General features: G+C 46.2%; 3 protein-coding genes and 1 long non-coding RNA gene across 4 annotated transcripts; 1 reads left to right on the top strand and 3 right to left on the bottom strand.

The window, feature by feature from the left end:
- Window positions 1–21,953: 21,953 nt before the first annotated feature.
- Window positions 21,954–23,377, bottom strand: LOC101828219 (major allergen I polypeptide chain 1-like). Its single transcript, XM_005081857.4, has 3 exons — window positions 23,266–23,377; window positions 22,950–23,137; window positions 21,954–22,109 (listed from the first exon to the last, which is right to left on the bottom strand). The coding sequence occupies exons 1-3, from the start codon at window positions 23,324–23,326 to the stop codon at window positions 22,077–22,079; spliced, it is 282 nt and encodes a 93-aa protein (XP_005081914.1). The 5' UTR covers window positions 23,327–23,377; the 3' UTR covers window positions 21,954–22,076.
- A 13,827-nt stretch (window positions 23,378–37,204) lies between these two features.
- Window positions 37,205–38,441, bottom strand: LOC110343022. Its single transcript, XR_002385202.2, has 3 exons — window positions 38,313–38,441; window positions 38,047–38,168; window positions 37,205–37,415 (listed from the first exon to the last, which is right to left on the bottom strand). It is a non-coding gene; the product is annotated as an uncharacterized LOC110343022 (long non-coding RNA).
- Window positions 38,442–49,227: 10,786 nt separating this feature from the next.
- On the bottom strand, window positions 49,228–51,208 carry LOC121135991 (androgen-binding protein homolog). Its single transcript, XM_040735484.1, has 3 exons — window positions 51,052–51,208; window positions 50,403–50,584; window positions 49,228–49,449 (listed from the first exon to the last, which is right to left on the bottom strand). The coding sequence occupies exons 1-3, from the start codon at window positions 51,110–51,112 to the stop codon at window positions 49,354–49,356; spliced, it is 339 nt and encodes a 112-aa protein (XP_040591418.1). The 5' UTR covers window positions 51,113–51,208; the 3' UTR covers window positions 49,228–49,353.
- A 6,151-nt stretch (window positions 51,209–57,359) lies between these two features.
- Window positions 57,360–58,834, top strand: LOC121135992 (major allergen I polypeptide chain 1-like). Its single transcript, XM_040735485.1, has 3 exons — window positions 57,360–57,522; window positions 57,651–57,838; window positions 58,677–58,834. Exons 1-3 carry the CDS (start codon window positions 57,462–57,464, stop codon window positions 58,707–58,709), a joined length of 282 nt encoding a protein of 93 aa, XP_040591419.1. The 5' UTR covers window positions 57,360–57,461; the 3' UTR covers window positions 58,710–58,834.
- The last annotated feature ends 11,892 nt before the right edge of the window (window positions 58,835–70,726 follow it).

Here is a 70,726-nt window from a genome sequence, read left to right on the forward strand (position 1 = left end):
ATATTAAACAAAAATCTTTAATGGGGAAAACAATAAGAGTAGGTGTTCAACTAAAGAAAAGAGAGACAGTGTGGCAAGATATATCAAGGGATAGAGAAGCTGGGCGTTGGTGGTGCAAGCCTTTAATCCCAGCACTCAAGAGGCAGAGGCAGGAGGATCTCTGTGAGTTCAAGAACAGCCTGGTCTACAAGAGCTAGTTCCAGGACAGCCTCCAAATCCACAGAGAAACCTTGTCTGGAATAACAAAACAAAACAAAAAAATGGGATATAGTACTTCCATGCATTACAGGGGACCTGAGATTAAATCCCAGTACCCATGCAAAGCCAATTTTGACAGAATCCCAGTGCTCCTAACCAGAGATGAGAGGAACTAGTGAATAACCAGAAGTCTGTCTGGAGTCCAGTGTCAGACGACCAGAGAGACCTGTCTAGACGCGGTAGGTGAGGAGTGACACCTGAGATTGTCTTTGACATCCGTGTGCACACTGTGGCTTCTGCATGTACACTCTCTCACACACTCACACACAAAACAATCAGACCACTAAAAAGGAGAGGAACCTCAATCGGTGCACACAGAAATATTTAACAATGTAAGTTCACAGGGAGACATCGATGACAGCATAGCTAAGGAGAGTGTCAAAGACTGAGACAACAGAGTGAGCTGGGCGAGTGTTGGATCTGACCCAGGGAGGCAGCGAGGACAAACGTTTCCAGCATCACAGCACATAGGGGTCTGTTCTCATCCAGAGCTTCCATTCCTCCAGGAAGAGGCCGTGCCACACCTTCAATGGTCACACTGCTCTATCTTGATGAGAGAAACTGTGTCCCTTAAGAGACTCTAGGTTACTCTATCCAAACCCACAAAGCAGGTCCCCACTCCCACTAAGTCCCTGATTGTCTCACAGGAGAGTATGAGGCTGGGGCCACAGCTGCCCTGCTCTTGCTTCTCCTATGGGTCACCCTGTCACCCACATCTAGTGAGCCACCTGAGCAGGTAAAGGCCATCTATGTGGGGGCCTGACTTCAAGTCCTCAACCCATGTTTGCCGCCTGTACTGCACCATGTGCTTCCTCTGTACATGCACAAATCCAGGCTTGTTGTTTCTCTTGGTCTTGGGAATATCAGTTGACTCCCCATTCAAGAACATCACTCTGGAGATCAAGTCTTTCCATTGTTTCACACCATGCCACAGACACCCCGTGGCTCTCCCCAAAGTCTTCCTGCACACTGTGGCTGTATACGCATACGTGCCATCCTGGATCAGACGTTTTCCAATGCACAGTACTTTGGGGTCTTTGCCTTGCTCTTCACATCAACCTCAGCCTCCTGTATCTACTTGTAGGCAGTAGACACCAAGTCTTTCTCAACTCTACTGCACAGGCTGTCCGCCATTATCTCAGCCCAAACCCAGCTTCACCATCCTTGCGGCCGTCACTCACCCTCTCATTGTCCCCTGTGAGGATCTCTCCCCAGTGAATGGTCACAGGGATGGCCCCGCCCTACTGTCTTCTAACTTTACTGTTCTGCTTTCATACCCATCCCACGGCCCATATCTCCTGGTCCCCTGCCAACCACAAGTTCTAATCTATGCACGTGACTTAGCATTATCTGTCTTTGTCCTGACCATCTCAGTCTGAGAGATGAGTCCAGGTCCTCAGCTGATGGGGGAGAGACAGTGGAGAGTCCTTGTTGTCAGCAACAGTGCCACCATCTGCTCAATTCCTTTCCTAAATGTAAGTAATTTCTACTTCTGTCTCCACTGAGGTCTCAAAATGATGGGTTTCTATGGGATCCTGTGTCCTGAACTCCAACCACACAGTCAACACCTTTACACAGGGTTCTCCAGAACAGCTCAGATACAAGAAGGCCCCAAACCTACTTCTTTTTCTGTTTTTTTGTTTGCATGCTTGCTTTTTTATTTTCAGACAGGTTTGTCTGTGTAGTCTTGGCAGGTTCTGGAACTCACTCTGTAGAACAGGCTGGCCTCAAACTACAATATCGTCTTGTCTCTACCTCCAAAATGCTAGGACAAAAAGGTGTGCACCAAGCCTGCCCACCTGAAACCTACACTAGGGATGTGGAGACTGGAATATAAGGATGGAGGAGACAGGATTTCTGCCTCTTCAACTGGAGGGTTCGGCTACTTAAGTTGGAGGAGTCATACAGCCAGGTCACCCAGCCCCACCCACTTCTGTCTGACCATTCGGTAGAAGTAAGAAGTCTCGTCATTGCCTGCGTTTATCAGCTCTAAGGCATCATGGTGGATCAGGTGGAATTGTTTTGGGAATCCACCTTGATTCTGGAGACTTCTGAGAATGCAGTCAGGTAAATGAATTGTTCACTGTGGAAAACTTAAACATCATTAATAACAAAATGAAGAGTTTCAATATGTATAGACATACATCCAAAGAAAGGTACTGATAAAGATGAAAATAAGAATGGGGAGAAGTGGAATTTTGGTGAGAAACACAGTTGTGGCAAGCAGAGCCCCTAGATTTTAAGTTTTCTTCTGTCTCACACCAAGTGGGTCTCCTGATAGGAGGCAGGAACTCTGAAGCTCTGTCTTAACAACAGGATTGCTCTTAGGGAAGGAGAGAGCCACGTCCAACTCCAAAGCTAGTTGTGATTCAAGTGAGTTGGGGCTACAGCTCTGCTGAGAAGTAAGGAGATACAGATGTTGAGGCAGTGGATAGCCTCTGGATAGCAAAATATGTGCTTACTGCCCCCTGCTGGGGACATGGGCCAGTTGTGTGTAGAACTAGTGTCACAGTACTCTCTGGACATCTGTGTCTTGGCTAAAGAAGAGTGTGCACAGCACCCTCAGGTTTCTGGAGACATGACTTCCTTTGTTATTACATTCGTTTGGAGTGTGGGTGTGTGTTTCTCTCTCTCTACTCTGTGTGTGTGTGTGTGTGTGTGTGTGTGTGTGTGTGTGTGTATGTAGGTCAAAGGTGCTTCACCGCATGTATTCTAATTGGTGTTAATAGGAATAACCCAGAGTTTCATAATGGGGTAAATGGTGAAAGATAAGAGAGGTAAAGGAGTCAGCTACTAGAGATTCTTACCTACATCAAATCTTAAGACACAACCAGGGTTCCGCTCTCTTCAAATTCTTCCACTTAACAGGCTGGGATCCTTTCTTCTCCAGCCTTATGCTCCTCTCTCTACCTCCCTAGTGCGGGGACTCCTATCTCCATCCAGTTAGTGCTGGAATTAAAGGAGTGTGACTCACAGTCCTGGGTTCAAAGTCATGAGAGCCAGGTGCTGGGATCAGAGGTGGGAGGCACCCCCCAGAGTTTCTTTTTACACTGGTTCAATTTTGTGTAGTGCAGATTGGACTTGACCTACTAAACTTCCTCATTCCTGCTCCCAAGTGGTGCGTTAAAGGTGTGTATCACCAAGGCTTGGCCTCTATGGATAACTGGTGTCTAGCCCAACCTCCTCCATCTTCAGGCAAGATTTATTTGTCGAGCAGAAACAAAATTTCATACTTCCTCCTTTTGGGTTAAATTATTAAAAGATTACTACTAATACAAGAAAACTATATAGAACAATACAATATATGTATATAGTATCCAGGCAATAAATATATCCACAATGTCTAGTCCATATATATTTCACAAATTCAGAGAGAATATTCCATTATCAATACTATATTGGTGATTCCAAAATGTTTTACCTAATTCACTTTCTATTCCACCTTGGATTACAAGAGTGTCTTTTTATGTCTCTCAACCTTATACACTTAACCCTTTGTTAGTGAATGTCTTTACTGAATCTGCTTCAAGGAAAACTGTAAGTATAAAGTCTTCAACACCGTCAGAGCCCCGAGAAGGAAATATTGTTACCTGAGTAAGCAGGATGCGCAGGCAAGGGACTTCCAAAAATGTGACAAATGACAGGCACACACGGCCGCATGGACAGTCATTTACGGCTCCTCTGCAATGTTGGGGCATCCATCTTCTGTCTACGTGGCCTAGACTTTTCTATAAATCAGGATATTCTCATGGGCTGTCCTTACTTTTCTTTGTTACGGAGAAAGAGTCTGCCACAAAAAAAAAACAAAAAAAAAACCTAATAATAAACAAGAAACCTTAGTGGTGAGAAGACAGGAGTAGATGCTCCTGTCTAATAAATAAAACGGAGTGTCTGGGAAGAAGGGTAAAGGGATAGAGTGCTTCTGTGCATTTCAGGGGACCTGAGTTCGAATCACAGAGCCCATGCAAAGCCAGTCTTGGCAGATCCATAATTCTAGTGTTCCTCTGCAGAGATGAGAGGAGATAGGTGAATATACAGAAGTCTATCTGGAGTCCAGTATCAGATGACCAGAGAGACCTGTGTTAGACAAGGTAGGTGAGGAGTGACACCTGAGCGTGCATTTGAGCTCCATGTGCACACTGTGGCTTGTGCATGTACGCTCTCTCATGGACTCACACACAAAAAAAACCAGACTACTATAAAGAAGAGGAATGGCAATCGGTGCAAACAAATCATCAACAACATTGGTTCACAGGGACACACAAATTATAGCACACTAAGGAGAGTGACAAAGACTGAGAAGAAGACTGAGCTGGGCGAATGTCGGTGAGCATGCTGAGGAACTGAAGGTCTAGCTGCAGGAAACAACGTCATACTGGTGAGACACATGTGTCAGATAAACCTGCTGGTAAACTATGACCAACAACTGCCATGCTCATCTATTTCCTGATGTGACAGGTTTTTTTAAAAGACTTTATTTCTTTATTATGAATAAAACATCCTGGCTCTATGTATGTCTGCAAGCCAGAAGAGGGCAAGATCACATTAGGGATGGTTGTGAGCCACCAAGTGGTTGCTGGGAATTGACCTCAGGACCTCGGAAAGAGCAATCAGTGCTATTAACCTCTGAGCCATCTCTCCAGCCCCTGTGACAGTTTGTAATGCTTCCTAAAAAACGCTGGCCAGCCCATAGAAAGACGGAAGGGTCTCTCCAGGACCACAGCTCTCATGTCCAAACCAGAGACTCCTGAGTGTACAGACTGGCTTCAACTATGAGCACCAAAGGCAGTGTTTTACCAAACCAATACCTCAGGATCAGGCATGACTAAATTCTGAAACTTGTTGGGATTATACAATCCAGGAACCCCTGGAAGTGTTTCCTCTGCCTGTGGAATCCCCAATCAAAGAGTGAGGCCTCCTGCTCAATACCGGTCTCTCATGAGGCTGTGATATATTGTGTGTGCTTCTTGTATTGGAATATCTGAGTACTGTTGCAGTGTCAATCTATCTGGGCCTTCAGTTACTTTTAGAATGGAAAATCTCATGGGTGGAAAAGAGGCATCCAGGCCTTTGATGTCTGGACAGTACCACACAGGAGAGTCTAACAGGTGATTGTTCATAGCACCTTTACTTGGATTGGCCCCAAATGGGGGAGACAAATGTCTTTTAACCCATGAACAAACTAGGGAGTAAAGATGCAGGAGAAAAATTGCCCCATAACACAGCAGTCAGGCACTCATGTGCTACAGGAGAAAATTTATGTTTGTAAGGAAGCAAAGACACTTATTTTCTTTCCATGAACTTCTGAAGGAGGAAAAGGAATCTACAGTAAGCATAAATCAGTGAACACTGGGATGGGAAGTTAAAACAGCAGTGACTATTAAGGGGGAGGAGGGATTATTACAAGTGACAGAGATGTTCATTATCATGACTACCATGAAGAGTTCCTGGGTTTGTACATTATATAACAGCTATCACAGTTTCCACTCTAATTACGCACAGCATAGTGCACATCAATTCTACTTCTATACAACTTTAATAAGTGTAGTGGATTCGTATAAATGGAATGGTGATTTCCTGTCTACTGAAAATACCAGGAAAATTGGCCAATGCACACTGGTCTTACCACCTGTGAGAGAGAGGTCTGCTTCATAGGACACAGCGCATCATGAACAATAAAGACTGTCTTTGCATCCCAAGTCGCTATATGGATGAGCATCTATTTCCAATCTCTACTTTCTGGTCCTTGCAGGCCTGGTAATCCAGCAAGATTTCCATATCCGCCATTACCGTGTATCTCCAGAGAAACAACCAGGGAAGGCCTGAGACTATCTGTATACCCTCACCTGTCATTGCTATAGTGATCAGAGCATTCCAGAAGAATACTTAGATGCCTACATTCTGGATTTGCTGCTCTCCACTTTTATTAAAAAAGCCCAGGTTTGGATGTAGATGTGGCAAACTGTAATGTGTTTATCCATGCCTGCTGTCCTCCACGGATAGCACATGAGGCTGTACACAGCAGGGTTTTCTCTGCACTGAACTGTTGGGAGTGCCTTAGGTTCCTTGATCTTTTCGAGCCAAAACTGTACTTACTAAGGTCTAAAGATTTATGTACTTGGCCTATAGCCCTAGCGAAGGAGCCTTCTGGGGGTACTCAGAAGAGAAACCACAAAGTTAGAACACAGGAACACCATGACCCAAAAAGTTTGTCCAAACTCAACCAACCCTAACTATCACTTAGGCATTGGTTGTTAACCCACCCAATCCCCTCCCTCTTGAACACTTTTTTTCCCATATACTTTTTATTTAACTTTTTACGCATGTCACTTTCAGTTCCCTCTCCCTCCCCTTCTCCCCTATTCCCAATTCTCTCAACCCATCACCCCCACTTCACCGCCCTCTGCTCCCCAGGGAGGGCAAGGGCCTCCATGAAGGATTTCAGGGCCTATCACATCATCCCGGGAAGCGCCCAGGTTCTTCTTCATGTGTCCAGGCTGAGAGAGCATTCCTCCACAATGTTTGGGTTCCCAGAGTTCTTCTGTATGCCAGGAATAAATACTGCTCCACTCTCCCAGGTCCCACAGTTTGCCAAGGCCTCCTCTCTGCCACCCAGGTTCGGTGGGAGGATGTCTAGATCAGTCCCATGCTGGTTCCTCAGTCATCAGTCTGGGGTTCATGTGTTCCCCATTGTTTATGTCAGCTGCCTCTGTGGGTTTGCCAATCCAATCTTGATTCCTTTGGTCATCACTCTTCTTTGCAACTGGATTCTAGGAGTACAATTCGGTTCACACCTGTGGGTGTCCACCTCTACCTCCATCAGCCATTGGATGAGAGTTCTAGGATGGCATATAAGGCAGCTATCATTCTCACTATCATGGGAGGGCATTTAAGGTAGCCTTAATGACAGTTGGTGTCATTCTTGTAGCTCTTGAAGGTCTCACTAGTGCCAGATCTCTCCTCCAACTTATACTGGCTCCCTTTTCTGTTATATCCCATCCTTCTATCCTCTATTCATAACCTGGATCAACCTTCCTGCTCTCCCATGTCCTCCTCACCCCTCTTCTTTCGCCCATCTGCTTCTACTCTCCCCCTCTCCCCCAGTCCAATCTCATCTCCTACCACTTCTCAGGATTATTATGCATATTTGTCTTAGGGTCCTCCCTGCACCCCAGACTCTCTGGCAGTAGGGTTGTGGGCTGGCAATGCCCTCCTCCATGTCTAAAATCCAATTATGAGTGAGCACATAGCATGCTTACCTTTTTCTGACTGGGTTACCTCACTCAGGATGCTGTCTTCTAGTGCCATCCATTTGCCTGCAAATTTCAACATTCCTTATTTTTTCTGCTGAGTAGTACTCCATTGTGTAAATGTACCACATTTTCTCTATCCACTCTTCAGTTGAGGGTCATCTGGGTTGCTTCCAGATTCTGCAAATTACAAATAATGCTGCTATGAATGTAGTTGAGCAGATGTCCATATTGTATGAGGGTACATTTTTTGGGTATATGACTAAGAGTGGAATTGCTGGATCTTGTGGTAGACTGATTTCCATTTTTCTGAGGAATCTCCATACTGACCTCCAAAGCGGCTGCACTAGTTGGCATTCCCACCAGCAGTGGAGGAGTGTTCCCTTTCTCACATCCTCTCCAGCATAATCTGTCATTAGTGTTTTTGATTTTAGCCATTCTGATCAGAGTGAGATAGTATCTCAGAGTTGGTTTGATTTGCATTTCCCTAATGGCTAATGAAGTTGAATACTTTCTCAAGTGTCTCTTGGCCATTTTGGACTCCTCTATTGAGAATTCTCTATGTAGTTCTGTACCCCATTTTTCAATTGGATCCTTTGGTGTTCTGGAGTCTTGCTTCTTGAGATCTTTGCAAGTTTTGGAGATCAGCCCTCTGTCAGATGTGGGGTTTGTGAATATCTTTTCCCATTCTGTGGCGTGTCATTTTGTCTTGTTGACTGTGTCCTTTGCCCTGCAGAAGCTCTTCAGTTTCAGGGGGTCCCATTTATTAATTGTTGTGCTCAGTGTCTGTGCTACTGGTATTATATTCACGATGTGGTCTCCTGTACCAATTCATTCAAGTGTACTTCACACTTTCTCCTCTAAGAGATTCAGTGTGGCTGCATTTATGTTGAAGTCTTTGATCCATTTAGACTTATGTTTTATACATGGTGATAGATATGGATCTATCTGTTGTCTTTTACACGCCAGCATCCAGTTACTCCAGCACTATTTGTTGAAGATGCCTTATTTTCTCCATTGTATAGTTTTAGCTTCTTTGTCAAAGATCAGGTATTCAAAGGCGTGTAGGTTGATATCAGGGTCTTCGATTCGATACTATTGGTCTACATGTCTGCTTTTGTGCTAATACGAATCTGTTTTCAGGACTATAGCTCTATAACAGAGATTAGAGTCAGGGATGGTGATGCCTCGGGGGGTACCTGTATTGTACAGGGTTGCCTTGGTTATCCAGGGTCTCCTGCTTTTCCATATAAAGTTAAGGATTGTCCTTTTGAGGTCGGTGAAAAATTGTGCTGGTATTTTGATAGGGATTGCATAGAATCTGTAGATTCCTTTTGGTAAGATTGCCTTTTTTAAGACGTTGATCCTACCAATCAAAGAGCATGGGGGATCTTTCCATTTTTGGTATCTTCTTTCATTTCTTTTTTTAAGGACTCAAAGTTCTTGTTATACAGGTCTTTCATTCATTTGCTTAGATTTACCCCACATATTTCATGGTGTCTGTGGCTATTGGAAAGGGTGATGTTTCTCTGATTTCTTTTTCATCCCCTTTATTGTATATATACAACAGGGCTACTGATTTTTTTAATTAATTTTTGTATCCTACCACTTTGCTGAAGGTGTTTATAAGCAGTAGGAGTTTCCTGGTAGAGTTCTTTGGGTTGCTTACATAGACTATCATATCATCTGCAAATAATGAAAGTTTCACTTCTTCCTTTCCAATTCGTATACACTTGATCTCCTTTTGTTGTCTTATTGCTCTAGCTAGAACTTCAAGTACAATATTGAAGAGATAGGGAGAGAGTGGACATCCTTGCTTGTTCCTGATTTTAGAGGAATGCCCTTTAGTTTCTCTCCATTTAGTTTGATGTTAGCTGTTGGTTTGCTGTATATACATTTTATTATGTTTAGGTATGTTCCTTTTATCCCTGATCTCTCCAAGACTTTTATCATGAAGGGGTGTTAGATGTTGTCAAGACTTTTTCAGCATCTAGTGAGATAATCATGTGGTTTTTCTTTTTCAGATTGTTTATATGTTGGAATACATTAGTGTGTTTTCGTATATTGAACCATCCCTGCATCCCTGGGATGAAGCCTACTTGATCATGGTGTATGATTTTTCTGATGTGTTCTTGGATCAGATTTGCCAGTATTTTATTGAGTATTTTACATCAATGTTCATGAGGGACATTGGTCTGTAATTCCCTATCTTGGTTGTGTCTATGTGTGTTTTGGCGACTATTGTAATTGTACCCTTGTAAAAAGAATTTGGCAGTGATCCTTCTGCTTCTATTGTGTGGATCAATTTGAAGAGTATTGGTATTAGCTCTTCCTTCAATTTTTGGTAGAATTCCGCACTGAAACCATCTGGCCCTGGACTTTTCTTGACTGCAAGACTTTTAAGGCTGCTTCTATTTCTTTAGGGGATATAGATCTACTTAAATAGTTTGTCTCTTCTTGATTTAATTTGGGTAAGTGATATCTATCCAGAAAAATCATCCATTTCCTTTAGATTTTCCAATTTAGTGAATTACAGATTTTCAAAGTATGACCTGATGATTCTTTGGATTTCCCCACTGTCTGTTGGTATGTCCCCTTTTTCATTTCTGATTTTGTTAATTTGCATGTTCTCTCTCTGTCTTTTAGTCAGGTTTGATAAAGGTTTGTCTATCTTGTTGATTTTCTCAAAGAACCAACTTTGTATTGTTTTCTTTGTTTCTACTTTATTGATTTCAGCCCTCAATTTGATTATTTCCCGGCTTGTACTCCTCCTTGGTGAGTTTGCTTCTTTTTGTTCTAGAGCTTTCAGGTGTTCTGTTAATTCTCTAGTGTGGCAATTCTCCAATTTCTTCGTGTCGGCACTTAGTACTATGAATTTTCCTCTTAGAACTGCTCAAAGTATCCCAAATGTTTGGGTATGTTGTGCCTTCGTTTTCATTGAATCCTAGGAAGTTTTTTATTTCTTCCTTTACCCAGGGGTGATGCAAATGAGCATTGTTGAATTTCCATAAGTTTGTGAGGTTTCTGCAATTTGTGTTGACGTTGAATTCTAATTTTAAGCTGTGGTGGTCTGACAGGATACAGGGGTTATTCCAATTATTTTGTATCTGTTGAGGTTTGCTTTACTGCCAAGTACATGGTTGATTTTAGAGGAGGTTCCTTGTGGTGCTGAAAAGAAGGCATATTCTTTTTTGTTTGGGTGGAATGTTCTATAAATGTCTGGTAAAACGAATTGGGTGATAAATTCCATTAGTTCCATTGTTTCTTTGTTAAGTTTCTGTCTGGTGGACCTGTCCAATGGTGAGAGCGGGGTGTTGAAGTCTCCCACTATAAGTGTGTGGGGTTTAATGTGTGATTTGAGTAATAGTTATGTTTCTTTTCGGAACGTGGGTGCCTTTATATTTGGGGCATATATATTCAGAATTAAGGCTTCTTCCTGAAGTATATTTCCTATGATAAATATGAAATGACCTTCTTCATCACTTTTGATTAATTTTATTTTGAAGTCTGTTTTGTTAGATATTATGATAGCTACACCTGCTTGCTTCTTAAGTCCATTTGACTGGAAAGTCTTTTCCCAACCCTTAACCTTGAAGTAGCATCTGTCTTTGAAATTGACATGTGTTTCTTGTATGCAGCAAAAGGATGAATTCTGTCTTCATATCCATTCGGTTAGCCTGTGGCTTTTCATAGGTGAGTTAAGACCATTGATATTCAGGGATATTCATGACCATTGATTGTTGATTCTTGTTTGCTTTGGGTCCGTTTCTGGTGGTGGTTTTATGTCTGAGTCTTTCTCCTATTTCTGATATCTGGTAAAGTCAGATTATCTATTGCCCTTGTTATTTTGAGTGTAGTTAATTTCCTTGGGTACAAGTTTTACTTCTAGAACTTTCTGTAGGGTTGGATTTGTGGGTACGTATTGCATAAATCTGGTTTTGTCATGGAATATCTTCTTTCTCCATCTATAGTGATTGAGAGTTTTGCTGGGAATTGTAGTCTGGGCTTGAATGGAATCTGTGGTCTCTTAGTGTTTGAAGAACATCTATCCAGGACCTTCTGGCTTTCATAGTTTCCACGGAGAAGTCAGGTGTTATTCTGATATGTTTGCCTTTATATGTTACTTGGCCTTTTTCCTTTTCTGCTTTTAGTATTCTTTCTTTATTCTAAATGTTTGGTGTTTTTGATTATTATGTGGCAAGGGGACTTTTTTTGGTACAGTCTAATTGGTGTTTGGTAAGATTCATATAGTTTCATACACATCTCTTTCTTCATGTTGGGAAAGTTTTCCTCTATGATTTTGTTGAATATGCTTTCTGTAGCATTGATCTGGGCTTCTTCCCCTTCTTCTATACCTATTGTTCATAGATTTGGTCTTTTAAAGGTGTCCCATATTTCCTGGATATTTTGTGCTAAGGATTTGTTAGATTTAAGACATACTTTTGGGTGGTACAACATATGAAAATCTATCAAGTTAACCCACCATATAAACAAACTGAAAAGGAAAAACCACATGATCATCTCACTAGATGATGAAAAAACTTTTGACAACATCCAACACCCCTTAATGATAAAGATCCTGGAAAGATTAGGAATAACAGGAACATAGCTGAAAATAATATAAGCAATTTACAGTAAATGAACAGCTAACATCAACCTAAATGGAGAGAATCTCAATGTTATTCCTATAAAAAAAAGAAAAAAGGCTGTCCACTCTCTCCATATCTCTTCAATATTGTACTTGAAGTTCTAGCTAGAACAATAGGACAACAAAAGGAGATAAAGGGGATAAAAATTGGAAAAGAAGAAGTCAAACTGTAACTATTTACACATGGTATAATAGTTAACATAAGGGACACGAAAAATTCTACATGGGAAGTCCTACAGCTGAAAAACACCTACAGCAAAGTGGCTGGATACAAGGTTAACTCAAAAAAAAAATCAGTAGCCCTATTATATACACACGATAAATGGGCAGAGATAGAAATCACGGAAACATCACCCTTCACAATAGCCAGAAACAGGGCGATCCCAGCTAGCTAGGTGAGCTTGGATCTCCGGGAGGACTCTCCCCATCCTCCATCCGACCCCCATCCCCTCGATCTTTCGGGCCGCTCCTGGCACCCAGAAGACCCGCCCACACAGGAAAGACATCAGCCCTTCCAGGCCCCAAACTCCGGCGATCCCAGTCAGCTTTAGGAAGGAAGGAGACCAGTGGAGACAGAAAGATCCCACCAGCACCCACTGGAAGAAGAAATGGAAGAAGACAGAATAAGAGCTCATTCAGCAGTCAAAAGACCAACATGACTCCACCAGAATCTTGGGAACCAATGCCAGCAAAACCTGAAAAGCACTACATAGATGAAGCAGAGGAGACAGACCTTAACAGTCATTTTATGAAGATGATGGAGACCCTCAAAGAAGAAACGAGGAAATCCCTTAAAGAAATAGAGGAAAAAACAAGCAAAAATCCATGAAATGGGGGAAAAATAAAAGAAATAAACAAATCTCTCAAAGAATCTAAAGAGTATCAAGAAAAAACAACCACACAAATGAAGGAAAACTACTCAAACAGTTGAAGGATTGAAAGCTGAAATAGAAACAATAAAGAAAACACAGAACGAGGGGATGCTGGAAATGGAAAAGCTGGGTAAACGATCAGGAACTACAGATGCAAGTATCACCAATAGAATACAAGAGATAGATGAGAGAATCTCAGGAGTTGAAGACTCATTAGAGGATATACAGTCGTCAACCAAAGAAAATCTCAACACCAATAAATCCCTAACACAAAATATCCAGGAAATATGGGACACCGTGAAGAAGCCAAATCTGAGAATAATAGGTATAGAAGAAGGCGAAGAAATACACCTCAAAGGTACAGAAAACATATTCAACAAAATCATAGAAGAAAACTTCCCTAACTTAAAAAAGATATGCCTATGAAAATACAAGAATCTTACAGAACACCAAATAGGCTGGACCAGAAAAAGAAGTCACCTCGCTATATAATAATCAAAACATCAAACTTACAGAGTAAAGAGAAAATATTTCTCTAAAATTGACCACATAATAGGAAATATAGCAAATCTCCACTGATACAAAAACAATTGGAATAACCCCCTGTATCCTCTCAGACCACCATGCATCAAAATTAGAATTCAACAATAACACAATTCGCAGAAACCCTACAAACTCATGGAAATTGGACAATGCTCAATTGCACCACCCCTGGGTAAAGGAAGAAATAAAAAGAAATTAAAGACTTCCTGGAATTCAATGAGATGAAGACACAACATACCCAAACATATGGGACACTGTGAAAGCAGGGCTAAGAGGAAAGTTCATAGCATTAAGTGCCCACATGAAGAAACTGGAGAACAGTACACTAGAGAATTAATAGCACAGCTGAACGTTCTAGAACGAAAAGAAGCAAACTCACCCTGGAGGAGCAGATGCCAGGAAATAATCAAATTGAGGGCTGAAATCAATCAAGGAGAAACCAGGAGAACATTGAGAAGAATCAATGAAACAAAGAGTTGGTTCGTTGAGAAAATCAACAAAATAGACAAACCTCTGTCCAAACTAACCAAAAGACAGAGAGAGAGTATGCTAATTAACAAAATCAGAAATGAAAAAGGGGACATAACAACGGTCTCTGAGGAAATCCAGAGAATCATCAGGGCATACTTTGAAAATCTGTACTCCACAAAATTTGAAAATTTAAGGGAAATGGACAATTTCCTGGATAGATATCACCTGCCAAAACTGAATCAAGAGCACATAAACAATCTAAACAGACCTATAACCCTTAATGAAATAGAAGCAGTCATCAAAAGTCTCCCAAACAAAAAAAGCCCAGGCCCAGATAGCTTCAGTGCAGAATTCTACCAGAAATTCGAAGAAGAGTTAACTCCAATACTCTTCAAAGTATTCCACACAATAGAAGCAGGAGGCTCACTGCCAAACTCTTTTTACGAGGCTACAATTACCTTGATACCCAAGCCAGAAAAAGGCACAACAAAGAAAGATTACACCAATTTCCCTCATGAACATCGGTGCAAAAACACTCAATAAAATACTAACAAATCGGATTCAAGAACACATCAGAAAAATCATCCACCATGATCAAGTAGGCTTCCTCCCAGGAATGCAGGGATGGTTCAACATTAGAAAATCTATCAATGTAATCCACCATATAAACTAACTGTGAAAGAAAGACCACATGATCATCTCACTACATGCTAAAAAATCCTTTGACAAAATCCAGCACCCCTTCATGATAAAGGTCCTAGAGAGATCAGGGATAACAGGAACATACCTGAATATAATAAAAGCAATATACAGTAAACCAACAGCTAACATCAAACTAAATGGAGAGAAACTCAAAGCAATTCCTCTAAAATCAGGAACAAGACAAGGCTGTCCACTCCCTCCATATCTCTTCAATATTGTACTAGAAGTCCTAGCTAGAGCAATAAGACAACAAAAGCAGATAAAGGGGATACAAATAGGAAAAGAAGTCAAGCTTTCACTATTTGCAGATGATATGATAGTTTACATAAGAGACCTGAAAAACTCTGCAAGGGAACTCCTAGAGCTGATAAACACCTTCAGCAAAGTGGCAGGATACAAGGTGAACTCAAAAAAATCAGTGGCCCTATTATATACAGATGATGAAATGACTGAGAAAGAAATCAGAGAAACCTCACCCTTTACAATACCCATAAACAGCATCAAATATCTGGGGATAATGTTAACCAAGGAAGTGAAAGACCTGTATATCAAGAACGTTGAATCTTTAAAGAAAGAAATCAAAGAGGATACCAGAAAATGGAAAGATCACCCATGCTTTGGATTGGTAGGATCAACATAATAAAAATGACAATCTTGGCAAAAGCAGTCCACAGATTCAATGTACTCCCTATCAAAATTCCGGCACAATTCTTCACAGACATGGAAAGAACATTAATCAACTTTATATGGAAAAACAAAAGGCCCAGGATAGCCAAAACAACCCTATACAATAAAGGAACTTCAGGAGGCATCACCATACCTAATTTCAAGCTCTATTATGGAGCTATAGTCCTGAAAAGAGCCTGGTATTGGCACAAAAATAGGCAGGTAGACCAATGGAACCAAATTGAAAACCCTGATTTTAACCAACACACCTATGAACACTTGATTGTTGACAAAGAAACTAAAACTATACAATGGAAAAAGAAAGCATCTTCAAAAATGGTGCTGCCATAACTGGGTACTGGTATGCAGAAGACTGAAGATAGATCCATGTTTATTGCCTTGTACAAGATTTAGATCCAAATGGATCAAAGATTCCAACATAAATCCAGCCACACTGAAACTTTTAGACGAGAAAGTGGGAGATACTCTTCGACGAGTTGGTACAGGAGACCACTTCCTGAACATAACACCAGTGGCACAGACAATGAGGTTGACAAATGGGACCTCATGAAATGAAAAAGCTTCTGTAAGGCAAAGGACACACACAGTCAACAAGACAGAAAGGCAGTCCACAGAATGGGAAAAGATATTCACTGATCCCACATCTGACAGAGGGCTAATCTCCAAAATTTACAAAGAACTCAAGAAGCAAATCTCCAAAACACCAAAGGATCTGATCAAAAGGTGGGGTACAGAACTAACAGAATTCTCAATAGAGGAGGCTAAAATGGCCAAGAGACACTTAAGAAAGGGCTCAACATCCTTAGCCATCAGGGAAGTGCAAATCAAAACAACTCTGAGATACAATCTCACTCCTGTCAGAATGGCTAAAATCAAAAACACCAAAGACAATTTATGCTGGAGAGGATGTGGAGAGAGAGGAACACTCCTCCAATGCTGGTGGGAGTGTCAACTCGTAAAGCCACATGGAAAGCAGTATGGAGATTCCTCAGGAAAATGGGAATCAATCTACCACAAGACCCAGCAATTCCACTCTTAGGCATATATCCAAAGGAGGCAAATTCATACAACAAGGGCATCTGCTCCACTATGTTCATAGCAGCATTATTTGTAATAGCCAGAACCTGGAAACAACCTAGATGCCCCTCAACTGAAGAGTGGATAGAGAAAATGTGGTACGTGTACATAATGGAGTATTACTCAGCAGAAAAAACAATGGAATCTTGAAATTCGCAGGTAAATGGATAGCACTGGAAGAAACCATCCTGAGTGAGGTAACCCAGTCACAAAAAGACAAACATGGTATGTATACACTCATATATGGATTTTAGACATGGATCAGCAGAGTGCCAGTCTGCACTTCCACTGACAGAGAGTCTGGGAAACAGGAAAGAACCTAAAAGATGTACATCGTACCCAAGAGATGAGAAATGAGGCAAGATCCTCTGAACAGATGATGAACATGGCGAGGGGTGGGGGAGAGGAGAACCTGGGAAATAGAGAAGGGGAGAAGTGGAAGAGAGAGTAGGACGTGGAGAAACAGGAAGGTCGACTGGGGGGTACGATGGGGGAAGAGGGAATCATAGGTTAGAAGACAGATCAGGCACCATTGTGACATCTAGTGATCTAAACGGATGACACCAATTGGCAAGCTAAGCAATAGTGTAGAGACCACCTCGAACGCCTATTCCTGATAGTGAACTTGATGTCTATAACCACCCTGGAGCCTTCATCCAGTGACTGATGGAAGCAGAGGCAAACACCCAAGATTAAATACTGAACAGAACCCAAGGAACCCAGCGACAGAGAGAGAGGAGTGAAGAGCAAATTGGTAAAGAGTCGACTTGCAAAACCAGCCGAGACAGCTGATCCAAACAGGGGAGAGCTCTTGGAGCCCAGACAGACAGCTGGGAGGCCAGCATGGGACTGATCCAGACACTCTGAATGTGAGAATCAATGAGGAGGCCTGGGCTACCTATGGGGTCCTGAGCAGTGGATCAGTGGTTATCCCTCGAATGCTAACAGGCATCGTGTGTCCATAACACAAAGAGGGTTGTTCTCTCTTCCTGGACTCTTAAGGAAGTGCCTGGACCCTACCCTGAATGAAATGATAGACTCTAGATATCCCCTATGCTGAAGGAATTGGCAATAGGGTGGGAGGATGGGGGGATCTGGGGTGGGTGAGGAGGGGAGGGAGAGGGAACTGGGATTGACATGTAAAACAAGCTATTTAAAATTTTTTAAAAATGAAAAAAAGAAAAAAAACAGTAGCCAGAATCAACAAAAAATATCTTGGGGTAATGGTAACCAAACAAGTAAAAGACCTGTATGGCAAGAACTTAGAGTCTCTAAAGAACGAAGTTAAAGAAGATACCAGAAAATGGAAATATCTCCCATGACCTTTGATAGGAGGGATCAACATAGTAAAGATGGCAATCTTTCCAAAAGCAATCTACAGACACAATGCAATCTCTCCCAAATTACCAGCACAATTTTTCACAGACCACAAAAGGACACTACTCAACTCTATATGGAAAAAGAAAAGACCTAGAATAGCCAAAAACAACCATGTTCAACAAGGCAACCTACCGAGGCATAACCATCGCTGACTTCAAGCTCTATTACAGAGCTATTTTCCTGAAAACAGCTTGGTACTGGTACAAATGTAGACAGGTAGACCAATGGAATCTAATTGAAAACCCGATATTAACCCATACACATATGAACACCCGATCATTTACAAGGACGCTAAAATTATACAATGGAAAAAAGAAAGCATCTTAATAAATGATGCTGGCATAACTGGATATTGGCATGAAGAAGACTGGAGATAGATCCATGTCTATGGCCATGCACAAGACTTAAGTCCAAATGTATCAAAGACTTCGACATAAATCAAGCCACACTGGATCTCTTAGAAGAGAAATTGGGAGGTACCCTTGAACAAATTGGTATGGGCGACTGCTTCCTGAACATAACACCAGTAGCACAGACAATGAGATTGTCAATGAATGGGACCAGCTGAAACAGAGAAGGTTCTGCAAGGCAATACACAATCAGCAAGACAAAAAGGCAACCCACAGATAGGGAAAAGACATTCACTAACCCCAAGCTGACAGAGGGCTGATCTCCAAAATTTTCAAACAACTGAAGAAGCAAGTCTCCAGAATACCAAAGGATCTAATTAAAAAGTGGACTACAGAACTAAATAGAGAATTCTCAATAGAGGAGTCTAGAATGGATGGGAGACAGTTAAGAAAGTGCTGAACATCCCTAGCCATCTGGGAAATGCAAATCAAAACAACTCTGAGATACCATCTCACTCATATCAAAATGGCTATAATCAAAAACACCAATGAGAGTTTATGCTGGAGAAGATGTGGAGAAAGCAGAACACTCCTCCACTGCTGGTGGGAGTGCAACTAGTACAGCCACTTTCTTAATCAGTATAGAGATTCCTCAGAAAATCCACAAGACCCAGGAATCCCACTTTTAGGCATATATCCAAAAGATGCACATTCATTCAACAAGGACATCTGTTCTACTATATTCACAGCAGCACTTTTTGTAATATCCAGTACCTGGAAGCAACCTAGAACCCTCAACTGAAGAGCAGATAGAGTAAATGTGGTACATTTACACAATAGAGCTCTACTCAGCGGGGAAAAAATGGAATCTTGATATTTGCAGGCAAATGGACGGTACTAGAAGAAACTATTCTGAGTGAGGTAACCCAGTCAGAAAAAGAACAACATGGTATGTACTCACTCATACATGGATTTGAGACACGGATCAGGGGAGTGCCAGCCTACAATCCCACTGCCAGAGAGTCTGGGAAACATCACCTTCATATAATGACCGATGAAAGCAGAGCAGACACCCACTGCTAAACACTGAACTGAACTCCTGAAATCCATGGACAGGGAGGTAGGACTGATGAGCAAAGGGGTCAAGACTGAGCTGCTTTAACCAACAGAAACAGGTGTCCTGAACAAGGGGGAGCTCTGGGACCCCAGACTGATGGCTGGGTGGCCAGCATGGGATTGATCCCGCCCCATTAAATATGGGTGTCAGGAGGCCTAGGTAATCTGTGAGGCATACAAATGGACTTTGGGTGCCCATCCCAAAATGAGGGAGGCTGTCTCAGCCTGGACACTTGGGAGAGGGCCTAGGCCCTGCCCTGAATGAAATGATAGACTCTAGAGATCCTCCATGGAGGGCCTCACCGTCCCTGGGAATCGGAGTGGGGATTGGGTGGGGGGCTGACTGGCCTGGTGTGAGGTTGGGGGAGGAGGGGAGGGACAGGAAGCTGGGATTGACATGTGAAGCAAGCTTGTTTCTAATTTAAATAAAAAAGAAAGAAGTCTGCCAAAATATACGTTTTTTTCTCTACTCCTGAAATTTTTGATCCATCCCTCCAAAACCATTCTAGCATCCAGAGCGCTATGATTGTTTACAATGGCACGGGATTTCTAATTGTTCTGGGAAGGTATGATTCAAGTCACACAAATAGGTTTGAGGTAGACAGTTGGTCTTAAACACTTCAGAGATCTGCAGATGATGGCATTTAAAATGTTTTAATGGCAGGGTTTTGTCAGGACAGTGAGACATGTCAGCACCTGGCAGCACCAATCTTCTTCAGAGAAGATGATGGTCATTGAAGAAACTCCACACTGAGTTTACATTCTTTGTGGCAAATGTTAGCCACTGGGCAAGAAAGTGCTCTTGTCATGACTGCTGACAGTATGCAGCTAAATTGGACAAGCAGCACACAATAGAGGGTGACTTACAAACTTTGCCAAGAAAAGGGAGGAAAGCCCGTGAGAATATCCTGCTTTACAGAAAAGTCTGTAGAATAAGCTAGGTCTGTAGACAGAAGATCAATGCCCCAACGCTGCAGAGGAACCTTGCATGACTGTCCAGGGAGCCAGGTGTCTGTCGTTTGTCATATTTTTGGACGTCCCTTGCTTACACACCCTGCTTACTCAGATAATATTATTTCTTTCTTGGAACTCTAATGGAATTGAAGACTTTATTCTTATAGTTTTCCTAGAAGTAGATTCAGTAAAGACATTCACTAAGTTAATGGTGTAGGGGAGAGCTCAGGTACCCAAGATACAGGCCGTGCTCCAAAGGGGTGTGGCCTGTATCTAAATGGGCTTAGCCTGTATCTTGGGTAGGCAAGCTCTCCCCTACAATATGTAAAGTGTATAAGGTTGAGAGACATACAAAGATACTTTTGGTAATGGAAGATGCAACAGAAGGTGTATTATGTACAACATTTTGGAACCACCAAGATGGGATAGATAACAGTATATTCTCTCTGAATTTGTCAAGTATTTATAGACTAAATATTGTTGATGAATTTATTTCCTGAATACATTGTACATAGTTATTGCACTTGTTCTATATAGTTTTTCTTATATTAGATATAAGCTTTTCTATTTTAGAACAAAAAGAGGGAAATGCAAAATTTTCTTTGTGCTCTAAGAAATCAAGCTTGCCTCAAGATCAAGGGATGGAGCTAGAGACTTGTTAAGCATAGAGACCAGACCTGGGTGACACACACCTTAACCCCAGCGCTTGGGAGGAGGAAGCAGGAAGATCAGGAGTTCAAGGCCACTCTGGGCTACATGAAATTGAACCACTGTGAAAGAGAATCATAACTGAGTGGTGGTGGCTCAATCTCCTGAACCCAGCATGGGATCTCATGCCTTTGAAGCCAGGCATTGTGAGTCACAGACCTTTAATCCCATCACTAGGGAAGTAGACTAAGGAGTATATGGTTGGAGGCGACAGGATCTTGATGTCTTCATTTGGAGGACTTCTAGACAGGACTTCCCACTCCTATCAGTCTGAAGGTTTCTAGAATAAGAATCTGTCTAGTGACTGGCTCCTATAAAGCTCTTATCTTTCACCATTGACCCCATTACCTGATTCTGAGATTTTACTATTAAAACCAATTAGGAAACATGGTAAGGAGTAACTTTGAGCTCTACACAGAGAGAGAGAGAGAGAGAGAGAGACAGGAGAGAGAGAGAGAGAGAGAGAGAGAGAGAGAGAGAGAGAGACATACAAATGTAGTACCAAAGGAAGACTTCTCTCCAGAATCCTGAGACTACTATCTAGACCCATCTATGACAAGGACACATAGGCCCAGAAGAGCCCTGTGACATAAGTACTCCACACAACTGGCCCATGTCCGCAGCAGGGGGCAGAAAGGACAGATTTTGCTGTGCACAGGATGTGACATACTCAGCACACACAGCCTCTCTGTCCCGTCACTGCTCCGTTTTCCTGGGGAGTTCAATCGGGAAGATCATGATGTGCCCTATGGATTCTGGCCCACAGACACTCTGGCTGTGGTGACTGTGGTCTCTTGGCATTTCCTAATACATGCTGCTGGGACACTTTGGCAGAGCTGCAATTGAGCAGTGATAGTTCAATATCCATGGTTGTCCCCCACATTCTCTTTCCAAACATTGCCCCATCTCAAATAAACACAGTCCAGGCTCCCCTGTAGATTGCAAGGCTTTTATTGTTGGAATCCTGGTCTTAGACACCTGGAGGGTAGGGGTAGGGCTTCCTGCATCTATGCAGGTGAGCAGTTAAGTGGTTTCCTTGAGTCTTCTTGCAAAGATGGATTCATCCACAGTATTTGTTAGCATCTATTTTCGCCTGGAAAGAGAAAGTCAGTGAGGCATGAGAGGGGAAGGGGACATCATTGATCATACATGGGACACCAGTTGGGAGGGAGCTGTACCCAACTGCCATAGATCCTGGTTCTGACCAGGTCCAGGGAGCAAACCTTCCATCCTGTTTCCCTCAACCCACATCAGGGCAAGCTTTGTAAACACCTCCAATCCAGGCTGATGGAAAGAACCACTTGCCTTCAGGACACAATGGGTACATGAGGGACAGAATGTAGAAGCAGCTGGGCAGGACCTGGAGTGGCTCCAGGTGAGCCTCCTGCAGCTATGGCCCCACAAGTGAATTGATTCCTGTCACATGAAGACCTTCAGATATATGATGCTAACCTGGAGACTGATCCTACTACTTCTAGTGAAAACAGGGGACTCAATTACATGCTCCACCCTGGATTCTACATAGTGGCCTTGGAGATCCAGAGGACAAGAAAAAAAGGCCTGTTTTGGGGGTGCAGTGGCAGACTTGACCAGTTAGGATGAAAGACCCAGGCTTGAGAAGTGGTGCCAGGCCCTGTGTTCCTGTGGCTGGACTCTGAAGACTGGGCCAGAAAGGCTGATGGAGGCCAAGTGGTATTGTGGGGGCAGGGATCCTGCAGGGTCCAGTCTGGCTGGGCTGAGCTGAACAGCCAGGCCTAGCTCAGGCCTCCTGAGTGTCCCTTCCTGCCCCATCCTCCTGATACCCTAACCATGGAGAGGCCTCTTTCTGGATGCACAGAGGAGTTGCAGTGATGGGGAGGAACACAGGCTCCATCGCCAACCTGGGGTGAGCAGGGCAGCAGACAGACTCCTGGGCAGACACAAGAGAACTCACCAGCAAACTGCGTACACTCTCCTTGTCTTCCTCTGTCAACTTGGTATCAGCACAGTTCTTCAGATTTTCAGCATTTTCCAGTGTGTCATTGTCATCCATGTATTTCTTCACAAAGTCAACATAGGCTTCCACAGATGGGCCAAGAAAAAGGTCAAACTCCTCTTTTACAGCCGGGCAAATGCCACAGTCTGGAACACAAAGAGTAGCTGATCCTCCCTTGAAACTTAGCATCAGAGCACATGAGTCCTTCCTGGGAAGTGAAGCTGTGAGAGCCCTGGAGACCCCGAATCCCCAACACCCACAGCCTAATACCCACCTCCTCCTGAGGTCAGGAGCAGGGCAGCCGGAAGCAACACAAGAGCACCAGCGAGCTTCATGGTAATGGTGGCAGGTGCTCCTCCCCAGCTCTGGCCCCTTCTATAACTGCCCTGGGCTGCTCAGTGGGCAGGGAGGGGCTGTGTCTGAGCTCTTCCAGGCTCCTCCCAGAATACTGTGTGATACTCCCTGGGGCTGTGTCAGGGTAGATGTGTATTTTGGCAAGAGGAGAAGATCCAGATCAGTAAACTCCCTGGCTCAGCATGGTCCCCTTCTTAGTGCTCTGCTTAAGGTCACATGTCATATGAAGACCCAAGGAGATGATGACTTGCCAGCCAGGCAAAAGTTCCCTCAACCAGACCTCCAGAGTGAGGCCATGGTCACCCTGATTGGCAGGGAACTCAATGTTTACTGAAAAGTCTCCCTCATAGTCAATGTCTAGGATAGACCAGATCATATTCACTGGGGTCCCCTGCTCTGTCTGTTTCCATCCCTGCCCCCATCTCTCACTTGCTTCATGGCTTCCCTGAACCCCTTTGTACCCTGAAGTGTTCCTGATGTTGTAGTCACGCTTCAACTTGTCCTTTTCCTTGTTGCTGTTGTTTTCTTTTGAGATATCCCATCCAGACATTGCCCTGCCTCTACTGCTCCATCTCTGTGTAGACCAGGCTGACCTTCAACTACAGAGGTCCATGTGACTCTGCCTCCTGAGTGCTGGGATTAAATATGTGCTCTGTCCAGCTTAACTTGACCTCCTTTCGATATTTCTGAGTTTTTATAAGACAGGATCTTGCCCAGGTTAGTTCATAAACATCCAAATAGGGAGTGGTGTGTGTGTGTGTGTGTTTGTAGTATGTGTGGGCTTGTTCTGTATGTTTGGTATGTGTTTGTAGTATGTTAATGTATGTATGGTGTGTTTGTTTCTGTGGTATGTACGTGTGGTCTGTATGTGGGGTACTTGTGTGGTTTTTTTTGGTGGTGGTGTGTGTGTAGTTTGTTATGGTGTAGGTTTTTGTAGTGCATGTGTGTGCTCTGTGTGATATATGTATGTCTGTGTGTGAGGCATGTTTGGTGTGTCTGTATAGCATATGTATGTGCTTGTGGTGCATATGCACTGTGTGTGGAGTATGTGTGTGGCATGTGGTGGTATGTGTATACATGTGAGTAGTGTGTGTAATATGTATTTGTTTGTATTGAGTGTACATGTTTCGTGCATGCTTAGTATGTGGATGTGTGATACAGATGTGTGTATGGTGTGTGTGTTTCTACAGTATTATTGTACTGTGTGTATGTGTGTAGTACTTGTGTTGTTTGTGTGGTGTGTTAGTGGTTCCTATGCATTCTATGTTTGGTATGTGAATGTATGTGCACGTTTTTGTTATTGGTGAGTGATATGTTTGTGTATGTAGTATATGTATGTGCCTGTGTCATATGTGAGTTGTGGTGTGTGTGTGTCATGTGGTTTATATGTGTGTGGTGTGTGTGTAACATGTGTTTGTGTGGTATGTTTATGAGTGGTATGTGTGTAGCATATAGTATGTGACATGTACATTTTTGTGGCCGTGTTGTTTGTGTGTCTGCATGTGTATGGTGTGAGCATTGTTAAAATCCATTAACAGTTGCCAGATGTGGTGCCAAACACTTTCAATCTGAATACTCAGAAGACAGACGCAGGAGGATCACTATGAGCTTGAGGTCATCCTGGTCCACACATGGACTTGCAGGTCAGTTAGAATCACACAGTGAGAGCCTGATGATATCACAGAGTGTGTTCTTTAAGGTCATACTGCAAGTGCCTCAGACTCATTTCCTCTTAACTAAGCAAACGTATGTCAGTGTGGACCATCAGACAACTAATTGGCCACTGTCCGACTCTACCTTGCTGCTCCAGTTGCCTTGTCCCTCAGAAAGCCAGCATGACTGGCTTGGGGACACCACTGGCCATTATGACGACTTCACAGGTACCTCACCAAAACTACAGGACAATGTGAGCTGGCTTCAGAAGGCACAGCCTCATTAAGGCTGTTTCAGAGTGGCTAGCAGAGTTTTGCTATCACACAAATCTACTTGACCCTTCAACCATTTCTACCCTGGCGAAAGGGGAAGCAGTCCCACCCTTCTCCCTGTGGCCTAGCAGAGGGGGTGCTGGGAGGCAGCTGTGAGGCTGCAGTTCCCCTGCTATGGAGGAGGGCTGTCAGGTCATTCACTGGTCTGGAAGACACTCCCACTCTCTCCCCTGGGACTGACAGTTTAGGCCTCATGCAAGGTTCTGTTGAGCCATCTTTTTCTTACCTTACTTTCAGGACGGTGATGGAGACGCAGGCAGCAGACAGTACAGCAAACACTGAGGCAGGGGAGTGACAGCTGAGTGGTCAACAGGCAAGCGACTGGATGTGTGGTAGCTGAAGCATCTGACAGGGGACGGGGCAGGAAAAGGAAGGGTCACAGCAGGAGAGGGCAGAGCAGTGTCTCAGGAAGGACAGGAGGGTTCACTCCAGAGGATGGAAACATCAGGCCCTGGTTCCCAGAATATGTCTGGGGAGCTGTGGTGTCTTTAGACACAAGAGCCTCACCAGGGCCAAGAGCCGCAGCACTGGTGAGTGCCAAGGAGGTCCTCCTCCCTAACCACGGGGTCCTGGGTCTATGCTAGTGTGAGGCCTGCTCACCTAGGGTACCACCTGCTGCTGCTCCCACCAGCTGTGCTTCTGTCCACTGCCGTGACACATGGAGGGCAAGGGAGCAGCCCAAGCCAGCAGCTGGAGACTTCCCCTCCCCTATCTTCTTGCGGCGCCCACACCAAAATAAACTCCAAGGTATCAGGGAAAGAAAGACCAGACGTCCAATTGTTTGTACTAAGAGAATGCATGTGCTGTCTTTATTGCCAGGAGAATGTGTGTGTGTGTGTGTGTGTGTGTGTGTGTGTGTCTGTGTGTCTGTCTGTGTGTGTGTGTGTGTGTGTGTGTGTGTGTGTGTGTCTTCATTGTAATTGCTAAGAGGTCTCTCTCCTGTAGGAGGGAGGAGCTTTATATACAGGTTTACAGCACAGTGGGAAAATCCCCAGGTAGAAGAGAGCGTGTTTTCCTCTTGCTGAATGTTGATGTCAGAGGGTCAAGGCCGAGGCAGTAAACCAGGACTAGAAAACAGGAAGCACTTGGACTGGAAAACAGGTTGTATGTAGGCTGACCAGCAACTCACAGAAACCCCGTGGGGCTGGAGCCCAACATCTCCTCCCTTGTTTATATATAAATTAGAACTTGTCTCAGGTGACAAGGAAGTTAGCGCCAATCTTAGTATCAATAACCAACCTTGTATAAATGAAAACAAATATTTATAAAAAATATTTGAGAATGTGGGCGTCATTCTTTGCAAACTACTTCCTGCTGTTAAGGGGCACTGAAATACGATGGGGATGCAGACAAAAAAAACAGAAACCTGTTGAAATTCTTGTTTTTGTGGTCTTTAAGGCTGCATCATCTCAGCTGTTTTAGGTGTTGGATCACCTGGGCCACTGCTTCAGGTGGTCTTGCTTCATCAAACCATACCAGTCTAGAAGGAACCCACAGCTTTTTATGTTCTGTGGAAACAAAAGCAGAAATTCTTTTCCCACGTAACCTGCCCTCATATTTAAATTTAGAAGTCGAAGCATTTTCAAAATATATAAGTTGGATTAATTTAGCAATATTAATGATCAAATGTCTTTTAGCAGTTTTTGTTCCTTTCTTATCAATTAAACAATTTAAAGACAACACAACTATACACAGTATCCAGACTCTCTGTGTATTTTCCGTTCCATATACTTTCATCTTTTCTTTTTCTGTTACTTAATACCAGTACCTCATTTGTTAACTGTTACCAATTTTTAATTTACCCACTTTTAATCTGTCCTCCAACTGAGCGATTTCTCAGGTTCCCCTTTCTTTCCTGACCTTGATGTCAGGCGAAGGCCTGGAAATTTAATCCAATCCACCCTGCATCTGAGGATGATCTCTCAGGTTTCCCTTTCTTTCCCAACCTTGGTATAGGCGAAGGCCTGGAGACTTAAACCAATATAGCTTCTCCTTAGAAGGTGATCTCTCAAGCAAAGCCTGGAGATTTGACCATTCAATTTTACTTTTAGAAGTTAAGGTACCTGTTTTTAATTCTTTTCTTTCTCTAGTCTCTCCTCTCCTGAGTCTTCTTTCTGGCCAATCTTTCCCAGTCTTTCCAAGTCTCTCTAGATCTCGGTGGGACCTCCAATTGCAGCATCCGAGGCACAAGCAACTCCAAGGTACCAGGGAAAGAAAGACCAGACATACAAACTGTTTGTACTAAGAGGATGCATGTGCTGACTTTATTGCCAGGAGTGTGTGTGTGTGTGTGTGTCTGTGTCTGTGTGTGTCTGTGTCTGTGTGTGTGTGTCTGTCTGTCTGTCTATCTGTATTGCAAGTGCTAAGAGGGGTCCCTGTCCTGTAGGAGGGAGGAGCTTTATATACAGGTTACAGCACAGTGGAAAAACCCCAGGTAAAAGAGAGTATGTTTTCTTCCTGCTGAATGTTGAGGTCAGAGGGTCTAGGCCTGGGCAGTAAGCCAGGATTATAAAACAAGAAGCATTTGGACTGGAAAACAAGTTGCACTTGTACGCTGACCAGCAACTCACATAGTCCCTGTGGGGCTGAGCCCACCATCTTCTGAGAAAGGGACCCAAGACTGTTATCTGTGGAACACCTGCCTCAGCCTCCCACGGTGGACTCTGCACCTCACCTGACCATTCTGTGTCCCCTGAAACTGACACTTGTCATCTACCTGGTCTGTCTGTCACTGGAACATCTCTGTATGAGGTAGGACACCATTTCCCATAAGCATGACCACAGTGAGAACCAGGGTCTCCCAATGCTCGGCTCTGACTGGCTGGTGTGCTCCCTGTCAACCGGCTGTGAGATCTGATGCTCAGATTTCATCAAACACTGTATCAGAGGGACAGACAGCTATGGCTTCAACTCGGGTAGGCCATGCTCAGCAACTGCCAACTTGAGATTGGTCCCCAGGGCAGCCATGCTGACAGGCAGTTATGGCGATGGATGTAAACCAGGTGGAGCCCCTGCTCTAGGACTGACTTCCACCAGCTCCCCTCACCTCCCCACCCCCACCATGAGTTCACACATTGCAAGCAGTGCCTAGATGTGGCTGCTCTATCTGGGACTGTCAAGACTCCTGCCATGAACCAAGTTAACTTCTCTTCCACATACAGCACCGAGTCTAGGGAGTTGGTCACAGCAATGAAACACAGATTACAACACCACAGTGCACATGGACCCTGTACATGAGAACAGGCCTGGCCTCCACCACAACATGGGCCTCTGAACCCTGTCCCTGCTTCCCTAGCGTTTCTTGCATTGGCTTATTTTCAATTACTTAGAAGTCAGGAGAGCAAGGCATGTGACACTCCATCCCAGAGACACCACAGGGGAGGTCTTCACAATGGATGTTAGATGGACTGAAGGGTAGCTGGCATGTCTCAAGTCTCTAAACAAGATGTTTCTGAAGCATGAAACAACAGTATCTTCCCACATGACCCAGGCTGGCCTCAAACTCTCAACACCACTGCCCCCAACTCCCTATTCACCTTATATAAGTGCTTACGTACTTAAGTACTTAAGTGTTTGCTAAGTCAGAATTAAGGAGTTTGTTTTTAAAGGCATTGACTGTCACATTGTTTCCATCAGTGATGACAGTTGAAGTTTGTCAAAGGCTTAGAGAGACCTTAGTCTTTTGGCTTACTGCATGCTGGAGCCAAACAGGATCTGCATCCGGTAACAATTTTGGCAAAGAGCTGCCAAGCACTAATATCCACCCATGAGCTGTCCCCTATATCCTCCAGTCCTTGTTTTGATGACCTTGCAGGACCACAGGGCTACTTGAGCCCAGTTAGGCCTTTCTAGTCCTAGGATGTGTTAGGAATGGAGACAAGGGCATAATTTTGCTAACAAGTGTCTACTGGTGGGTGACACCTGCAACACTCTCCTAGTTTGTCAGATCTAGCATTAGTCCTTTTGTAGATCTCACAGAGGTTTAGTGCCTAATCCTGTATGTCAGAGGACACATGACATCCACACCTTTCCCCACTGATTGGACATTCTCCCTTGAACCATTAACATTCTGTGACCAGATATTTCTACAGTTTTCCCATCGATTCACATTGTTCTATATATGTGTGTGTGTGTGTGTGTGTGTGTGTTCACTTATACATGTGTTCATTTTTGTGTGTAGTTACATAGTTGGTTGCTAGTTTTATGTCACCTTACACAAGCTAAAATCATCAGAAAGAGGAAAACTCAACGAAGAAAAACATGCCTTCGATGGGCAATGGTGGCCCACTCCTTTAATCCCAGCACTCTGGAGTCAGAGGCAGGTGGATTTCTGATGTTGGGACCAGCCGGTTCTACAAGGAGTTCCAAAAGATCCAGGGCTATACAGAGGAACTCTGTGTGGAAAAACCAAAAGAAACACGTTTAAGAAAGAGAAAAGAAAATGTCTCCATAAGTTGGGACTAAAGGCAAGCCTATAAGGCAGTTTCTATCTCTGTCTCTGCCTCCCTGAAGACAGAGTTTCCTGTAGCGCCCCGACCTTCTTGGAACTCACTGTGTAGACCCAGCCAGCCTCAAACTCAGAGATACACCTGTCCGTGCCTCTCAAGTGCAGGGATTAAAGGTGTCAAGCTCCAATCCTTGCCCAGGCATTTTATTAATTAATACTTAATATGGGATGGCTAATTATTAATTAGTGCTTTATATGGGATGGCTAAGCCCATTGCAGTTGGTGCCATCTCCTGGCTGGTGGTCCTGGGTTCTATAAGGTAGCAGGTTAAGCAAGCCCTGGGAGAGAAACCAGTAGCAGCATCCTCCATGGCCTCTGCATCTGCTCCTGCCTCCAGGCTCCTGCCCTGCTTGAGTTCCTGTCCTGACTTTGATGATAAATGGTGACATGGAAATATAAGCCAAATACATTCTTCCCTCTTTAATTTGCTTTGGTCATGGTATTTTTCACAGCAATAGTAATGTTTTTATTTATGTATTTTTTCCAGACAGTATTTCTTTGTATCACAAATATGCTTGAACTCTCTTTAGAGACCAGGCTGGTTAGGAACTCACAGAGATCGACCTGCCTCTGCATCCTGAGTACTGGGATTACAGGTGTGCGCCACCTTGCCTGGCTGAACAATAGAAATCTTAACTGAGACACATGGCATACATGTGTGCATACACATGGCAGCCAGAGATAAACAGTCAAATGATTCAGATGCTCTCACCATATAAAAGTATATGTGGGTGTGTGTTTATGTGTGCGCTTGTACATGTACACATACATATATATTGTATATGTAGATTTCTGCTTTGTGAAAAGATTTTATTTGTTTTGTTTTCTATGCATGCAGATTTTGCCTGCATGGAAGTCTTACACACTGTGTGTGCAGTGCCTGTGGTCCCCAGAGGAGGGTGTTGGATCCTCGGAAACTGGAGTTACAGGGGGCTGTTAGCTGCCCCATGGGTGGTCAGTCCTCTTAACAGCTGATCTCCTTATATTTTAGAGACAGGGTCTCTTCCTGATCCTGGAATTGCTGACATGGTTAGACTGATTGGCCAGTGAGCCCCAGGAGCAGACTCCCTAGTACTGGAATTACAAGGAGCACCACTGTGCCTGGCTTTCCTCATGGGCCTGGGGACTGAAACTCAGATTTCAAGCTTATACAGCAAGATTTTAGCTAACTGGGGCAGTCCCAGGCCACCTTGATTTTTCCTTTGCATGCATGAAGCTCAAACTGAAGGACCAAAGGAAGTAAACTCCCCTCCCGAGAGCAGAGAAGCATATGTAAGTACTCATGGCTTCCTCTGTAAGAACACTGTTTTCATTCTATTTATGTATCTGCTCATTCATTCATTCATGCCAACATTGATTCATATAATATACAATTATGTAATAATTCAATATGATGATATATAGTTTGTTATTGAAATTCTTTGATATTTGACCATTAAGAGCTTGCTTAGGTATTCTTGTTTCCGTTTCCAAAGAACTTATTCGTGTGTGTGTGTGTGTGTGTGTGTGTGTGTGTGTGTGTGTGTGTGTGTATGTGTGTGCATCAGAGGAAAATGAGGAGGAACCAGTTCTCTTTTCTACCATTTGAGTTCTGGGATTTGAACTCAGGTCCTCAGGCTGAGCGGCAAGTACCTTCAATCACTGAGCTGTCTCCAAAGCTATTTTTTGAGTCGAGTATTCTTACTGAACCTGGAACACACGTGGGATTTTGGTGGATGCCACCGCACTCACATCCTTACAGGGGTCCTGGGGATCTGAACTCAGGGCTTCGGACTGCATAATGAGCACTATACCCACTGCGCCATCTCCTTAGCCACCCCCATCTTGTGTCTGGTGCTGTGGGTTAACATCGCGGCTTTGCACTTGCTAAGAAGTACTCTTCTAAGACATTAGCAGACCAGTGCAAATACCAGAGAAGGAGTGACTGCTGACACTTTGAACTGGGGCTGTGGTTGTCATGGGGTGGATCACATGGCAATCAGGAAGTACAGAGACATGAATGGCCCGCCATCTTTCTCCTTTCCACTCCGTCTAAGACCCTAGTCCACACTACCAACATAAAGCCAGACTGCCCACGTCAACCCTAGTCTAAAAACTCCACGCTCACTGAGTTTTCTTTCCATGGTGACACAGACAACTATCTGTGGGAAGTAGGCTGATTAGACCTTGAGACCCTCCTCGCACATATCACTGCCTGTGGACAAAGGAGACTTCATGCTACACGGATGGATCCCTCCCCATGGCCATTGCTCTATCAACGCTTAGAGACCTGCTTCCTGGTAGGGGTGAGAGAGACGAGAGCAGGACAACAGGAATGAGTACTGAGGCAGGGAGGGGGACACTGCAGCATGATGCAGTTGGTGGGACAAAAACATCCCCAGCCCTGAGGAGACCCACGTGACCTAACACACTGGGACTACCCTGGCTGGCAGTCACTAAAAGCCCCAGATGGTGCCCCCTGTCCTGAGAGGTCGACTCCACAGGTGACAGCAGCTAAGATGCTATAATGTCCGTGGAACACAGTATGGTCCCAGATGTGCACACATCTGCTCACGTGTTGATCTCAGTGAAAAGCAGTGTTGTGGGCTGTTGGCTCCCTACAGTGACAGAAATCCTCCTTGACCCCGATGGTTTCCACCTCCAAGCTATAGAAGACATGCTTGCAGCCAAGAGAGAAAGTAGTGGTGACAGTTTTTTTTAGGACAACAGGGCATTTGGCTCAGTATGTGGCTGCTTAGTTAGAAAGGTCAGTCCAGAGGTCTTCTGGCAAAGATACAACCTCTTCTGTCCAGAAGCTGATGACATTAGGATGTCTCCTGCTATTTGTTCTTCAGACAGGCAGGGGCTCCTATGCAACAGGGACAGGAATCCACAGGTGCCAGGCTCTTGCCCAAAGGCATTTGGAACTCGTGGGAGGCAGGGTTGGGCTTGGATGGGATGGGGTGGGCGGGACTGGGATCAGGGAGACAGCAGCTTATAAGGCAGCAGGATCTGCTCTGAGAAGAACATTTAGCACTCTGCACCATGAAGGGGACATTGCTTCTGCTCTCCTTGCTGGTGACCGGGGAGCTGGGCTTACGGACAAGTGAGAACCGGGACAGGCGGCAATTCTGATACTTCTCAGTTGTAGACAGATCTCCAGTCAGTGCCTAGAGACAAGTCTAAGGGGTCCCTGGGAGGTTTCTAACCAGGAGTCCTGCCCAAGTCTTGTGACTTACTTCTCTGGACTGGGACAGTTGGGGTGGGTGGGTGCTGAGGTGGACGTGTGGGGGTGATGACTGTCACACGTTTTCATGCACAGTTGAAGGTGGATCATGTGTGGGGCTTACATGAAGGTCAGATATGCAGGCTGGCACACTCATTTATCCCCTTCTACTGAGAGTGTGTGTCTATGGAATCTGTGTGATATGTCTGGGAGGCAGCAGCCTCGGGAGGGTAGGACTGTGTGGAAAGTCAGGTAAGACATTAGGTGATGTGGCAAGAAATCCTGAATGTCACCTTTTGTAGCCTGGGGCTCCCTTAATGTTGGTTTTCCATCCGTGTTTGCAGGGGAAGCAGGCTTCTCTTTCTATGATATCTATGGTGCACTGGTCCTTGGAAACAAGCAACTATTGAACTCTATCCTTAGCAAGTTTGACCCGACTGACAAGGAAAGGGAAGCTTTTGAAAAAATCCAGGAATGCTACAATGAGGGAGGATGGAAAAGCAAACTCCTGGATTTGGCAGTTGTGGTAACTTCCCCCTAACCCACTCCCCCCATGCACACATGGTTCCATGCTGTGTACAAGTAATGTGTGTCAGGGGATGAACAACAGACACCCTAGTACATGTCAATGCAGCATGCCGGTACATACACAGCCAGCCTGTTCTCTGCTAGTTCTGCAGACACTCCCATGCTATGAGTAATCTTGGGTTCTCTACACACTAGGGCAGGCAGGGACAGAGGAGATCCTTGCTCTGGCTGCAGCACAGGTAGGGCATCCTCAGCTGTGATCTAAGATGTCTGAATTCTGTCTACTGGCAAGTGTCCCTTGACTCTACTCCCCTGTCTCAAATGGAGCCCTCCTTCTCCTGGCATCCTCAGGGCCAAGGCAGAACCTCCCTGCATAGCTTAGATGCCACTCCAACCCTAGGGAGTGCCCGCAGATGCCCACCACAGTTGCTCCTTGATTCCTGTTGTCTCATCTTAAGTCAAACCTGGGCTATACGGATGTGTATTCTGAATAGTGCATCACTCATGATGTTTGTACTTTAGTTTGAGTGACAGGACCTGAAAACTACACCTCTTCAAACAGATTTTCTTCTAACACACACACAGGGGATGTATTACGCAATGTGCGGGACAGATGTCCTCAGGTACGGGACACCATCAAAACTAATACTCAGCCATCTTGTGTCCTCTCCACACTAGCCCCATCATACCTTCCAGCACCTTCTCCCCTTCATCCCATCTGGCTAGGGTGGCTTTGCAGACTTCCTCCTGGCAGCTGTGGATGAGCTGCAGCTCCCTTGGGCAGAGTCTGCTGTGGAGACCTGAGTCACTGCAGGGAGTTTCCTTCACTGAGGACAAGGAGCAGTCTCATCGTGGGTGACTGGGGAGTCCTGGTGAAGCTCTGTACATTGCATGTAACAACCTCTAATCCTCTGTCCTTTTGATTTCCAGGAAAGCATCGTCTTCAGTGAAGAATGCAGGCAACACTTTGCCGAAGACAAGTTAAAAATCATTAACTTATATTTTCTTACATAATAACCTCTTTAAAATGTTGGCTGATGCCTGTGACATCTTGCAGCCCTGTCCTCTCTCCCTCCTGAAGTTGGAATCCAGACACCTGTCCCCTCCTTCTTCTGTCTGTCAAGCTCATTCTAATAAACACCTGCAGCTCTGCTCTGGTCTCCACGTCTGTGTGCTGTGCAGGTGACATGTGACATCTTCAGAGGATGTGGGAGACAGTGACAGAAGTGACATGTGTGGGCACTCAGAGCAGGGAGACTGGCACTGTCTGGCCAGGTGAGCATGGGAAAGCCACCGCAGCTCTTTTGTTGTTCTGTAGACCAGGCTGGCCATGATGTCACAGAGGTCCTCCTGTCCTCTGCCTCCCTACTGCGGGAATTAAAGGCTATGAATCATTATCGCGCCAGACTGACTGAGGCTTTGTTAGACTGTGAGACAGCAGCTGTCTCAGGATAAACACCATGTCAGCAGTCACTGGTCTCACCAGGCTGGCAGGATAGAAGTGAGGAGCTCAGCTACTCACCTCACATGTCACAGGGCTGCTGCTTCCGTAGACGTCAGTCCATAACAGTGTAGTGACTCTGAACATGACTTGGGCGTTTGTATCAGATACTATTGGTCTGCTAGTGACAGTCACCATTCATCATAGCCTGGTTATCATAGCAGGTCCAGGACTTCCAGGGCTACAGAGAAAGTGCCTCCCACAACAACAAAAACAAAACTTAATAATAAAGAAGAAACCTTAATGGGGAAAAAGACAGGAATAAATGTTCTTGTTTATTAACGAAAGCAAAGTGTCTGACAAGAAGGTTCTAGGGATAGAGTGCTTCTGTGTATTTCTGGGGACCTGAGTTTGAGTCACAGAACCCATGCAAAAGGAGTCTAGGCAGAACACATCCGTAATCCCAGTGCTCCTATGCAAGGATGAGAGGAGACTAGTGAATAACCGGAAGTCTGTCTGGAGTCCAGTGTCAGATGACCACAGAGACCTGTGTAGACATGGTAGGTGAGGAGTGATACCTGAGATTGTCCTTGACATCCATGTGCACACTGTGGCTTCTGCATGTAAGCTCTCTCATGGACTCACACACAAAACAATCAGACAACTATAAAGGAGAGGAATCTCAATCAGTGCAAAGAGAAATCTGAACAACATTGGTTCACAGGGAGACAAAAATGATAGCACAACTAAGGAGAGTGACAAAGATTGAGAAGAAGACTGAGCTGGGCGAGTGTTGGTGAGCACGCTAAGGAACTGAAGGTCTAGCTGCGGGGAGCAATGTCATAGAGATGGGACACAGTGTGTCAGATAAACCTGCAAGCAGACTATGACGAAAGAGGGCCATGCTCATCGGTTTCCTGATGTGACAGCTAGTAATGCTTCCTAAGGATGGCTGGTGAGCCCATAGAAAGTCCAAAGGGCCTCACCAGGACCACAGCTCTCATGTCCAAACCAGAGACTCTGTGAGTACAGACTGGTTTCAACTTTGAGCCCACAAGCCAGAGTTTTTCCAAACCAAAACCTCGTGACAAGGCATGACTAAATTCTGAAACTTGTTGGGATTATACAAATCAGGAACTCCTAGAAGTCTTTACTCCACCTGTGGAATCCTCAAAGGGTGAGGCCTCCTGCTCAACACCGGTCTCTCATTAGGCTGTGAGACATTGTGTAGGCCCCTTCTACAGGAATATGTAAGTACTATGCTGTTGCAGTGTCAATCTTTCTGGGCCATCAGTTACATCTAGAAGGGAAAATCTCATGCGTGGAAAAGAGACATCCAGGCCTTTGATGTCTGGACAGTACCACACAGGAGAGTCTAACAGGTGATTTTCATAGCACCTTTACTTGGATTGGTCCCAACTAGGGGAGACAAATGTCTTTTAACCCACGAACAAACTATGGAGTAAAGATGCAGGAGAAAAATTGCCCCATAACACAGCAGTCAGGCACTCATGTGCTACAGGAGAAAATTTATGTTTGTAAGGAAGCAAAGACACTTATTTTCTTTCCATGAACTTCTGAAGGAGGAAAAGGAATCTACACTAAACATAAATCAGTGAACACTGGGATGGGAAGTTAAGACAGAAGTGACTATAAAGTGGGAGGAGGGATTATTACAAGTAACGGAGATTTTCATTATCATGACTGCCGTGAAGAGTTCCTGGGTTTGTACATTAAATGAAAGATATCACAGTATGTACTCTATTTATGCACAGCATAGTGCACATCCATTCTACTTCTATACAACTTTAATAAGTGAAGTGGATTCATATACAAGGAAGAGTTAAAAGCACAAAAATGATGATTTCCTGTCTACTGAAAATACCACAAAGTTTGGCCAATACACACTGGTCTTACAGTCTGTGAGAGAGAGGTCTGCTTCATAGGACACAGAGCATCATGAACAATAAAGACCAACTTTGATACCCAGGTCACTACACGGACTAGCTTCTCTTTCCAATCTCCACTTTCTGGCCCGTGTAGACCTGGTGATCCAGCAACATTTCAATACCTGCCGTTGCCGAGCATCTACAGAGAAACAACCAGGGAAGGCTTGAGACTATCTGTATACCCTCATCTGTCACTGCTAGAGTGATCAGAGCATTCCAGAAGCACACTTAGATGCCAACATTCTGGATTTGCTGCCCTCCACTTTTATTAACTAAGCCCAGGGTTGGATGCACATGTGGCAAACTGTAATGCGTTTATCCATGCCCTCTGTCCTCCACAGATAGCACATGAGGCGGTACACAGCAGGTTCTTCATGCACTCCACAGCCAGCTGTGGTAACCTTCACTTCTGATCCCTTTTGCAAATGTGCCTCCTTAGCCTCCACTCCTGAATCCTGAAAGCAGAAAATATTGAAGTAAATGGAAACCTCCTGGGAGGAAATGGCCCCACTAAAAATGCCTGTCTTACAGTCTAAGAACCCTTAGGTGACACTCTTAATTGTCTCACGGCAAAAGTGACCATGAGGAGAGGTCTGTTGTATTGACCACGGCCGTGTCAAAACAGGGAGCCTCACACATAGCAGGGCAGATAGAGGGATAGTGGGCATTCCAGGAAGGACTGGTGGCCTGTGACTCCTCTTTCTGCAGCTGTCTTTCAACAGGCTCTTCAGCTGGTGAGGTGTGAGCACTGACGAGACACTGGGGCGTATCAAACCCAGGAGAAGAAACAGCGTCTGAGGACCTGTCCAAAGCCTGCGTAGACATCTCAGACCACACTGAGCAGTTCGTGGTGAGAGAGCACTGCACAGGGAGCCGTGGCAAGGAATGGGCCAGAGAGGTGTGGTTAACCCAAGCCAAATCCAGAGTTGGACTGGCAAGTGAGCAAGAAGTGAGGAACGGGAGCTGCGCGACCAAAAATGAGCCGCGGCAGCTGTCCTCGGGAAGATACAGGAACGGCAGAGGGGAGGTTCCTGGAAGCTTCCACCAGCCAGCCCTGACATGCATTCACCCTCACTCTTCTCTCACCTGAAGTAGTCCCCCTCCAGGCCTGTCTTCTTAGAGCTGCTGTCACATCTGTTTCGTCAGTCACCAGCCGTGTTCCTGGTCTTCCAGCGGGACAAGGACACGGATCCTGGGAGGTCCAAGTCCTATTCAGAAGACAATGCAGGTAAGAGGACAGCAGCAGCTCAGGGTGACCTCCCCACAGAGCATACGGCAGGAACCAGTAAGGACAAGGACTCTAAAGGGGTTGGGCATGCGGCTCAGCAGGAGAACCCTTGCATAGCACGTACCGTGAGAGAGAAAAGAGGGGGTTTCTGAAATCAGGAGGAGAAATGTTAGCAGGAGGGGAGTGGCCGATTGAGGGCAGGAGGACCAGTTTCGTTCAGTGGTTCGGCCAGGATGAAGGCTTTCTTGGTACGCTCTCTGCTTCTTTGGAGGACGCCTATCACGTATCTCTCCCTGGTAGGTATCTGGATCCCAGGCCGAGGGACTACATGCTGAGATTAGCAAGGGCTCAGGCCGCAATTAAACTACAGGCAGCTCTTGAAAGACTCCAGAAGCTGTGTCTGGGAGGCTAAGCTCTGAGTCTTCTGGGTAACGTAACCGTGGTTGTCGTCATCATAGTAGTTGATGTGAACACCATGGATACATACAGCTGCTCATTGCTCTGTCTCTGTGGTGTCCCCGTATTCTGGTCTCTTACCGAGACTTCCATGGAAAGGACTGCAGCCAACTACAGAAAAGCTGAGAGACCTTATTTCAGATATTCTCCAGTGCTATAAAATCAGAAGACACGGGGAACCAGATTTGTCTCACCCAAGAGGTGGGCTCACCCAATGACCCTGGAGTTCATATTGTTCCCTATGTGGATTGGTATGAAAGTAGTGTGACCTTTGAAAAGTGGGTTGTGCAGCCGGTGGGATGACTCAGCAGGTCAACGCACTTGCTCCCTAACCTGGCCACCTGAGTTCAATCCTCAGGACCTACACAGTGGAAGGAGAGTACTTTGGAGATATTTTGGGACACTTTGAAAGCAGTGTTGACAGGAAAGTTCATAGCATTAAGTGCCCACAGGAAGAAACTGGATAATAGTCACACTAGAGAATTAATACCACAACTGAAAACTCTAGAAAAACAACAAAAAAAAGCAAACTTACCCAGGAGGAGTAAACGCCAGGCAACAATCAAATTGAGGGTTGAAATCAATAATGTAGAAACTAGGAAAATGCTGAAAAGAATCAATGAAACAAAGAGTTTGTTCTCTAAGAATATCAACAAGATAGACAAACCTTTATCCAAACTAGCCAAAAGGCAGAGAGAGAGCATGGTAATTAACAAAATCAGGAATGAAAAGGGGGACATAGCGACGGACACTGAGGAAATCCAAAGAGGCATGAGGTCATACTTAGAAAACCAGTGCTCCCAGAAATTCAAAAATTTAAAGAAAATGGACAATTTTCTGCATAAATATCAAATTTAAATCAAGAATAGTAGATAAGCCATCTAAACAGACCTATAACCCCTAATGAAATAGAAGCAGTCATCAAAAGTCTCCCAAACAAAAAATGTCCAGGCTCAGATGGCTTAAGTCCAGAATTTTACCAGAAATTCAAAGAAGAGTAAATTCCAATACTGCTTAAAGTGTTCCACACAACAGAAGAAAGAGGTTTGTTGCCAAACTCTTTTTTTTTTGTTTTGGCTACAATTAGCTTGGTACACAAGTCACATAAAGACACAACAAAGAAAGAGAACTACAGACCATTTTCCATAGTGAACACTGATGCAAAATACTCAATAAAATACTAGCAAATGGATTTCCAAGGACATGTCAGAAAAATCATCCACCATTATCAGGTAGACTTCATCCCAGGAATGCAGGGATGGTTCAACATATGAAATATATCAACGTAATCCACCATATAAACAAACCGCAAAGGAAAAACCACATGATCATCTCACTAGATGTTGAAAAAACCTTTGACAACATCCAATACCCGTTCATGATGAAGATCCTGGAGAGATTAGGGATAATAGGAACATAGCTGAACATAACAAAAGCAACATACAGTAAATGAACAGCTAACATCAAACTAAATGGAGAGAAAGTCAATGCAATTCCTCTAAAATCAGGAACAAAACAAGGCTGTCCACTCTCTCCATAGCTCTTCAATATTGTACTTGAAGCTCTAGCTAGAGAAATAAGACAAGAAAAGGAGATCAAGGGCATTCAAATTGGAAAGGTAGAAGTCAAACTTTCACTATTTACACATGATATGATAGTTTACATAAGTGACATGAAAAACTCTACATGCAAAGTGGCTGGATACAAGGTTAACTCAAAAAAAGTCAGTAGCCCTATTATATACAGAAGATAAATGGGCAGAAAAGAAATCACAGATACATCAGCCTTTACAATAGGCACAAACAACATAAAATACCTTGGGGTAACGCTAATCAAACAAGTGAAAGACCTGTATAGCAAGAACTTAGAGTCTCTAAAGAAAGAATTTTAAAAAGATACCAGAAAATGGAAAGATCTCCCATGCTCTTCCATAGGAAGGATCAACATAGTAAAGATGGAAATCTTACCAAAAGCAGTCTTCAGATTCAATGCAATCCCTATGAAAATACCAGCACAATTTTTCACAAACCTCGGAAGCACACTACTCAACTCTATATGGAAAAAGAAAGACCCAGAATAGCAAAAAAAAAAACCCTGTTCAACAAGGCAACGTACTGAGACATCACGATCCCTAACTTCAAGCTCTATAACATTTACTCTATCTGCTCTTCAGTTGAGGATTCTAGGTTGCTTCCAGGTTCTGGATATTACAAATAATGCATGTGGACCCTGTGCATGAGAACACACCTGGCCTCCACCATACCACAGGGATCTGAACCCTGAACTTGCTTCCCCAGCAACTCTTCCTGTGGCTGCTTTTGTGTCCCTTAGATACCCAATGACTCAGGAGAACAAGGCATGTGGCACGCTATCCCTGGGACACCACATAGGAGGTCTCCACAGTGGTCGTTAGATGTACTGGAGGGCTAGCTGGCCTCTCTCAAGTCTCTAAACAAGAGCTTTCTGTAACATGAAACAACAGTTATCTTCCCACATGACCCAGGCTGGCCTCAAACTCTCAACTCCGCTATCCACACCTCCCTGTTCACCTTATATAAGTGCTTATGTAAGTTGGCTGGTATGAATTTTTAACAGTAAAGACTTTAAGTGTTTGGTAAGTCAGAACTAATTAGTTTGTTGTTAAAGGCATTGACTGTCGCTTTCTATCCATCAATGGTGACAGATGAAGTTATTGCCAAAACTTAGAGGGACCTTAGTCTTTTGACTTATTGGATGCCTGAGCCAAACAGGGTATGCATCCTGTAACTGTTTTGGGAAAGAGGTGCCAAGTACTAAAATCTACCCATGAGCTGTCCACTATGTCCTCCAGTCCTTGTTTTGATGACCTTGCAAGTTCCCAGGGCTGCTGAGGCCCAGCCAGGCCTTTCTATTCCTTGGAAGTATTAGGAATGGAGACAAGGGCATACTGTGGCTAAGAAGTGTCTACACCTGCAGCACTCTGCAAGTTCGTCAGAGCTGACATTCGACTGTTTGGAGATCTCAGGGAGGTTTAGTGCCTAATACTGCATGTCAGAGGACACACCTTTCCCCACTGACTAGAAATTCTCACTTGAGCCATTAACACTCTGTGTCTAGATATTTCTACTGTTTTCCCATTCCCTCACATTTTCCTCTGTGTGTGTGTGTGTTTCTGTGTGTGCCCATTCGATATTGTATGTGTGTTTGTGTTTGCAATTGCCCATATGTTGGCTACACGGTGCCTAGTTGCTAGTTTTATGTCAACTTGACAAAGTCTAAAGTCATAAGAAAGAGGTAAGCTCAACGAAGAGAAACATGGCTTGTATGGGTAGTGGTGGCACACTCCTTTAATCCCAGCACTCTGGAATCCGTTGTTGGTGTATCTCAGAATCTGAGGCTAGCCAGGTCTACATAGAGTTCCAAAAGATTTAGGACTACACTGAAAATCTTGTCTGGAAAATCCAAAATAAACACATTTAAGAAAGAGGAAAAAAAATAAGAAAATGACTCCCCAACTTAGGACTGTAGGCAAGTCTGTAAGGCATTCTCTCTCTCTCTCTCTCTCTCTCTCTCTCTCTCTCTCTCTCTCCCTCCCTCCCTCCCTCCCTCCCTCCCTCCCTCCCTCCCTCCCTCCCTCCCTCTCTCTCTCTCTCTCTCTCTCTCTCTCTCTCTCTCTCTGCCAGCACTGATTATCTTGGACCTGTATGTACCTCTCAAGTGCTGGGATTAAAGGAATCCAGCAACAGTCATTAGCCAGGCATTTTTATTAGTGATCAATGTGGGATGGCTAAGCCCGTTGTGGCTGGTGCCATCTCCTGGCTGGGGGTCCTGCGTTCTATACGGTACCAGGTTGAGCAAACCCTGGGAAAGAAACCAGTAGCAGCATCCTCCATGGCCCCTGCATCTGCTCCTCTGTCCAGACTTCTTATGTCAGACGAATCTGCTTTCCTGGGTCTTCTGATTTTATAGCATTGGAGACTATCTGGAATAAGGCCTCTCTGCTTTTCTGAGAGACTATCTGGAATAAGGCCTCTCTGCTTTTCTGAGATTGCCTGCAGCCCTTTCCACCGCCGTCTCAGTAAGTCCCCTGGAGAAGGAGCTGAACCAAAATATGGGTACCAGAGAGGCAGATAACCAAGAGGCTGTGCCTATCCGTGGTGTTCAAGCCCACGAAGCATCATGGCGGGGGCGGGGGAACTACATTACCCAGAAGACTCAGCGCTCAGCCCCCCCCAGGCACCACTTCCGGTACCGCTCCTGGGCGGGCTGTAGTCTAAGCGCGATCTGAGAGTCTGAGTTTGCGCTGTCCCCACAGCTTGAGAATCGCTGAGACTCCAGCAGACTCGGGAACACACCGCACCGGGAGCGGACGGCGGAACTTCGTCCCGGCCCCAGCCTGGAGCGGCAGCTCTCAGCCCGGGGTCTGCAGGCGGCGGCCGCCCGCACTACCTCGGCCTGGGACGGGGCCGGGACCCAGGAGTTGCTTGCAGATGGCCACGCGCTCCTGTGACGTCAGAGGCGGCCCCTGCCCAGGTCTTTGCAGCCAGCTGTGGCTGTGGGTTGGGGAGCCTGGTGGGGGAGGTCCCCGATTCTGTCACCAGGGCAAGGAAGACCCGCGACAGCGGCACTCGAGAGGCTGGGAGACGCTCTTGGCGGGAGGTGGGAGGAGATCGTTGTTTGCATGTGGGTGGACGCTTCGCTCGCGTGCGTGTCTGTGCGCGTGGCGGTCAGTGCACCGCAGACTGGGGCTTCGGGCCCCAGAGACTGAAGTTAGAGACGGTTGTGAGCGGCCTTGTGGGTGCAAACCTGCCCTGTGGGTGCTGGGAACTGCACGGGATCCCATGGAAGAGCAGCCAATGTCTCAACTACATAGACATCCGCAGCCTTGATACCTGCAAACCAAAGGAGGGATGTGAGTCAGTGGAGGGAAAGTCATGCTGTCACCTGTGGTGGAAAGGTCAGTTGAGCCACTTTTCAGGAGGAATGGTGAGAAGTAGGTTTGAGCCTGGCCATGGTGATGCACACCTTTTAATTCTGCCATTCCGCCGGCAGAGGCAGGTGGATCTCTTGAGTTTGAGACCAGCCTGGCGTATAGAATGAGTTCCAGGTCAGTCGGGGATACACAGAGACACCCTGTCTCAAAACAACTAAGGGGGGTGTGGGGGTTAGGTCATGTAGAATCTGAACAGTTTTAGAGGACTTCTTGTTGTCTGAGGCAGCTTTGGGCTATGAAATACGAACCACGGGACTCAAGAATCACACATGGAGTTTTGGGAAGAGGAGCGTTTCAGATGAGGCTCGGCAGTTGGGGCGGTTGAAACTGGAGTGTGGACCTGCGATTGGCTCAGCTCCACATGGTTTCTGCACACAGAGTCCTCAAGCAAAATCTCTACCACACATGGTGTCGCCGAGCAACACAAGGCTCTTTGAGCTGTCAGCACAGTGTCAACATGTCAGCCATCCACCTCTGCTTATTAATGGTGGGAGAGTAAACGGAGTGTCAGGTGGGGCAGGAATACAGGGCACAGAATCTTCAAGACTCCTTGCAGCTGAATGGGGTCCTGGGGTAGCTGGTTGTCTCATTGCAGGTCAGGCTGTACGGAACTCTCTGCCACCTCTTAGACCTTTACACTCACTCAGGAGGCACAGATGGTTGATCTGAGGGCAGCTGGGCATGCTCGCTGGTCATTGTGTCTGCAGATCCATGGCTGCTGGCTGGCATTCCTGTGACAACAGCTAATTGATTGGATTAGGAGTTTTGAATGATTTGTTGGGAGATAGCATGGAGAGGACATTGATGAGCAGGGTGTAATTAGTAGAAGAAGAATTCATATCAGCTTGAGGGGGGAAATAGGAGTCAGGAAGGAAAGCTTATGGGGTTCCCAGTCCAGCACAGTGTGGTTGTAGGGTTGAAGCCTCATTCTCCTGAAATCTGGGACAAGGTAGTTGATCTCGGTGTCCTCCAGAGCTTGAAGGAACAGGGTCCTGTTGCAGTTGCTGTACATTAGGAATAAGCGTCAGGGGGAGAAGAAAAGGGTTTGAGGTGGAGTCAAGGAGTCCTGTGGGGGAGGCCCTCAAGCTTAGCAGCCTTTGGAGTTGCAAGAATAATCCTGAAGGGGCCCTGTTATTTAGAGGAAAGGGGTGAGGGGCATTGGTCTGGAGGAGAGAGAAGAACCTGGTCTCTGATGCTAGTTGGGGATGCAGAAGGGTTGTTATGGTCGAGGTAGGGGGTGGTCTGTTGTTAAGAGAAGCTTTTTCTTTTGCTAGCTGCTTTGGTTTATCCCCTGCCAGTCGCCTGGGCTCTGCCGCGCCAGCCTGGTTCTAGAGCCGCATTAGTCTCAAATAAACACACAGGAGGCTATATTAATTATGAAGCTGTTGGCCTTGTTTGTCTCTTACTGGCTAGCTCTGACTTAAGTATTTATCCCATAATTGTTAATCTAAGTATGTTTCTTACCGGAGAATAGTTCCTGGCGTCCTACCCCCATGGCGTCACATGTTGACTCTCCTGTGTTTCTCCTACCCAGAATCCTCCTGGATTCCTAGCCCCACCTATCTAGATTCCTATTGGCCAGACAGTGCTTTATTAGCATAAGACTTCCCCAACAGTCTGTAAAGTCCATGGGAGGGAACAGAGATGAGGATGTAAGGGTGTAAGCAGGGGATCAGGGAGAGGTGAGGGTTTAGGTGAGAGATCCGAAGTTAGAACCGGCCACCCAGACATGTGTTCAAGGCTGAGGTGAAAGGGGTCATTTTGGGGAGAGCCCTGAGCCTGAAAAGAGCCAGAGGCATGAGTTTTGTGCAGTCGAGGTGAAGTTCCTGTGACATTTTAACGAGAATATTTTCTAAAGAACTGTTAGTTTGCTCTACCTTCCCTGAGGACATGGGGTGGTATGGGTTATGAAAACGCCAAAGGATGCTGAGAGCTTTAGATCGGGTTGGGGAGACCAGAGAGGTGAATTCAGGCCACTGTCTGACTGAAAAGGGGCTGCAATTCTAAACAGGGGAATAATTTCCCTGAGAAAGATGTCAGAGAGACTGTCGGGGCTTTTTTGTTAGTGGTTGGAAATGCTTCTGCCCACCCTGAGAATGTATCAACTAATACCAGGAGATATTTGACTGCTGTGATTGTGGGCATGTGGGTAAAGTCAAGTTGCCAGTCTGTCCCTGGGACAGAGCCCCTGGCCTGGTGGGTAGGAAAAGGGGGATTAAGGTACCTGGGTTTAGGGTCTGACATCTGACAGGTTTTACAAGAGGCAGATAGATCTTAAGAAATATAAGTCCTCAGGGTGGGCTGGAGGTGAGCCTTGAGGAACTGAGAGAGAGCCTGACTGTTAGGGGGAAGAGCTGGTACAGATAGGACAAAATTTGTCGAGTATCAGGAGGTGACTGAGGACCTGGATTGTAGTGGATGGACTCCCTCTGGTGGTTGAGGAACATCTTGGTCTCTGACTTCTCAGTCCACTTGTTTTCCTTAGAGGTAATGGAGCTGTCAGTCTGATGAGACTGGCAGTAAATAATCCCTATAGCTTTGGGTAGGTGGGAGGCCTTTACCTTGGCCATAATTTGACCTGACTTAGTCATGGATCCTGCTTTTGTAGTAAGTAGCCCGTGCTCTTTGCAGATAGCAGCGTGGGACAGGAGCATATGAAAGCATGTTTGGAGTCTGTGTGGACAGTTAGACAGTGTTGTTGGGGAAGTCTTATGTTAATAAAGCACTGTCTGGCCAATAGGAATCTAGATAGGTGGGACTAGGAGTCCAGGAGGATTCTGGGAAGGAGAAACACAGAGAGTCAACATGTAGCCGCCATGGGGTAGGAGCCCGGAACTATTCTCTGGTAAGAGACACAATTAGATTAACAATTATGGGGTAAATACCTAAGTCAGAGCTAGCCAGTAAGAGACAAGCAAGGCCAACAGCTTCATAACTAATATAGCCTCCTGTGTGATTATTTAGGGACTACAATGCGGCAGAGCCCAGGCGGCTGGCGGGGGATAAACCAAAGCGGCTAGCAAAGAAAAGGCTTCTCTTTAACACACTGTCCCTGTGCTAATTGGAAGGCACGGAGGGGAGCTGTGAGTTCTGCCTGCTGGTTAGTAGTATGGACAAGCAAACAAACAAAAAAGTAGGTTTGGGGTCTTGTTGAATCTGAGCTGTTCTGGAGAACCCTGTGTAAAGGCGTTGACTGTGTGGTTGGAGTTCACCACACAGGATCCAATAGAAACACCTCATTTTGAGACCTAAATGGAGACAGAAGTAGAAATTACTTACATTTAGGAAAGGAATTGAGCAGATGGTGGCACTGTTGCTGACAACAGGTACTCTCCACCGCCTCTCCCCCATCAGCTGAGGACCTGGACTCATCTCTCAGACTGAGATGGTCAGGACAAAGACAGATAATATTAAGTCACATGCGTAGATTAGAACTTATGGTTGGCAGGGGACCAGGAGATATGGGCCGTGGGATGGGTATGAAAGCAGAACAGTAAAGTTAGAAGACAGTAGGGCGGGGCCATCCCTGTGACCATTCACTGGGGAGAGATCCTCACAGGGGCTGTGGGATAAACCTGTGGGTCAATGTGAGGGTGAGTGACGGCCGCAAGGACGGTGAAGCTGGGTTTGGGCTGAGATAATGGCGGACAGCCTGTGCAGTAGAGTTGAGAAAGACTTGGTGTCTACTGCCTACAAGTAGATACAGGAGGCTGAGGTTGATGTGAAGAGCAAGGCAAACACCCCCAAATCCCGAGCTTTGGAAAACGTCTGATCCAGGATGGCACGTATGCGTATACAGCCACAGTGTGCAGGAAGACTTTGGGGAGAGCCAAGGGGTGTCTGTGGCATGGCGTGAAACAATGGAAAGACTTGATCTCCAGAGTGATGTTCTTGAATGGGGAGTCAACTGATATTCCCAAGACCAAGAGAAACAACAAGCCTGGATTTGTGCAGGTACAGAGGAGGCACATGGTGCAGTACAGGGGGCAAACACTGGGCTGAGGCCTTGAAGTCAGGCCCCCACTTAGATGACGTTTAACTGCTCAGGTGGCTCACTAGATGTGGGTGACAGGGTGACCCATAGGAGAAGCAAGAGCAGGGCAGCTGTGGCCCCAGCCTCATACTCTCCTGTGAGACAATCAGGGACTTAGTGGGAGTGGGGACCTGCTTTGTGGGCTTGGATAGATAAGCCTAGAGTCTGTTAAGGGACACAGTTTCTCTCATCACGATAGAGCAGTGTGACCATTGAGGGTGTGGCATGGCCTCTTCTTGAAGGAATGGAAGCTTCTGGTTGAAAACAGACCCCTATACTGTCCTGTGAGGCTGGAAACGTTTGTCCTCCCTGCCTCCCTGGGTCAGTTCCAACACTCGCCCAGCTCAGTCTCTCGTCTCAATCTTTGACACTCTCCTTAGCTGTGCTGTCATCTGTGTCTCCCTGTGAACTTATGTTATTAACTATTTCTGTGTGTACCATGTGAGGTTCCTCTCCTTTATAGTGGTCTGATTGTTTTGTGTGTGAGTGTGTGAGAGAGTGTACATGCAGAAGCCACAGAGTGCACACGGATGTCAAAGACAATCTGAGGTGTCACTCCTCACCTACTGCGTCTAGACAGGTCTCTCTGGTCATCTGATACTGGACTTCAGACATACTTCTGGTTATTCACTAGTCTCCTCTCATCTCTGGTCAGGAGCACTGGGATTATGGACTTGTTCTGTCAAGATTGGCTTTGCATGGGTACTGGGATTTGATCTCAGATCCCCTGTAATGCATGGAAGTACTCTATCCCTTTTTTTGTTTTGTTTTGTTTTGTTTTTCCAGGCAAGGTTTCTCTGTGGATTTGGAGGCTGTCCTGGAACTAGCTCTTGTAGACCAGGCTGGTCTTGAACTCACAGAGATCCTCCTGCCTCTGCCTCCGAGTGCTGGGATTAAAGGCGTGCGCCACCACCACCCGGCCTCTCTATCTCTTGATATATCTTGCCAGACTGTCTCTCTTTTCTTTAGTTGAGCACCGACTCTAATTGTTTTCCCCATTAGAGATTTTTGTTTAATATTAAATTTTGTTTTCTTGCTGTGGCAGGGTCTTTCTCTGTAGCCGTGGCTGTCCTGGAATTTGCTATGTAGACCAGGCTATGACAAATGGTGGCTGAAAGTAGCAGATGAAGAGAATCTGGTAAGCACACCCGGGTCATTTTCAGACTCACTGCACTATTATGGACTGACATGTAAGGGACCAGCTGCCCTGTGACATGTGAGGTGAGCAGCTGTGCTCCTCATTTCTGTCCTGTCAGACCCTGAACCCGCTGGCTGCTCACGTGCTATTTACCCTAAGACAGCTCCTGTCTCACAGTCTCACAAAGCTGCAGTCAGACAGGTGTGGTGGTGATAAGTGCCTTTAGTTCCCGAACTTGGGAGGCAGAGACAGGAAGACCTCTGTGAGTTCAATGCTACAGAACAACAAAAGAGCTGCAGTGGCTTTCCCATGCTCACCTGGCCAGTCAGTGCCAGTCTCCCTGCTCTGAGTGCCCACACATGTCACTTCTGTCACTGTCTCCCACATCCTCTGAAGATGTCACATGTCACCTGCACAGCACACAGACGTGGAGACCAGAGCAGAGCTGCAGGTGTTTATTAGAATGAGCTTGACAGACAGAACAAGGAGGGGACAGGTGTCTGGATTCCAACTTCAGGAGGGAGAGAGGACAGGGCTGCAAGATGTCATGCAAATCAGTCACCCCATTATATGGCTTTGAATTTGATAAGGAAGTCCGCAACTTTGAGTATGGTGTCTGTAGTATAGTATTCCTTGCATGGTGAGTTCGTTGTGATTTCATACTGGAAAACAAAAGCACAGAGAGAGGCGGAGGTGGTCACAGACAAGGTGCAGAGCTTCACCAGGACTCCCCAGTCACCCACGATGAGACTGCTCCTTGTCCTCAGCGAAGGAAACTCCCTGCAGTGACTCAGGTCTACACAACAGACTCTGCCCAAGGGAGCTGCAGCTCATCCACAGCTGCCAGGCGGGAGTCTGAAAAGTCACCCTAGCCAGGCAGGGATGAAGGGGAGAAGGTGCTGGAAGGTATGATGGGGGGCTAGTGTGGAGAGGACACAAGATGGCTAACTATTAGTTTTGATGGTGTCCCGTACCTGAGGACATCTGTCCCGCACATTGGGCAATACATCCCTTGTGTGAGTGTGTTAGAAGAAAATCTTTTTGGAGAATGCTATGGTTTTGCAGGACCTGTCACTCAAACTAAAGTACAAACATCGTGAGGATGCACTATTCAAAACACACATCTGTATAATCCAGCTTTGCCTAAAGACAAGACAACAAAAAACACGGAGCAGCTGTGGTGGGCAGCTGCAGGCACTCCCTGGGGTGGGGTGTCATCTAAGCCATGCAGGGAGGTTCTGCCCTGGCCCTGAGGATGCCAGGGGAAGGAGGGCTTCATCTGAGACAGGGGAGTACAGTCAAGGGAGGATCCAGAGAAGGTGACACAAGCCAGTAGACAGAATTCAGACATCTTAGATCACAGCTGAGGGTGCCCTACCTGTGCATCAGGCAGAGCAAAGATCTCCTCTGTCCCTGCCTGCCCTAGTGTGTAGAGAACCCGAGATTACGCATAGCACGGGAGTGTTTGCGGAACTAGCAGAGAACATGCTGGCTGTGTACCGGCATGCTGCATTGACATGTACTAGGGTGTCTGTTGTTCATCCCCCGACACACATTACTTGTACACAGCATGGCACCATGTGTGCGTGGGGTGTGGGGTTAGGGAGGAAGTTACCACAACTGCCGATTCCAGGATTTTGCTTTTCAATCCTCCCTCATTGTAGCATTCCTGGATTTTTTCAACAGCTTCCCTTTCTTTGGCAGTCGGGTTAAACTTGGTAATGATGGCGTTCAATACGTTCTTGTCTCCAAGTACCACTGCACTGAAGGTTTTATAGAAAGTCACGCATGCTTCCGCTGCAAACACAGAAAACCGTCATTAAGGGAACCCCAGGCTACAGAAGCAGACATTCAAGGTGTCTTGCCACATCTACAAATGTCTTAACTGAACTTCACAGTCCTGCCTTCCTGAGGCTGCTGCCTCCCAGACATATCACACAGATTCCATAGACACACACTCTCAGAAGAAGGGGATAAATGAGTGTGCCAGCCTGCATATCTGACCTTCACGTAAATCCTACACATGACCCAGCTTCAACTATGCATGCAAATAAGGACAGGTCATCACCACATACCCCTGCTCCCCATCCCACCAACCCCAACTGTCTCAGTCCAGACAAGTAAGTCAAGGGACTTGGGCAGGTGTCCTAGCTGGTGACCTCCCAGGGACCCCTTAGATCTATGTCCCGGCACTGCTTGGAGATCTATTTGGAAGTGAGATGGGGTGAGCAAGGAGAAGAAAGGCCGTCTGTCCCCGTTCTCACTTGTCTGGATGCCCAGCTCCCCGGTCACCAGCAAGGCCAGCAGAAGCAGGGTCCCCTTCATGGTGCAGAGTGCTAAATGCTCTTCTCAGACCAGATCCTGCTGCCTTATAAGCTGCTGTCTCCCTGAGCCCAGTCCCACCCACCCCATCCCACCCAAGCCCAACCCTGCCTCCCACGAGTTCCAAATGCCTTTGGGCAAGAGCCTGGCACCTGTGGATTCCTGTCCCTCTTGCATGGGGGAGTGAGCATAGCAGCCCCTGCCAGTCTGAAGAACAAATGGCTGGAGACATCCTAATGTCATCAGCTTCTGGACAGAAGAGGTTGTATCTTTGCCAGAAGACGTCTGGACTGACCTTTCTAAGCAACCACATGCTGAGCCAAGTACCGTGTTGTCCTGACACAACTGTCACCCCTACTTCCTCTCCTGGCTGCAAGCATGTCTTCTATAGCTTGGAGGTGGAAACCATGGAGGTCAAAGAGGGTTTCTGTCACTGTAGGGAGCCAACAGCCCACAACACTGCTTTTCACTGAGATCAACATGTGTGCAGATGTGTGCACATCTGGGACCATACTGTGTTCCTTGGACATCTTAGCTGCTGTCGCCTGTGGAGTAGACCTCTCAGGACAGGGGGCACCATCTGGGGCTTTTAGTGACTGCCAGCCAAGGTAGTCCCAGTGTGTTAGGTCATGTGGTTCTCCTCTGTGCATTGGATGTTTTTGTCTCACCAACTGCATCATGCTGCAGTGTCCCCCTCCCTGCCTCAGCAGCTAAGTCCTGTTGTCCTGCTCTCGTCTCTCTCCCCCCTACCAGGAAGCAGGTCTCTGAGAATTCAAAGAGTAGGCTCCATGCGGAGGGACATGTCCCTGTACCATGAAGTCTACAATGCCCACCGCCCCACAGGCCACAGTGGACTGGCTGTCTAGAAACTAGAGTTCTCCACTGTCCAGAAGCAGTGCTGTGTGTGTGGACAGTCTCAAGTTCAAATCACCCTACTTCCCTCTGATTCTATGTGTCACCATAGAAACAAAGCTCTGTCAGTGTGGAGGTTTTAAACTGGGTTGATGTGGGCAGTCTGACTTTCTATGGACAGAATGGACGGAGTGGAAAGGAGAAAACATGCTGGGCATCCATGTCTCTCTACTTCCTGATTGTCATGTGGTCAACCACTATGAGTCCCTGCAGCCCCCCTCCTCATTCCCGCCATGCACTGCATCCCTTCAGACAGTAAGTGACAGTCACTCCTGCTCTGGTACATTGTCACTAGTTCACCAATACCTCACAGGAGTCATTTTTAGCATTTTACAATCCCTGAGGTTAATCCATTGCACCACACAGAAAAATGGGGGTGTCTAATGAAATGGCTCACTGGGTAGAGTGCTCAGTATGCAAGCCTAAGGACCTGAGTTCAGATCCCCAGGACCCCCACTAATCCCACATGAGCTCCAGGTTCAGGAAGAGAACTTGACTCAAAAAATAGAGTGGAAGGCCCTGGAGACAGCTCAGTGATTGAAGACACCTGCCGCTCAGTCAGAGTCCACATGGTAGACTATAACTGGCTCCTGCTAGTTGTCCTCTGATATTCACAGACACACACACACACACCCCTGAATAATTTCTGTGGAAATTAGCACAAGACAGGTACACAAGCTTTTAAATATCAAACAATGGGAATAGCAAACTAAATATCATCGTATTGAATTATGACATGCTGACATGAATGGCTGAGTGAGCAGATCCTTATATAGAAATGAAAGACAGTGTTCTTACAGAAGAAATCATGAGTACTTACATATGCTCCTCTTCTCTCGGGAGGGGAGTTTACTGCCTCAGTCCTTCAGTGTGAGCCTCATGTGTCCACAGAAAAATACAGGTGGGCTGAGGCTGCCCCAGTTAGGAAAATACTTGCTGTGTAAGCTTGAATACCTGAGTTTCAGTCCCCAGGCCCATGAGGAAAGCCAGGCACAGTGGTGCTCCTTGTAATTCCAGCACTAGGGAGTCCGCCCCTGGGGCTCACTGGCTAGTCAGTCTAACCATGTCAGCAAGTCCAGGATCAGGAAGAGACTCTGTCTCTAAAATATAAGGAGATCAGCTATTAAGAGGACTGAGCACCCATGGGGCAGCTAACAACCCCCTGTAACTCCAATTCCCGAGGATCCAACACCCTCCTCTGGGGACCACAGGCCCTGCACACACAGTGTGTAAGACTTTCATGCAGGCAAAATCTCCATGCATAGAAAACAAAACAAATAAAATCTTTTCACAAAGCAGAAATCTGCATATACAATATGTATGTATGTATACATGTACAAGCACACACATAAACACACACTGACATATACTTTTATATGGTGAGAGCGACTGAAGCACTTGATTGTCTATCTCTGTTGGCCATGCTTCTGCACACATGCATGCCATGTGTCTCAGTTAAGATTACTATTGCTCAGCCAAGCATGGTTGTGTACACTTTTAATCCCAGCAGGCAGGATGCAGAGGCAGGAGGATCTCTGAGTTCAAGGCCAGCCTGGTCTACAAAGCAAGTTCCAGGACTGTAGCATCTACAGAGAAACCCTGTCTCAAAACCAAACATAAAAAGATTAATATTGCTATTGCTGTGAGAAAACACCGTCACTAAAAGTAAATTGAGGAGGGAAGGGTTTATTTGGCTTATACTTCCATGTCACCATTCATCATCAAAGTCAGAACAGGAACTCGGGCAGGGCAGGATTCTGGACAGAGGAGTGGTTGCAGAGGCCATGGAGGATGCTGCTACTGGTTTCTTTCCCAGGGCTTGCTCAACCTGCTACCTTATAGAACCCAGGACCACCAGCCAGGAGATGGCACCAACCACAATGGGCTTAGCCATTCTACATTGATCACTAATTAATAAAACCAGGCCACCCAAAATGGGCTGGTCCTTCCCCCAATCAATAAATAACTAAGGAAATTCATGGCCATTGGCCAATGCTAGTTGCCTTTAATCCCAGTACCTGAAGGAAGAGACAGCTTGAGGCCAGCCAGGTTCACAAAGTGAGTTCCAAGACAGCCAAGGCTACAAGATAAAGCCTGTCTTGTGGTAGGGGCTAGTGTTTGAGACAAAGTTTCTCTGCGTAGCCTTGGCTGCTCCAGAACTGAGCATACTAGCCTGCCCTCAAACTCAAAGAGATCCACCTGTCTCTGCCTCCAAGAGCTGGACTTAAAGACATGTGCCACCACTGCTAGGTAGAGGCTTTTTCTTAATTGAGGTTACCTCCTTCTGATGGCTTTACCTTGTGTCAAGTTGGCATAAAACTAGCCAGCACATCTCACAAATGAACATATACACACACACACACAGAGAGAGAGAGAGAGAGAGAGAGAGAGAGAGAGAGAGAGAGAGAGAGAGAGAGAGAGAGAGAGAGAGGAAAATGTGAGTGAATGGGAAATCAGTAGAAATATCTGGACACAGAATGTTAATGGTTCAAGTGAGAATTTCCAGTCACTGGGGAAAGGTGCAGGTGTCATCTGTTCTCTGTCATGCAGGATTAGGCACTAAACCTCTGTGAGATCTCCAAACAGTCGAATGTCAGCTCTGATGAACTAGAAGAGTGCTGCAGGTGTCACCCACCAGTAGACACTTCTTTCCCACAGTATGCCCATGTCTCCATTCCTAGTACTTCCACGGAATACAAAGGCCTAGCTGGGCCTCAACAGTCCTGGGAACTTGCAAGGTCATCAAAACAAGGCCTGGAGGACACAGTGGACAGCTCATGAGTAGATATTAGTACTTGGCACCTCTTTCCCAAAAAGGTTACAGGATGCATATCCTGTTTGGCTGAGGCATGCAGTAAATTAAAAGCTAATGCCTTTCTAAGTCTTCAGCAAACTTCTGTCACTGTGGATGGAGAGAGCGTGACCATCAAGTTCCTTTAACAACCAACTCCTTAGTTCTGACTTATCAAAACACAATCTTTACTGTCAAAAATTAATACCAGCCAAATTACATAAGCTCTTATATAAAGTGAATAGGGAAGTGGGGGTAGGGGTGGTGACAGTTTGAGGCCAGGCTGGGTCATCTGGGAAGATACTGTTGTTTCATGTTACAGAAAGGTCTTGTTTAGAGACTTGAGAGACGCCAGCTAGCCCTCCAGTATATCTAACGACCACTGTGGAGACCTCCTATGTGGTGTCCCATGGATGGAGTGTCACATGCCTTGCTCTCCTGAGCCCTAGGACATCTAAGGGACACAAAATCAGCCAATGCAAGAGTTTCTGGGGAAGCAGGGACAGGGTTCAGAGCCCCGTGTTGTGGTGGAGGCCAGGCGTGTTCTCATGGACAGGGTGGGTCCACGTGCACTGTGGTGTTGGCATCTGTGTTCCATTGCTGTGACCAAACTCCCCAGACTCGGTGCTGTATGTGGAAGAGAAGTTAACTTGGTTCATGGGAGGAGTCTTGACAGTCCCAGATAGAGCAGCCACATCTAGGCACTGCTTGCACTGTGTGAACTCATGGTGGGGGTGGGGAGGTGAGGGGAGGTGGTGGAAGTCAGTCCTAGAGCAGGGGCTCCACCTGATTACAGCCACCACCATAACTGCCTGACAGCACTGCCCCACTGGGGACTATGGTGCAAGGTGGGGGTTGCTGTTTGAGTTGAAACCACAGCTGGCTGTCCCTCTGATATGGTGTTTGTTGAATCTGAGCATCAGATCTCACAGCCAGGTGACTGGGAGCACACCAGCCAGTCAGAGCCGAGCATTGGGAGACCCTGGTTCTCAAAGTGGTCATGCTTACGGGAAATGGTGTCCTACCCCATACAGAGATGCTCCAGTGACAGACAGACCAGGTAGATGATAAGTTCTAGTTTCAGGGGACACAGAGTGGTCAGGAGAGCTGCGGAGTCCACTGTGGGAACCTGAGGTAGGTGAGTCCCAGGATAGCTGTCTGGGATCTCTTTGCTCAGAAGATAGAAACTGTGTGTGGGGGAGGGGAAGTCTCCAGCTGCTAGCTTGGGCTGCTCCCTTGCCCTCCATGTGTCACGGCAGTGGACAGAAGCACAGCTGGTGGGAGCAGCAGCAGGTGGTACCCTAGGTGAGCAGGCCTCACACTAGCATAGACCCAGAACACTCTGAAACAGCCTTACTGAGGCCATGCCTTCTGAAGCCTGGGTAACCAGCTCAGATTGCCCTCTAGTCTCTCCAAGGTTCCTGTGGAGTCTTCAAAATGGCCGGTGCTGTCCTCGAGGAAGAATTGTGGCTTTCTGAGGGACAAGGCAACCGGAGCAGGAACACAGAATCAGGCAGAGGCCAATTAGGGGTCAGATTGCTCCACACTGACATGTCTTTCTTAGTTATGAGAAAATGAGCCTGGGGCTCTTACAATATGACCTTAAAGGACACACTCATGTGACAGTGACAGAGTCTCACTGTGTGATTCTGGCTGGCCTGGAACTCCCTGGGTGGATCAGGCTAACAAGCTCATAGTGATCCTCCTGCCTCTGTCTTCCAAGTGTTGGGATTCAAAGTGTTTGATACCACATCAGGCATTGTTAATGGATTTTAACAGTGCTTATAACCAGCCACAGGGAAAGGTGAATTCACCATACACACACACACACACACACACACACACACACACACACACACACACACATATGGACACTCCATTCTTAGGAGGTTTATGAACACAAGATTAACCTGGGAAAGATCCTATCTGACAAATCACACAAACATCAACAAGGGTCTAAGAGATCAAATTTAGCTGGACAGAGCACTCATTTAATCCCAGCACTCAGGAGGCAGAGGCAAGTGAATTTTTTTAGTTCAGGGCCAGCCTGGTCTGCACTGGGATGTTCCAGGACAGCCAGGGCAATGTCTGGAGACCCTGTCTCAAAAGAAAACAATAGCAACAAGGAAAAGGTGAAGTTGAAGAGTGACTACAACAGCAGGAGGACTTCAGGGTTACAGAGGGGTTCAGGGAAGCCATGAAGCAAGTGAGAGATGGGGGCAGGGATAGAAACAGTCAGAGCAGGGGACCCCAGTGAATATGATGTGGTCTATCCTAGACATTGACTACGAGGGAGACTTTTCAGTAAACATTGAGTTCCCTGCCAATCAGGGTGACCATGGCCTCACTCTGGAGGTCTGGTTGAAGGAACTTTTGCCTGGCTGGCAAGTCATCATCTCCTTGATGATATGACATGTGACCTTAAGCAGAGCACTAAGAAGGGGACCAGGCTGAGCCAGGGACTTTGTTGACCAGGATCTTCTCCTCTTGCCAAAATACACATCTCCCCTGACACAGCCCCAGATGTATCACTCAATATTCTGGGAGGAGCTGGGAAGGGCTCAGACACAGCCCCTCCCTGCCCACTGAGCAGCCCAGGGCAGTTATAGAAGGGGCCATAGCTGGGTAGGAGCATCTGCCACCATTACCATGAAGCTCGCTGGTGCTCTCGTGTTGCTTGGGGCTGCCCTGCTCCTGACCTCAGGAGGAGGTGGGTACTAGGCTGTGGGTGTTGGGGATGAGGGGTCTCCAGGGCTCTCACAGCTTCACTTCCCAGGAAGGACTCATGTGCTCTGATGCTAAGTTTCAAGGGAGGATCACCTATTCTTTATGTTCCAGATTGTGGCATTTGCCCGGCTATAAAAGAAAAGGTTGAGCTTTTTCTTGGCCCATCTGTGGAAGCCTATGTTGACTTTGTGAAGAAATACAAGGGTGACAATGCCACTCTGGAAAATGCTGAAAATATGAAGAACTGTGCTGATACCAAGTTGACAGAGGAAGACAAGGAGAGTGTACGCAGTTTGCTGGTGAGTTCTCTTGTGTCTGCCCAGGAGTCTGTCTGCTGCCCTGCTCACCCCAGGTTGGCGATGGAGCCTGTGTTCCTCCCCATCACTGCAACTCCTCTGTGCATCCAGAAAGAGGCCTCTCTCTGGTTAGGGTATCAGGACGATGGGGCAGGAAGGGACAGTCAGGAGGCCTGAGCTAGGCCTGGCTGTTCAGCTCAGCCCAGCCAGACTGGACCCTGCAGGATCCCTGCCCCCACAATACCACTTGGCCTCCATCAGCCTTTCTGGCCCAGCCTTCGGGGCTTAGCCACACAAACACAGGGCCTGGTAACCTTCTCCAGCCTGGGTCTTTTATCCTAACTGGTCAAGTCTAGAACTGTACCCCCAAAACAGGCCTTTTTTCTTGTCCTCTGGATCTCCAAGGCCACTATGTAGAATCCAGGGTGGAGCATGTAATTGGGTCCCCTGTTTTCACTAGAAGTAGTAGGATCAGTCTCCAGGTTAACGTCATGTATCTCAGGGTCTTCATGTCAGAGCAATCAGTTCACTTGTGGGGCCATAGCTGCCTGAGGCTCACTTGGAGCCACTTCAGGTCCTGCCCAGCTGCTTCTGCATTCTGTCCCACATGTGCCCATGGTGTCCCGAGGGCAGGTGGCTCTTTCCATCAGCCTGGATTGGAGGTGTTTACAAAGCTTGCCCTGATGTGGTTTGAGGGATACAGGATGGAAGGTTTGCTCCCTGGACCTGGTCAGAACCAGGATCTATGGCAGACGGGTACAGCTCCCTCCCAACTGGTGTCCCGTGTATGATCAGTGATGTCCCCTTCACCTCTCATGCCTCACTGACTTTCTCTTTCCAGGCGAAAATAGAGGCTAGCAAATACTGTTGGTGAGTCCATCTTTGCAAGAAGACTCAAGGAAACCACTTAACTGCTCACCTGCATAGATGCAGGAAGCCCTACCCCCACCCTCCAGGTGTCTAAGACCAGGATTCCAACAATAAAAGCCTTGCAATCCACAGGGGAGTCTGGACTGTGTGGATTTGAGATGGGGCATTGATTGGAAGGAGGATGTGGGGAACAACCATGGATATTGAACTATCACTGCTCAATTGCAGCTCTGCCAGTGAGTCCCGGCAGCATGTATTAGGGAATGCCAAGAGACCACAGTCACCACAGCCAGAGTGTCTGTGGGCCAGAGTCCATAGGGCACATACATGATCTCTCCTATTGAACTCCCCAGGAAGATGGAGTAGTTACGGGATAGAGAGGCTGTCCTCTGCACAGCAAAATCTGTCCTTTCTGCCCCCTGCTGGGAACATGGGCCAGTTGTGTGGAGTACTTGTGTCTATAATACTCCCTACCCCAGTGGGGCAGTGGTGTGGTACATACCTTTAACCCAGCCCCTGGAAGCTAGTGGATCTCTATGAGTTCGCCCCCAGCCTGGTCTGCATTGTGAGCTCCAGGACAGCCAGGGTTGCAGAGAGAAACCCTGTCTCAAGAACGACAAATAACGAAAAGCCTCCCCTCTCCAGGCCTGTAGTGAGGCTTCACACCCCTGGCACAAAAGCCAGGCCGTAAAACAAGTACAGGACCCGGCCAGAGCCAAGGGTTCAACCTCAGCTCCTTCTAGTGCCAACTCACGGTCCTGAGCCCATCCCCTCCCCGATGGATACTGTACCCTGTGCGACCCAGGATCTTAGAGCTTCAGAACCTGTGACTCTGCTCTGTGACCGTGGCAAGTCCTTTCCGGCAGCAGCCACCAAATAGTTACTAGTGCCCGGTTGTCAGGCCGTGAGTCCCACCGCTAGCTCAGTCAGCCGCGTTGTCCCCATGTAATAAGTTTTCAGTTTCCCGCTACCAGGCTCTATGCAGAAGGATGTATCTAGGTTCCTCATGATGAAGAGGCTTATGGAAGGCTCCAGGGGTTGCAGGTCTTCTCATTATGGAGCATGCCCTGGGAGGAGTACAGTGTGTTATTCTTCTATACAAGTCTGTGATAAAATACTCAAGGCTGGGTATTTATAATGAAAACAAATGTCATCGTTTTGAAGGCCAGAGTCCTGCAGGCTCATCTTTTTAGCCTCTAGTGAGGGCCTTTGACTGCATGTGACAAAGGGACAGAAAATAGCGCCGGCCATGTGGCCAGGTTAGTGTGGGGGTGGCCTCCGGCACCCCCACTGGGTCACCACACTGGGGACCAAGTTTCCAGCACGCGGGGAACTCTTAGGGAACACAGGGAAACCAAACCCAAAGCTAACAGCACAAGAGGAGGCCGTCTTGCACAAAGCAAACAGCACAAGAGGAGGCCGTCTTGCACAAAGCAAACAGCACAAGAGGAGGCCGTCTTGCACAAACTAAGGTCTGATGTCTAGGAGCTACTATTCTGACTCCCAAGCATCCGGCGGGGCCGTGCTTCTGAAGGGGGCCTCCTGCCGGTGCAGGAGCTAAGGGTAGTCTAGGGGCTACGAAGACCATGTGCAAACTCCTCAGTCCCCGTGTGGGACTCAGGAGGCTGTCCCACCATGCTTCTTTCTACAGGTTTAAAAACCCAGGGCTTCTCTGTCTGGGGCCTGGCTGGGCTCACAGCAGCTACTACTGAGCATGTTCAGGCCCTTGGACTTAGTCACACAGCTCTTTCTAGAGAGAATGGCACCAGATGGATTAGGTAGGCCTAGTCTTGGGCAGATGGCATCGCACCTGCAGTGAGCATGACGGTGTCCTGTGTTGAGAGGGCTGGCTGTCCTCACTAGAACACACGGAATCTCTCCCCCCCAGCCCAGCTCTCTGGGGACTGGTGCCGGACTGACATTAGCCGCTGCCCCTTCTTCCCCTTCTTGGTTGCATTCTCCGACCTGTGGAGTCACGACCTTCCAGATCTTTCAGGGTCTGCCCTTCAAGCCAGCACACTGAGCTGCCTGCAGACTGGGCACTGTGCTCCAGGGTCCCAGCGTTGGTGAGCTGTCCGTCACCCATGCCGGGTGAGGCTTTGGTAATGCAGCTGTAAAGTAACGAGTAAAACTCATGGGTTTATCAGTTGGACTTCTGTGGTATTTGTACTTCTGTCTGCCATTGGCCCCTTCTTGAGAGTGAATAGACACTGTTCGTGTCTTCCTGGGAGCGGTGTCACACAACAGCCAGTGAGATGGCTTGCTGGGTAACGGAGCTTGCCACTAACCCTGGCAACCTGACTTGGATCCCCAGGATCCATATGGCGGAAGGAGAGGGCTAATTCCCACAGCTGTCCTTGGGCCTCCACGGGCACACACTGTCACGCATACACTTATGTGCACGGTTTAAAAATGTGAATAGTGGGGGCTGGAGAGATGGCTCAGTGGTTAAGAGCACTGACTGCTCTTCCGGGGGTCCTGAGTTCAATTCCCGGCCACCACATGGTGGCTCACAACCGTCTGTAATGAGATCTGGTGCCTTCCGCTGGCCTGCAGGCAGAAAACTGTATGCACAATGAATAAATAAAATATTTTTAAATGTAAATAATGCATTTACTTATACACACAGTTTAAAAAAGTAAAAAAAAAAAATACTAGTTTAAGGAAAGGTGTGGTTGGTGCACACACATTTAATCCCAGCACTCGGGAGGCAGAGAGGCAAGCAGATCTCTGAAAGTTCAAGGCCAGACTGGTCACTCTGTGAATTCTACAACACGCCCTGTTGTAGAACAGCTTCCTTTGAGAAGGAACCGTTCCATCCTGCAGGAAGCTCTTTCGGCAGCCAGGTAAACAACTCAAACAGCTTCAGACTCGCTATGACAGAGGAAGCAATGAAGCCAAGAGTCCAACCTGTTGAGCAGCCGCAGGCTGTGCAGAGAGCTCCAGGGCCCCAGCGTGTGTGAGCTGTCTGTCACTCATGCTGCGTGGGCTTTATGCTCCTGTAACCCAATAAACCTCACTGGTTCACCAACGTGGGTTTCTGTCCTTTGTCCAGTCATGGGCTCCCAATCTGGGGTTAACAGAAGTGGGTTGGGTCTCCACAGGATGCACAGCCACATAGTGAGACTCTACCCTCTCCACACACCCCACCCTACCCCCAGTAACAACAACAACAACAAAGACAGAGTGATCTCGAAGAGGAAGTTTGCCCAGTCTGGCATACAAAGTGAGTTCCAGGGAGGATCCACAGCTACACAGAGAAACCATGTCTTTTTTTGTTTGTTTGTTTTGGTTTTTCAAGACAGGGTTTCTCTGTATTGTTTTGGAGCCTGTCCTGGAACTCGCTCTGTAGACCAGGCTGGCTTCGAAATCACAGAGATCCGCCTTCCTCTACCTCTCGAGTGCTGGGATTAAAGGCGTGTGCCACCAACGCCTGGCGAGTAGCCCTGTCTTGAAAAACCAAAAAAATAAAATAAAATAAATAATATCCATGTTCATGTCAGAACGGTTTACAATCGCAAAGATGTTAAGGACTTATCTTTTTCTTTTGTTGTTTTCAAAACAGGATTTCTTTGTGTAACAGCCCTGACCTGGAACTTTCTCTGTAGACCAGGCTGGCCTGGAACTCACAAAGATCCACATGTTTCTGCCTCCTGAGTGCTGGTATCAAAACTGTGCCCCACCACATCCAGCTGACTTAAAAGTTTTTCCAAGAGACAAATAGATAGGGAAAAAATGTGATACATCACCATGGCTGATCTTTACTGCCCATCTTGCCTGAATTAGACTCTCCAGCGAAACACACCTCTGCATGTACCTATGAGAACATTTCCAGAAACTCTGATGGTTCACTGAAGACTAACCCTGAATACAGGAAGTGACACCCCATGTGCAGGAAGTCTCTGCTTTCCCACCACAGGTGGAATGTGAGCAGCTGCCTTAAGCTTCCGGGCCACGACTTCCTTTACTTGCCAACAGACATTCCCTGTCCTGACCACCTGTCCCAAATAACCACACATCCGCTTATATTGATTGTAAATGGCCAGCCAATAGCTCAGGCTTATTACTAACTAGCTCTTACATTTTAAATTAACCCATAGTTCTATCTGTGCTTTGCCTCAAGGCTCATGGCTTGGTGCCTCCTTTTTTATACATCCTATCTATTCAGTGGCTGGCTGGCTGGCTGGCGACTCCTCCGACTCCGCCCTTCCTCATCCCATCCTTCTCAGTTTGGCTCTCCCACCTAACTTCCTGCCCAGGTATTGGCCAGTCAGCTTATTATTAGCCAGCGAGAATAACACACAGTCATAGTGCAGAAGAGGATTGTTCCCAATAGTTATTACATTCGTTTTGGGGGTGTGTGGTCAACACACACTAGCTAGTCTCCCCTTCTGCCCTACGGGTTCCAAGGATCATGGGTCCTCAGTCTTGGTGTCAGGGGCTTTGCCTGCTGGGCCCTTACCCGTGCTGTGCCTCCTCTCCATGATGGGTCAGTCCTACCCTCCCATGATCTAAAGTAAGCTCCCTCTTCTTAAGCTGCTTGCAGCAGGCACTTCATCACAGTTTTGAGGAAAGCAGCAGACACGGCGCATACACTCAGTGACAGAAACATATGAGAGCAGTGTCAGCCAGCTTTGACAATGAGAAGGATGGACTCTCCGGAGAGATGGTGAAACCAGAGTCTGGATGACTCTCTCCTCCTTGTCTGCGAGGGATCCGTCACTAACACAGGAATGTAACTCATGGGAGCCGAGCAAGCCAAGATGTCTTCACCCTGAAAAAAAAATGTCCTTGTAGATACATCCTGTCTCCTAAGTGACTCTAAAGCTGGTCATGTTGACATTGAAGGAGAACCTTGTAGACATGTCCTGTCTCCTAAGTAACTCTAAAGCTGGTCAAGTTGACATTGTAGACATGCCCTGTCTCCTAAGTAACTCTAAAGCTGGTCAAGTTGACATTGTAGACATGTCCTGTCTCCTAAGTGACTCTAAAGCTGGTCAAGTTGACATTGTAGACATGTCCTGTCTCCTAAGTGACTCTAAAGCTGGTCAAGTTGACATTGTAGACATGTCCTGTCTCCTAAGTGACTCTAAAGCTGGTCAGGTTGACATTGAAGGAGAACCTTGTAGACATGTCCTGTCTCCTAAGTGACTCTAAAGCTGGTCAAGTTGACATTGAAGGAGAACCTTGTAGACATGTCCTGTCTCCTAAGTAACTCTAAAGCTGGTCAAGTTGACATTGTAGACATGTCCTGTCTCCTAAGTAACTCTAAAGCTTGTCAAGTTGACATTGAAGGAGAACCAAAAGGTTTGGGGAGGCGATGAGTATCTGATGAGAGTGTAAAATTTCTACTATGCAAGCTAAAAAGTCTCTAGAGAGCTGGAGACATGGCTCAGTGGTTGAGAGCACTGGCCGCTCTTTCAGAAGACCCAGGTTCAATTCTCAGCACCCACATGGTAGCTCACAACTGTCTGTAACTCCAGGTCAAGGGTATTTGACTTCCTATAGCTCCATGGGAATTATGTACACACATGATTTATAAACACATATGTGGGCAAGATATCTATCTATATATAATAAAAATAAATCAGTCAGGTGGTGGTTGCGGCTCATACCTTTAATCCCAGCACTCAGGGCAAGATGGCTCTGCTTCATCTTGGCTTAAAGTCAGAGAGTTCAAAACTATCCTTAACTCTTCCAAGGTTAAAGTCATAAAACCTAAAGGTCACCGGGCATTGGTGGCTCACATCTTTGATCCCAGCACTCAGGAGGCAGAGGCAAGTGGATCTCTGTGCGTTTGAGACCAGCCTGGTCTACAAGAGCTAGTTACAGGACAGCCTCCAAAGACACAGAGAAACCCTGTCTCGAAAAAAAAAGAAAACCTAAAGGTCTGAGGCATGGCTACAGTAGAATGTTTGGTGTTTGTCTTGAATGTTTTATCTAAATAACAAGAGACTTGGCCTGAGGTATTTTTACTCTTAATCCTCAAGGCCAGATAACAAGAGATTTAGTCTAAGTTGTGGTTACTAAATGTTTGGAGAACATTTAGTCTATTTCTTCCTTCTAGTCTTTTGCCATTTCCCCCTTTTTGGTTGGGATATATAAGAATGTTGAAGAATAAACTTGGTGCATTCAGTATTCCCTGAATTGCCCTCCTAACTCTATCCTGTGTCTCTATCTCAATAAAACAAAAAAATCTTTTAAAAACATTTCTAGTAGCCATGCATGGTTTCACACACTTTAATTCCAGAAGAAGCAGGAGGATATCCTTAGTTTGAGTCCAACCTGGTCTACATATCAAGCTCCAGGACATGTAGTACTACACGATGGTCATGGACTCTCCCTCTGAAACTGTAAGCAAGCCCTACTTAAATGCTTTTCTTCTATAAGCTGCTTCAGTCATGGTATCTCTTCTAAGCAATAGAACAGTAACTAAGACGTATGTGAAACAATAAACCAATGAAACTCAACCCACAGTGGGGCTATGAATCTACAAACTCACATAGGAGCTATTTACCAGGCCCAGGTGGACCACTGAAGAGTTGTTGTACAAGCCTTACAGTGGGCTCTTGGGTTCCCTGGTCAAACCCTCAGAGAGCAATAATGAGGGCCTTGAGAATACATTGGAACAGGAAGTTGAAAGAATAGCTAAAGGGCCTCATCTCTGTTGTAATGCTGCTGCTGTAATGTGTTATTGTTGAGGGTGTGGGCTATCTTTTGTAGAGTGTGTGTGTGTGTGTGTGTGTGTATGTGTGTGTGTGTGTGCTCTATCTTCATGTATGCCTTTATGCCAGAAGAGGGCATCAGATCTCATTACATATGGTTGTGAGACATCATGTGGTTTCTGGGAATTGAACTCAAGACCTCTGGAAGAAGTCAGTGCACTTACCACTGAGCCATCTGTCTCTCCAGTCCAGAAGCCAATATTCTTTTTTTTCCAAGACAGGGTTTCTCTGGGTCGCTTCCGAGCCTGCCCTGGAACTCAAACACTGTGGGGAAAACAGACCTTGGCCGAAGACCCACTTCCCCATCAGCCTGGGGGCAGGCAGCTGTAAGGCAATGTTTACTAAAAACATGTTTACTGAAAACAACCCGGTGTCCATAAGAAATGTTTACCTTAGCAATGAGTTCCTGAAAAGGGCTCACCCATGGGAACACCCTGACTTCGGCCTTTCCAAAGACTAACCGCCTCTTTCTGACCCACCCAACACAGTCTCTGGTGTCAGGGCAGAACCAGCCAGGGGTAAGGGAGGGAGCAGAAGCTTTTCTGGAGGGAGCCTTTCTTGGGAAGTTTTCTTGAGCCTTCTTGGGGCCTGCTTAAAGTTTTCTCTGCATCGCCGACTGATCTCTGTGTCATCAATCCCAACACCCTCCGCACATTCTTGTATACAGACTGCCCAGCGGGCACAACAAAACACCAAGATCTACCTGCCTCTGCCTCCCTACACCCAATGAATAGTGGGTCTATGAAGAACTGGTTAGGCTACTGTGGGTGATAGCATGGAGTTTTGCCTCTATCCCTGCTGCCACATGGGACCTCATCCGGTCTCTACACTTACTCTATGCAGGACCTTGTAGACGGATACTGTCCTCTGACTTCATTCCACCACTGGGTTACGTGAGATCAGAGGGCTGTGTGATCCTGCTCTAGAAACACCACTGCTTCAAAGCCACTCTCCAAGTCAGATATGCCCAAATGCCTCAGCTCTTGCATGCAAGAATTTGCTCAGGCTTTTGGTGAAGAAGACCACATGGTCTACACAGCAAGTTCCAGACCATCCAGGGATACATAGTGAAACCTTGTCTAAGAAACAGAAAACAAGGCAGGCAGGAAAAAGAGAGGAAAAAGAAAAGAATCCCAGCAGAGGCAGGCGGATCTCTTGAGTTGGAGGCCAGCCTGGTCTACAGAGTGAGTTCCAGAATGGCCAGGGCTACACAGAAAACAGAGAAACCCTGTCTCAAAGAAAAGGAAGGAAGGAAGAAACTCTGCTTGTAATATTTTGTAGTTTCCCTCTAGTTTTTTTTTCTGAGATTAAGAGTGCCCAACATGAACACTGTCTTGGGGCTTCTATTGCTGTGAAGAGACACCATGACCATGGCAACACTTTAATAAAGGAAAACATTTGATTGAGGTGGCTCAGTTACAGTTCAGAGGTTCAGTTCATTATCCCCATGGTGGCAAACATGGTGGCAGGCAGGCAGTCATGGTCCTGGAATAGTTGAGAGTCCGACATCTTGCAGGAACAGGAAGTGGTCTGAGACACTGGGTGGCATCTTAAGCATATACGAGCTCTCAAAGCCCACCTCTACAGTGATGCACTTCCTCCAACAAGACCACACCTACTCCAACAGGCCATGCTAGTAGTTCCATGTTGGGCCCCAGCCCCATGGGGTCTCTGTGAGTTGCTGGTCAGCCTACAAGGGCAACTTGTTTTCCAGTCCAAGTGCTTTCTGTTTTCTAGTCCTGGCTTACTGCCCTGGCCTTGACCCTCTGACATCAACATCCAGCAGGAGGAAAACAACGATCTCTTCTACCTGGGGTTTTTTCCACTGTGCTGTAAACTTGTATAAAAAGCTCCTCCCTCCTACAAGGGAGAGACCTCTTAGCACTTGCAATGAAGACACACAGACACACACACACACACACATTCTCCTGGCAATAAAGGCAGCACATGTATTCTCTTAGTACAAACAGCTGGACGTCTTGTCTCTCCTTTCCTGATACCTTGGAGTTGCTTGTGGCGCTGGCGCCACAGTTCCACTGTCTTTGGGGGCCATTTTCCTCCAAACCATTACACACAGCTGTAAATGGATGCTTTTTGTCCCACCCAGCCCACAGCTTCTTTTAAAATAACCACTCAGAGGCTTAATGATAATTACAAATGTGTGGCCAATATGTTATTGGCTAGGTCTTACATTTAAATTAAAACCATTTCTATTAATCTATATATTGCCACATGGTTGTGGCATTACTTCATTTTCTTTTATTTTTTAAGATTTATTTATCGCATATACAGTGTTCTGCCTACATGCCAGAAAGCACCAGATTGAACTGTAGATGGTTGTGAGCCACCAGGTGGTTGCTGGGAACTGAACTCAGGACCCCTGAAAGGGCAGTCAGTGCTCTTAACCTCTGAGCCATCTCTCCAGGCCTTTACCTCATTTTCTACATGCTTTGCTTCCTTGGTGGCTGGCTGGTGTCTCCCAGACTCTGGCCCTCTCCTGTATCTCTGCTTTGGACTTCCCACCTGGATCTCTCCTGCCTTGCTATGGGCCAAGGCAGCTTTATTTATCAACCAATGAGAGCAACACATATTCACATCGTACAGAAAGACGTCCCACAGCACACACCAAAGCACACCAATGCCTTTCCTCACAGAAGATGAGTAAAAACTTACAAAGAAACAGAGGGCTGGAGAGACGGATCAGTGGTTAAGAGCAGTTATTGCTCTAGGAGATGACCTGGGTTCAACCATCTGTAACTCCAGCTCCAGGGAGTGACACCACTATGATGGGAGGGGGTGTTCTTCTGTATGTGTTTATATATATATACATATATATATATATATATATGTATGCATATATATATATATATATGTTGGGGAAGTCCTGTGTATATGTCAATAAAGTACTGTCTGGCCAATAGGAATCTAGATAGGTGGGGCTAGGAGTCCCGGAGGATTCTGGGAAGGAGAAACACAAGAGACTTCGAGATGTAGCGCCATTGGGGTAGGAAGCCCGGAAACCTCTCCGGTAAGAGACATACTTAGATTAACAATTATGGGGCAATTACTTAAGTCAAAGCTAGCCAGTTAGAAACAAGCAAAGGCCAACAGCTTCATAATTAATATAGCCTCCTGTGTGTTTATTTTGGGGCTACAATGCTGCAGAGCCCAGGCGGCTGGCGGGGGATAAACCAAAGCGGCTAGCAAAGAAAAAGCTTCTCTTAACATATGTGTGTGTGTGTGTGTGTGTGTGTGTATGTGTTTCTCTTATTGGTTGATGAATAAAACACTGATTGGCTGATTGGCCAGGCAGGATGACAGGCAGGGCTAGGGGATGAGGAAAATTCTGGGAAACGTAAGCAGACACAATCGTCATGTAGAGTCTGGGAAGAGAGGATGCACAAGGCATTCTCTGATGAGCCAAGACCATGTGGAAATAGGTAGATGAACAGAAATCAGTTAATAATTAAGACAGAGCTAGCCAATAAGAAGCCCAAGACACCGGCCAACAGTTTTACTGTTAATATAGTGTCTGTTTATTTGGGACTCAAGGGTTGCAGGACCAGCTGGACCAGAAAATCTCCATCAACACCTCTGGCCTCCAGGGACACCTGAACTAACATGCACATAGCCACATCTACACATAATTTAATGTGGTGATATATTGTTTATGATCTAATAAAGCTTACCTAGAGATCAGAATGCAAAGCTAGTCACAGCTATAGAACTGGGCAGTGGTGCCACACACCTTTAATCCCAGGACTCAGGAGAGAGAAGCAGATGGACCTCTGTGAGATCAAGGCCACCCAGGGCTACAAGAGAGTGAATCAGTCTAAAAGAAAAACAGAGCTCAGGCGATTAGTCCCAGCACTAGGAAGTACATAAGGAGCTCAGTGCAGTCTCAGGCAGCAGTCTGAGATTTGCTGAGGAGCAGTGCAGTCTGGAGATACAATCTGAGGTTCGGTGGATCACCCACTCAGTCTGAGCATTGGTAGATGTGAGAGATCTCTGGTGGCTGGCTGCTTTGCTTCTCTGATCTTTAGGCACGCTTTACTAGATCATAAACCACAGTTTAAAAATAATAAAAAAAGAGCTAGGCAGTGGTGGCGCACACCTTTAATCCCACACTCAGAAGGCAGAGGCAGAAGGATCTCTGTGAGTTAGAGACCAGCCTGGTCTACAAAAGCAAGTTCCAGAGAAGCTCTGTCTTGGAAAAAGAAGAAGAAGAAGAAGAAGAAGAAGAAGAAGAAGAAGAAGAAGAAGAAGAAGAAGAAGAAGAAGAAGAAGAAGAAGAAGAAGAAGAAGAGGAGGAGGAGGAGGAGGAGGAGGAGGAGGAGGAGGAGGAGGAGGAGGAGGAGGAGGAGGAGGAGGAGGAGGAGGAGAAGAAGAAGAAGAAGAAGAAGAAGAAGAAGAAGAAGAAGAAGAAGAAGAAGAAGAAGTAGAAGAAGAAGAAGAAGAAACAAAAAACAGTTATCCTCAGTTACATAGCAGGTTTGAGGCATCCCTGGGCTACATGAGACCCTGTCTCACAAGATAGATGATAGACAGATGGATGGATGAACATATAGATGGATGGATGGATGGATGGATGGATGGATGGGTGGATGGGATGGATGGATGAAGAGATAGACATAGATATGTAGGTAGATGGATGGACAGAGGATGGATGGGTGATGGATGCAGGGATGGATGGATGGATGAAGAGACAGATGGTAGATGGATGGATAGATGGGATGGATGGATATGTAAACATATGGATGATGGATGGATGGATATATATAGATATTATAAATATACAGATGGAAGGATGGATGGATAGATGGATGGACATATGTATAAATATAAGGTGGATTGATATATGGATAATGAAGAGACAGATGGTAGATGGATGGATATCTATCTATATATAAAGAGAGATATAAATATACAGATGGAAGGATGGATGGATAGATGGATGGATGTGGGCACACAAGACCTTGAGCAGAAACCCACTTCCCCTTCGGCCTGGGAGCAGGCAGCTGTGTAATGTTTACTGAAAACAATTCAGTGCTATAAAGCTCTTGATAGGGCTCAGATAAGGGCTTGCTCACTGAGATACCATGCCTTTCACAACCCCTACGGCTAGATGCCTCTTCCTGTTCCCCTGCTGTGTCTCCCCGATTCTGGGGCCGGAGATTAGACCACCAGCCAGGAGGGTGAGAAGTCTGGAAAGAATTGTATGTAGATGGATGGCAGAAGTCCTTAAAAAGGGACGCTCTTTTTTCTTGGAGAGACTTCTCCTGAGAGACTTCTCTCT

Source organism: Mesocricetus auratus, unplaced genomic scaffold (genome assembly GCF_017639785.1).
Source record: "Mesocricetus auratus isolate SY011 unplaced genomic scaffold, BCM_Maur_2.0 Super-Scaffold_100046, whole genome shotgun sequence".
Lineage (NCBI taxonomy): Eukaryota > Metazoa > Chordata > Mammalia > Rodentia > Cricetidae > Mesocricetus > Mesocricetus auratus.

What these genes read in the sequence shown, in the direction of transcription:
- LOC101828219 (XM_005081857.4), bottom strand. Translation starts at nt 23,326, where the DNA reads ATGAAGCTCGCTGGTGCTCTTGTGTTGCTTCCGGCTGCCCTGCTCCTG. An exon ending in GCTCCTGACCTCAGGAGGAG is followed by an intron (nt 23,138 to 23,265) that starts GTGGGTATTAGG and finishes TTTGTGTTCCAG; the next exon opens with ACTGTGGCATTTGCCCGGCT. An exon ending in AGAGTGTACGCAGTTTGCTG is followed by an intron (nt 22,110 to 22,949) that starts GTGAGTTCTCTT and finishes TTCTCTTTCCAG; the next exon opens with GCGAAAATAGATGCTAACAA.
- LOC121135991 (XM_040735484.1), bottom strand. Translation starts at nt 51,112, where the DNA reads ATGAAGGGGACCCTGCTTCTGCTGGCCTTGCTGGTGACCGGGGAGCTG. An exon ending in GGAGCTGGGCATCCAGACAA is followed by an intron (nt 50,585 to 51,051) that starts GTGAGAACGGGG and finishes CTGTGTTTGCAG; the next exon opens with CGGAAGCATGCGTGACTTTC. An exon ending in TCCTGGAATCGGCAGTTGTG is followed by an intron (nt 49,450 to 50,402) that starts GTAACTTCCTCC and finishes TTTGTTTTCCAG; the next exon opens with TATGAAATCACAACGAACTC.
- LOC121135992 (XM_040735485.1), top strand. Translation starts at nt 57,462, where the DNA reads ATGAAGCTCGCTGGTGCTCTCGTGTTGCTTGGGGCTGCCCTGCTCCTG. An exon ending in GCTCCTGACCTCAGGAGGAG is followed by an intron (nt 57,523 to 57,650) that starts GTGGGTACTAGG and finishes TTTATGTTCCAG; the next exon opens with ATTGTGGCATTTGCCCGGCT. An exon ending in AGAGTGTACGCAGTTTGCTG is followed by an intron (nt 57,839 to 58,676) that starts GTGAGTTCTCTT and finishes TTCTCTTTCCAG; the next exon opens with GCGAAAATAGAGGCTAGCAA.